General features: G+C 33.5%; 7 protein-coding genes and 2 long non-coding RNA genes across 17 annotated transcripts in view; 5 read left to right on the forward strand and 4 right to left on the reverse strand.

Moving 5' to 3' along the window:
- Window positions 1-2,434: 2,434 nt before the first annotated feature.
- LOC105123601 (ARM REPEAT PROTEIN INTERACTING WITH ABF2-like) lies at window positions 2,435-9,568 on the forward strand. 5 transcript variants are annotated; one of them, XM_011023263.1, is made up of 19 exons: window positions 2,517-2,940; window positions 3,058-3,218; window positions 3,968-4,152; window positions 4,241-4,361; window positions 4,454-4,528; window positions 4,631-4,725; window positions 4,866-4,941; window positions 5,205-5,312; window positions 5,940-6,092; window positions 6,226-6,294; window positions 6,492-6,551; window positions 6,703-6,826; window positions 6,911-7,050; window positions 7,390-7,453; window positions 7,588-7,667; window positions 8,035-8,099; window positions 8,170-8,287; window positions 8,385-8,509; window positions 8,835-9,568. In XM_011023263.1, the coding sequence occupies exons 1-19, from the start codon at window positions 2,676-2,678 to the stop codon at window positions 8,926-8,928; spliced, it is 2,178 nt and encodes a 725-aa protein (XP_011021565.1). In that variant the 5' UTR covers window positions 2,517-2,675; the 3' UTR covers window positions 8,929-9,568. The 5 variants fall into 5 exon arrangements, with proteins under 5 accessions (XP_011021568.1, XP_011021567.1, XP_011021565.1 ...); XM_011023264.1 differs by having other exon boundaries at window positions 2,519-2,940; window positions 5,964-6,092; XM_011023267.1 differs by lacking the exon at window positions 3,058-3,218 and having other exon boundaries at window positions 2,745-2,940.
- Window positions 9,569-11,756: 2,188 nt separating this feature from the next.
- LOC105123603 (40S ribosomal protein S16) lies at window positions 11,757-12,491 on the forward strand. The gene has a single exon (XM_011023268.1). The coding sequence runs from the start codon at window positions 11,857-11,859 to the stop codon at window positions 12,289-12,291; it is 435 nt and encodes a 144-aa protein (XP_011021570.1). The 5' UTR covers window positions 11,757-11,856; the 3' UTR covers window positions 12,292-12,491.
- A 3,388-nt stretch (window positions 12,492-15,879) lies between these two features.
- On the forward strand, window positions 15,880-19,205 carry LOC105123604 (RAN GTPase-activating protein 2). 2 transcript variants are annotated; one of them, XM_011023269.1, is made up of 2 exons: window positions 15,880-16,153; window positions 17,202-19,205. In XM_011023269.1, exon 2 carries the CDS (start codon window positions 17,205-17,207, stop codon window positions 18,846-18,848), a length of 1,644 nt encoding a protein of 547 aa, XP_011021571.1. In that variant the 5' UTR covers window positions 15,880-16,153; window positions 17,202-17,204; the 3' UTR covers window positions 18,849-19,205. The 2 variants fall into 2 exon arrangements, with proteins under 2 accessions (XP_011021571.1, XP_011021572.1); XM_011023270.1 differs by having other exon boundaries at window positions 17,215-19,205.
- A 483-nt stretch (window positions 19,206-19,688) lies between these two features.
- On the reverse strand, window positions 19,689-30,289 carry LOC105123605 (probable ATP-dependent DNA helicase CHR12). The gene is given in 12 exon segments (XM_011023271.1): window positions 19,689-20,851; window positions 21,485-22,087; window positions 22,590-22,743; window positions 22,821-23,028; window positions 23,672-23,887; window positions 24,002-24,267; window positions 26,353-26,745; window positions 27,244-27,393; window positions 27,810-27,998; window positions 28,454-28,518; window positions 28,852-29,041; window positions 29,841-30,289. Coding segments are annotated over 12 exon segments (3,393 nt in total). The 5' UTR covers window positions 30,063-30,289; the 3' UTR covers window positions 19,689-20,114.
- Window positions 30,290-35,748: 5,459 nt separating this feature from the next.
- LOC105123606 (putative methyltransferase C9orf114) lies at window positions 35,749-40,674 on the reverse strand. Of its 3 annotated transcripts, none has more exons than XM_011023274.1 (12): window positions 40,321-40,674; window positions 40,193-40,240; window positions 39,902-40,081; window positions 39,724-39,790; window positions 39,465-39,529; window positions 38,608-38,686; window positions 38,129-38,247; window positions 37,922-38,001; window positions 36,912-36,981; window positions 36,460-36,537; window positions 36,285-36,377; window positions 35,749-35,770 (listed from the first exon to the last, which is right to left on the reverse strand). In XM_011023274.1, the coding sequence occupies exons 1-11, from the start codon at window positions 40,582-40,584 to the stop codon at window positions 36,306-36,308; spliced, it is 1,122 nt and encodes a 373-aa protein (XP_011021576.1). In that variant the 5' UTR covers window positions 40,585-40,674; the 3' UTR covers window positions 35,749-35,770; window positions 36,285-36,305. The 3 variants fall into 3 exon arrangements, with proteins under 3 accessions (XP_011021576.1, XP_011021575.1, XP_011021574.1); XM_011023273.1 differs by having other exon boundaries at window positions 35,749-35,766; window positions 36,281-36,377; XM_011023272.1 differs by lacking the exon at window positions 35,749-35,770 and having other exon boundaries at window positions 35,971-36,377.
- Window positions 40,675-42,931: 2,257 nt separating this feature from the next.
- LOC105123607 (protein phosphatase 2C 70) lies at window positions 42,932-49,277 on the reverse strand. 2 transcript variants are annotated; one of them, XM_011023276.1, is made up of 13 exons: window positions 48,986-49,277; window positions 47,628-47,811; window positions 47,338-47,524; window positions 47,116-47,296; window positions 46,861-47,019; window positions 46,154-46,297; window positions 45,955-46,016; window positions 45,380-45,515; window positions 44,229-44,323; window positions 43,706-43,821; window positions 43,489-43,618; window positions 43,330-43,384; window positions 42,932-43,224 (listed from the first exon to the last, which is right to left on the reverse strand). In XM_011023276.1, exons 1-13 carry the CDS (start codon window positions 49,130-49,132, stop codon window positions 43,066-43,068), a joined length of 1,755 nt encoding a protein of 584 aa, XP_011021578.1. In that variant the 5' UTR covers window positions 49,133-49,277; the 3' UTR covers window positions 42,932-43,065. The 2 variants fall into 2 exon arrangements, with proteins under 2 accessions (XP_011021578.1, XP_011021577.1); XM_011023275.1 differs by having other exon boundaries at window positions 47,116-47,288; window positions 47,378-47,524; window positions 48,986-49,276.
- A 13,913-nt stretch (window positions 49,278-63,190) lies between these two features.
- LOC105123610 (uncharacterized) lies at window positions 63,191-65,951 on the forward strand. The gene is made up of 3 exons (XR_841891.1): window positions 63,191-63,403; window positions 65,464-65,583; window positions 65,720-65,951. It is a non-coding gene; the product is annotated as an uncharacterized LOC105123610 (long non-coding RNA).
- Window positions 64,522-65,404, reverse strand: LOC105123608 (uncharacterized). Its single transcript, XR_841890.1, has 2 exons — window positions 64,911-65,404; window positions 64,522-64,873 (listed from the first exon to the last, which is right to left on the reverse strand). It is a non-coding gene; the product is annotated as an uncharacterized LOC105123608 (long non-coding RNA).
- A 3,071-nt stretch (window positions 65,952-69,022) lies between the features above and the next one.
- The window catches only part of LOC105123611 (protein FANTASTIC FOUR 3), a 1,939-nt gene continuing 387 nt past the window's right edge, over window positions 69,023-70,574 (forward strand). The window contains exon 1 of the mRNA XM_011023277.1: window positions 69,023-70,574. This exon is cut by the window's right edge and continues 387 nt beyond it. Coding sequence (XP_011021579.1) covers window positions 69,805-70,574 — 770 coding nt within the window. The 5' untranslated portion in view covers window positions 69,023-69,804.

Consider the following 70,574-nt stretch of genomic DNA (forward strand, 5'->3'; position numbering starts at 1 on the left):
AGGGTGTGACCAAAATATTAAAAAACTTTTTTAAATATTTTTTAGGGTCTTGATGTAGATTTCACTATTTATGGGATGCAAAATTACACGATAAAGTACACCCTCAGGTATTTAAAAATGTAGATTTCACTATTTATGGGATGCAAAATTACACGATAAAGTACACCCTCGGGTATTTAAAATATAAGGTGTAAATAAATGTGATGCTAAAATTCAGACTTTAGAATGATTAAGATTTAACCTAATAAGGTAGAGATTTTTTCATGAAGAGAGATCTTCTTTGAACCTTAGAAAAAATCAACGAATAAAAACTCGACTTATAAAAAAATAATCAAATAACAATGCAGCTTACCTTAGGTAGGATGCATTGGGGGTGATATATCTTTTCCTTACACTATCAGTTTCTTTCCCAGACTCTCACATATCATAGATTTCTAATGACTATAATATTAGGTGATGACTTCTAAATATTACTAGACGACATTGCGACTTCTACCTTGTAACAGTATTTTAGAAGGAGAAGTACGATAAAAATATATTTTTTTTCCTGGTTGATTTTCTTTCTCTCTTTCATCTCGGAACTTACCATCCAAATCACAATTTTAATGCTATTTAACTTGTGATTTTTATCTTGAATCATGAACAAATTTGCGAAGAGATGGTCACCGTCATCATAAAGTTGATTTTCTATCCACAACAATCATTTTTATAAAATGACATTGATGGACTACGTAGAAAAAAATCATAGCTACGTGCAATGACTATATAGTAATATCGGGATTGTTCTGATCATATATAACTACAATTACCTAACCATTTGATGATTGATGATCTATCGTTCCAATGTTTGAGTTAACCTTGCTCCCAAGAAAATAATTCAAATCAAATATCCTCTAAACAATAAAAACAAAATACTTGAAAAAAGAATACTTTTATTGGTAAACAAAATGTTTTAAATAATAAAAAAACAAAAAGAAATAAACAAGAATCAAAACACTGCATCATTTATTATTCTTTACATGAACAGAAATAATAATTGATTTAATTGACACTCACGTATACATTTTTTTTTAATGGTCATCTATAAAAAGCATCATCACTTTCCATATATTTTTTAAGTGACATCCAATAAAACTTCAAGCTGGATCACATTCTACTCTAAAAGGTTAAACGATGAAGTATTAAAATCCCTAGCATATGCTTTCTGGGTGCTTTTCATTGTTTTGTTTTAAAGAAAATAATCGGGAGCTAGAAAAATAAAGAGTTCAACCAGGTTTTTGAGCTCGTAACAAAGGCAAAACCATGCTGATAGTTGTTAATTGTGTCCAATGATAAAAGCTGAGATAAAGAGATTTTTTTTTTAAGTTTTAGTTTTGAGTTCTGAAGTTGCTAATATTATTTATTATTTAAAATTTATTAGAGTTATTAATTTTAAAATTTATAAAAATTAATTGAGATGTGTGTGAACTTATCCGAGTATCCTCGCATGAATTAAAAAAAAAAATAGTACTTAATTATTTTAAACACCTTTGCATCTTCCATTTTTAGATCTGTGTTTAATCTATATTACCTTCCCCTACCCCTAAAAAACAAACGAATCTGTTCATGTTCCTCAAAAAAACCTTTTTTTCACTGTATCTTCCTCATCTGCTAAAAAAGGAGGTGTTGTAGCATTGCTAATAGCACCTTAAAAATTAAAAAAACAAACATGCTGCCAACTGCATTTCTAGAAATATTCCTGCGGGTATTTAAAAATTTGATTGTAATTATTTTTTTAATGAATTAAAATAATATTTTTGAATTTTTTAAAAAATATTTTTAACATTAACCCATCAAAATAATTTAAAAATACTAAAACAATTAATTTAAATTTAAAGTAAATAGAAAATAAAAAAATAATTTTTTTAAAACAGAAAAACAAAAATAACTCTATGCAGACCAAACCTATCCATGAGTAGCCGTGGCGCACTCTTTTCCCGGACACTGCACTTTATAGAGTGCGCTATTCTTCTGTCCATTCCCAAAGAAACTTTAGAAACAGTATCATACTCTGATATCTTGCAATACAAGGGAACCATGGCATTGCAGAAAATAAAAGCCATAAACATTGCTAGCAGCCTTAAAATATTCAATTTGTTCAGTGGAAAGTCACAAACAAAAGACGTCTCTCCACTCCAATCCCTTCCCTTACATTGTTTCTTTGACTGTTGCCAGCACCCACGATTCTCCCGGGATGAATCATGACTAGCCACGGCATCATTCACTTCCCCATTCCAATCCAGGTGGACCCCAATGTTGGTGTGGACCCATCTCTTTTCTACCTACTAGCATGCGCACGTTAGAGCATTTCACTGCTTTTCCCCAACTCTCCGGCGGGAGTGCACGCTAGCAATTTAAAGCAAATCAAACACCAAGGGGCACGTCCCACCTAACTAGAGCCGGAAAGTGAAGTGCCCGGTTTAAACTCCGACATATTGAGCACTCAACATCGAGACCAGGGCAGGAAAAAGTAAAGTAAAAACTACAGAAGTAAAGAAAAAGAAACAGAGCGAAAATAACAAAAGTACAAATAAATGCGTTTTAAAAAAATCTAAATCTCGAAAGTACCCCTGATCCAGTGATCCCTTCAAAATCCTAAAATTTAATTTCTGAGCAGCCTCAATTTCTACGTGTGGATGGAGCTGAAGAAGCACCAAGATCAGAGGCTCCCTGAGAGGAAGGGGCAAAAAAGGAAACTTGAAGGGGAAATCGAGGAGGAGCAGAGAGAGATCTCGGCGGTAGAGGAGGCCGCTGCAGCTCCCTACGGCGAGGCACGGAAAGTGATATTGAACGAGGTTTATGCTCAGGTTAATATCCTCAACTCTACCTTCTCATGGGACGAAGCTCATCGCGCCACCGCCAAACGCGCTACTCACGTCCTCGCAGAACTCGCAAAAAACGGTAACCGCTATTTCCTTAAAATTTCTGTACCTTTTTTTTTTGTTCATGAAATAGGATCTAGTTTTAAATAAGTGTATTTTCGCATGTCTTGCTTATAAATTGAGGAATTTGTTATAGAGGAAGTAGTGAACTTGATTGTTGAAGGAGGTGCAGTTCCTGCACTGGTTAAGCATCTTCAAGTACCACCGTCAAGTGAAATTGATCATGATAATTCGAAGCCGTTTGAGCATGAAGTCGAGAAAGGAAGTGCTTTTGCGCTTGGGCTGCTTGCAGTCAAGGTGAATTAGTTCAATCACTTTTTAAATCTGTGTGTTGGATGTGGTGTTTGGATAGTAGAGTGAAGAAGATTTTGATTAAGAGGTTTCTATCTCTGCATAGAGAACTTGTTGGAAAATGTTTTATGATATGCTGATTTTGTTAAAGGAATATAGCTGTGTTGGTGATCATGTACTAAGTGAAATTCGTTATTTTAATTCCTTACAAAGGAATTAGCATACAAGAAGGGATTATTTGGGTAGTCGGTTGATTTACTTTGTCGTATGAACGTTGTAGTTGTAGTGGCACAGATCCAGTCCTTGTTTGGAGTATTTGCAGTATATTATGTGAATATTGCCCACGGAATGTTACAACCGAAGCCATGAGGAAAGCAAGGGTAGCATATGGAGCACACAATGTGCTGAAGACTAAAGCATGTAGGATTGTATATATACTCAAGTTTGTTTTGAAGAAAAATATAGGTTGTGCTTGGTTATGCATTGGCAACTAAATCAATGTGTAGTTTCTTATGAAGGAGTTTGAGGCATTAATCTAATGTATGAAACTGTTAAAAATAACATTTAAAACATCATTTGAATGAAGCACATCTAATGTTTGAAGCATTGAATGATTCATAAATGTTCACGTTGTACCCGAATACATATTTGGTTTAAGGCTTTTGAAAATTTTGGTTGGCAAATAATCCAGATATAATGAGTGAACCTGTGATGTCCCCCGAATCTCACTTTTATCTCCTATCTTTTTCTGACAGCCAGAGCATCAGCAACTCATTGTTGACGCTGGGGCTTTGTCACATCTTGTGAGCTTGTTGAAGAGGCAAAGGGATGTTGACAAGGATGGTTCTGATTCTCGAGCTGTGAATAGTGTTATTAGGAGGGCTGCTGATGCTATCACCAATCTTGCTCATGAGAACAGCAGCATTAAAACCCGTGTTAGGTTTGCTAATTTTGTTGATAATTGTATTTCAATTCTGTATTCGGCAGTCTGCTCGGTATTCTTATGGTCTCTGGAACTGGACATGCAGGATGGAAGGTGGGATTCCTCCTCTGGTTGAGTTGCTTGAATTCACTGACACAAAGGTGCAAAGAGCAGCTGCTGGGGCACTTCGAACCCTGGCTTTTAAGAATGATGAGAACAAGAATCAGGTGATTGGACCTTCTTTAGTAAGTTTGACTTTTATCAGGTTGGTTGTATAAGGAGTAAATGCTAATTTTTCTTTTCTTTTCTGATATTGCAGATTGTTGAATGCAACGCCCTTCCCGCCCTTATATTAATGTTACGATCTGATGCTGCTGCCATACACTATGAAGCAGTACGATATTTCAAACTGCCTTCTGTGATTAATTTTGAAATCTGCATGGGTGAGGAATTTTTTTTGCACTTCTTGTTTTCATCAACCTTTTCATGTTTGCAGGTAGGTGTGATTGGAAATCTGGTTCATTCATCCCCAAGCATAAAAAGAGAAGTTCTTGCTGCTGGGGCTCTCCAACCTGTTATTGGTTTACTTAGGTTTGTCTGGTCCCATAAACTTGTCACCTTGAAACTCTCTTTAAGCTAGGCTTGGCAGAGTTTGAATGATACCTAGTTTTTAAAATTTCCAGCTCATGTTATTTTCTTTTGCAATTTCTTAAGTTTACTCTTTTGCGCAGCTCCTGCTGCTCTGAGAGCCAAAGGGAGGCTGCTTTATTACTTGGACAATTTGCAGCAACAGATTCAGATTGCAAGGTGCATTGTAACACCCTTTGTATTTTCCCCTTGAGTTCTCCTCTCATCTAGCTTGTCTCCTGTATATTTTTGTTCTTTTATTGTTTCTGAGTTTTCACATCTATCTGTAGCTCTTGAACTGATAGACAACGCACTAAAGAGTGCACCTTAATCTGTTGAGGCTTGTTTGCCTGACCTTTTCTGATTTTCCAGTCATTTCTATTTCTGTTTTCTCTGCAAGCTCTTCTTTTGTTTTGGTAAATTGGAGAATAAGTTATTTGCAGGTGCACATTGTACAAAGGGGTGCTGTTCAACCTTTGATCGAGATGCTCCAGTCTCCCGATGTCCAACTGAAAGAAATGTCAGCATTTGCATTGGGGAGGTTGGCACAGGTTACCATTTTTTTTTGTTTCACTTACTCTATTTGTATAAAAGTACAAAGATACCAGTTACGGATGAAACAATGTTACATTTGCTGGTGGAGTTAGCCACATTTTTCCACCAAAATAATGTAGATCTGGCCAGTAATGATTTTATAGTTACATAATTTGGTTTGTGTTATAATTTGTATTCTTTGCCTTTTCCATCTAGCAAGTTGAATTCTCAAACAGAGTAATGAAGTATTTGTTTGCTCTTATTACAATTTTCTTCCTTCCTCTCTCTGCTGCAATTGGGGATGTTGCCCTTTTTTCACCTTTCCTTAATTGCTAATCATTTTTTGTAAGCTCAATTTTTTTTTTTCGCATTGTAATCTGCAAATGTTCATACCATGTGCTCGTTGAAGATTTTCTTTGCTGTTAAGCTAACTTTTTGTTTTGTTTTATTCCTTAAAAGCTGACCAATTGCCGTACTTCAAATTATTTTTCATCAAATGTGCAAGTGTTCTGCAACACATTGTTTTACTCAAAATTCTGGAGGACTTAAGAAGTAATAATATCTTTGAGCAAGTTCTTATTTGCAATTCAGCAGAATTTTGGCTGGATGGTTCTTTTTGGGTTGAAGAAGTTACTCAATTTCAGGTTAAAAAAATTACTCAATTTCAGGACACGCACAACCAAGCTGGTATAGCCCACAATGGTGGTCTAGTACCATTACTGAAGCTTCTGGATTCAAGGAATGGATCTCTTCAACATAATGCTGCATTTTCTCTGTATGGCCTTGCAGATAATGAGGTATTGGAATAATTACTGAATTCTTTGGAACTTGAACAAAACTATGGTGTTTGTTCCATTTTAATAAGAATTTTATTAAACTGCAAGTCTTTCTAATCTAGTATGATCTTGTGGTGTTTCATTTCTCCAATAGGACAATGTCTCTGATTTTATCAGTGTGGGAGGTGTTCAGAAGCTGCAGGATGGAGAGTTTACTGTTCAGGTATGCAATTTTCTTCATTTATAGTTGAACAGTAGCTGTTATGTCTATGCTCATATACACGCCTATGCTGCTGATGCTATATTACTTTAAGCAAATGGTAGCTTGAATATTTTCATGTTGGGACCAAGATGCATGCCTTCCCATTGTGTTTTAATCTGATCTACAATGACCAATATAAATTATTAACATATTTCCAGGCAACAAAAGATTGTGTAGCCAAGACTTTGAAAAGACTGGAGGAGAAGATTCATGGAAGAGTGAGTTTTTTTTATTTACTCTTTTCCTGTCCCTCTTCCTTTTGTCATAAAATTTGGCGATATCCAGTTGTAGAAACTGTAGCAGGTTTATGTTTCTTCAGAGTTTTATATCCGAGCCTCTAATTTGAAACTGTATAATTTTCATATGTAGGTTTTAAACCACTTATTGTATCTCATGCGTGTAGCGGAGAAGGCTGTCCAACGACGTGTTGCTCTAGCTCTTGCACATCTTTGTTCCCCGGATGACCAGAGAGCAATATTCATTAATAATTGTGGCATGTCCCATTCTTATTAATTACACGCGATGTTAAATTTTAAAAAGAAGAAAAATCTTACTATTTTTATTTATTTGAGTGCAGGATTGGATTTACTCCTTGGGCTTCTTGGCTCTTCAAGCCCGAAGCAACAACTTGATGGAGCCATAGCTCTTTACAGGTTGGCCAACAAAGCAACGACTCTTTCTCCTGTGGATGCGGCTCCTCCTTCTCCAACACCCCAGGTGTGTTTCCTCTCTGAACTCTTTGGTCTTTTGTTCATGCATTTTGTTTTGCTGTGTAAACAAATAAAAATGTCTATTTGTTGGGTATGCTTCCTAGTATGAATACGTGGGTATTCTGAAATTTATGGTTGTATCGTTCTAGTTTTGGTTTAGAACAAGTTAAATAAACATCAAGTAAAATTTTCGAGCATGTTTAATGCATGTTGAATTTTTTATCATGCATTTGCTTTTGATGCTGTTTTATTATGTAGTCTTTGTTTCACAACATGAAAGATAATCTATACTTCAAAATCTCTTGACTATTGAATTTTGTATGATAACAATTAATTCTTTTCGCAGGTGTATTTAGGAGAGCAGTATGTAAACAATGCTACATTGTCGGACGTCACCTTTCTTGTCGAAGGTTGTAAATTATAAGTTCTAGATACTGCTGTATTACTTGTTTAGGATACCTGACTTGCTATTTTTGTTTTAATGCAAAGTAATTTTGTTGCTTGCCCCTGATGAGTTATGTAATTGACTTAATTTGTACTGCAGGTAGACGATTCTATGCCCACAGAATTTGCCTGCTTGCTTCCTCAGATGCATTTCGGGCAATGTTTGATGGTGGTTACCGGGTAAGAAATTGTAATTGTGCAGATGTCATGGTTTACCAGCCATTCTTTGTGTCCCCCTTGGGGAAGGGCGCGAGAGATGGCTGTTTTGGAACTTTATTTTACTACCCAATCTTCTGTTGCTATCTGAACTAATTCAACTGAGATAAATCATTGGCTTCTGTTTTCAATTTGTTCAGAGTTATGCTGTGTGTTAGTCCCCTTATTGTGGACGTCAAACTCAATGCGATACGTAGTAATGTATTCAGTTTTGTTGCATAGCCTGAAATCTAGATAGGATAGGCAACTTGAGTTGCTGTGTTATGCATCAGGCAACCAAGATGGTTACAGCATTCATGTCCATCTTGATTAATTCCTCTGCGTCTAACAGGAAAAGGATGCAAGGGACATTGAAATTCCAAATATCAGATGGGAGGTTTTTGAGTTGATGATGAGGTTTGTTGGAATGTAAAGTTCACGCTTTCATAAAACGAACAGCTATTGAACTTGTTTCTGTTTTCTACAGATTCATATACACAGGTGCAGTAGATGTTACATTAGGTATCGCACAGGATCTCCTCAGGGCTGCTGACCAATATCTCTTGGAGGGGCTTAAGCGACTATGCGAGTATACCATAGCACAGGTAAGCCATGGAGCTTTTGTTTATACATGTGAATATTCGATCTTGCACTGCTTAAGTTGAAAGCCGATGTCTGATAAACATTTTATGTTTGCTTAAGGATATAACATTGGAAAACATTTCAAGCATGTATGAACTTTCGGAAGCTTTCCATGCTATTTCATTGAGGCACAGATGCATTTTGTTTATTTTGGAGCAGTTCGATAAATTGAGTGATAAGCCCAGGTTTGTTGCTTAACTCCTGCGCTCTTGCTATCTTAAAAAATGCCATATGGCAATGAACATAAACACATAAATATTTGCTTCTGATTCCATTAGAAAAGACAGGAAAAGGAGTTATATTCTGGGAAGAAAATTTTTAAAAATTAAGATCATTGGGTGTCTATCCCAATTAACTATTATATGCTTCTAGCATAGATCTTTCCACTCACTAATTTTGGAACTGTCCAATAGTTTTCTAGAATGTGAAAACACTTGTTACACACAAAAAAAGAACTGGTTCCAAACTCTCAACTGGTTCTTGATGTTATTTTGTATACTGATATTGCAGGCACTCTCAATTAATCCACCGTATAATACCTGAGATTCGTGATTACTTTGACAAAGCACTCACCAAACCTAACCAACATAACTCTCGGCTCTAGGTGGGCTGGTTTTGATTCTTCCTATCTGACTAGATATTTTTGTACAGAAAGTGTTAGATGTTCTCATTGATGCTGAGCCATTGAAATATTCTAATAGGTTGGTTAATAGTATGGCTCCTAAATTCTTAATCTTTCCTGTTGCCTGAGTTGCGTTGCATGTTAGCACTCTGTAACTTTCCACATTAGTTCCGCTGAGATTGTTGATGGAAACACGGGCCACCTCCAACATGATTGTGTTCATGGATTGCGATGTTCTTGTATTATCTGATTGGCATTAGCGGGAGATGCATCTTTTTGTGCGCAATAACAGAGTCGTTGCTTGAAGCAAATTCTTGGCAAACTAAAAAGTAGGAAAAGATTCCAGGTCTAGAATCTCTTTCCTTGAAGGGCGTAGTCTCGGAAAGTGACTTTAAGGTGAACTACATGGCTGAGGGTGGACTTGGAGGAGTGGGGCAATGGGCCTCCCAAATTATTAAAAGAACTGTTTGTCACTTTTAGTTCTAGAGTTCAAATTTACCCTCCGTATTTAGACGTTTGTGCTCTATATTTCTTGAAACTCTCTGTGCCACGTTATCTTTGAATTCTATCCCCCCGTGTACATGGGTTAATGTAAAACCATTGTTTACCCTTTTCGGGTGCTGTGATTTTGGGGTATGATTTTTTTTTGGGCTCCTCCACATGATTTGGTCGATCATTATAGATGCTCAACTAATTTTCGAGTTTTAACTTTTTAAGTTATGCCCCAGAAAGATAGCAGCTAAAATTATGTATTTTTTAACCAGGACAGCGTAGGAGTAAATGAAACTGGCTTGCATTTGGTTGCCAATGCAAAATTTTCACACAAATGCGCGTCTTTTTCATGCCAAACATTTATTACTGTTGTATGGCAACGAATATAACAATTGCTTGCAAATAATCTTCTAATGCAAATCGACCAGCTTACGATCAACTCCCGCGAGGTGAGCAAGTTTTTCAAGTACGGGGTCGGGGCCGCAAATGACGAGTGTTGGCATGCCTGCTCAAGAATATTAGAAACATAATTATTACATTCGGATTGGCCAGGTGAGTGAATTTGATAGTTAGATTGGTTTGGATTTGTTACAAAATTTGCCGGTGTAATGACTTGGTTAAATTTAATTGACCTGGTAATTTGGGCGAGCCTTGATGGGATTTGAAACCTATTGATACATGTATTTTATATTTAAAAAAAAAAATATAATTGTTCAATAAAGAATAGAAAATATTTTGATTTAAATATTTCAACTTAAATAGATAACATAATAAAATTTATTAGTATATATATTTTATGTTTTCAAGGAAAAAATTATTTTTTTTTAATGTAGGATTTGAGATTTATTAGTATATATACTCTATATTTACAAGAAAAAAGCACTCATCAGTATATATATTCTATATTCTCAATAAAAAAGTTATGGTTTTTTTAATACGGAATAAAAAAAACTTTTTGATTTAAACACTTCAACTTAAAAGAATAATATAGAATTTTTTAATACGGGATTTGAAACTTATTAGTATATATACTCTATGTTCTTAAGAAAAAAATTTATTATTTTTCAATGTGGAATATGAAACACATTAGTATATATTATATGTTCATTAAAAAAAACTATTTTTTTAATATGAGATTTGAAATCTATTAATATATATATTTTATATTTTAAAAAAAAAATTATATTTTTTGAATGTAAAATAAAATTCTTTATTTAAATATTTTAACTAAAAAATTTAATATAATATATTTTTAATGTGGAATAAATGAATATTATGGGTTCTGCTGGTAAGGAAATAGCCCGCGAGCACCCTTTTGTCCGGGTTTTCAAGCTTATTAGGTTACTCTCTTTTGTCCGGGTTTTCAAGCTTATTAGGTTCTCCACTAGTGCCAGCATCATTTCAAGGCTCAGATACTGGAGTCTTATCCAAGGACATCACCATTTCACGAGACCCTTCTATCTCAGCAAGACTCCACCTCCCAAAGCTCATTGAACCTCACGAGAAACTCCTCATCTTCGTCTACTTCCATGGTGGAGGCTTCTGCGTTGAGTCTGCCTTCAGCTTGGCAGAAACTAAATTCATGAGAAGCTTGGTTTCTCTGTTCATATGACGCTAATCAATAACAGGCTTATGAAGACGTTAACGTTTAATACAGATACCACCGATAACTAAAAACGTCATTCACTATTAGGACTGGTATCCTATCATAGGATATACCATTTCCCCAGCATGGTAATTGCAAATAAAAATTAATTATATTTATTCATTTTCATGTATCTTATATTTTTTCTATTTTTTTGTTTTTTAAGAAAAACATAGATAAATGAATATTATGAAAATATTGTTGAGAAAAAAATAATTTAAGTGTGGTCAATATTGATGAATGAACTAATATACCTCTCATTTTATTTTAAATTCAAAATTAACATAATTTTAGCTTGATTATAGCCAATGAAGGAATTCTTGCTCCGTTAAGAATCAGACTACAAGCACCCTAAATTGCCATTTCTCTATAAAGAATTGATGCCACATAGGTTCCATTAATTTAGGTCTAAGCCCACCAGTCTTGGTTTAGCATGGACCTTTGCTTGAACAAAAAGGTTTCCAATTGGGTACATTCAAGCCTTCCCGTCCTAACCTAGTAATTTTAGATTTCGGCCTTCATAGAGGCCCAAGTGACTTTCACTTGTATAAATTAATGGGCCGCTGGCACCCTCATTCCACAAAACCAATCAGAACCGTCTAATTGCCCCAGAAACCCCTCCCCGCCCTCCACGTCATCAACTCAAAACCCTAAAAGCACCCTCCCCCTTATAACCCTATTTTACTCGGCCCCTTCTTCCCCACTTCCCCGCGTGAGCTTTTAGGCGCTTGGCTGCAACCAAACCCCCAAAAGAAAACCCTAGCCAACCAACCATGGCGGCGCCGAAAGAGTCCGTACAGTGCTTCGGCAGGAAGAAAACAGCAGTCGCAGTCACCCACTGCAAGCGCGGTCGCGGCCTTATCAAGATCAACGGCTGCCCAATCGAGCTAGTTGAGCCTGAAATCCTCCGATTCAAGGCCTATGAACCGATCCTTCTCCTAGGAAGACAACGTTTTGCTGGAGTGGACATGAGGATCCGTGTCAAGGGTGGAGGACACACGTCTCAGATCTATGCGATCAGGCAGAGCATAGCGAAGGCACTTGTGGCGTTTTACCAGAAGTATGTGGATGAGCAGAGCAAGAAGGAGATAAAGGACATTTTGGTGAGGTATGATAGAACTTTGCTGGTTGCTGATCCAAGAAGGTGCGAGACTAAGAAGTTTGGTGGACGTGGTGCTAGAGCCAGGTTCCAGAAATCTTACCGTTGATCAAACAAGACAGAAGGAGAGGTTTTATGTTTTGATGTTGTTGGACGAAGCGTTTTGATTTGGTTATGCCATGCTTATGGATTTTGCTTCTAAGTATGTTGGATTTTAGGCAAGGCATATTATGATTATTAGTATTACTGCTATGGATTTTCTTATGTCGTATGAATTTATTAAGTTTACCGAATTGCAATTCTTGGTTTCTGATTTGGTTGTGCTTGTGATTAATTGTTTGCATGCATTAGTTGTGATTTGCTCTCTGGATTGTGCTTATGGAAGTTGAGTTTAGGAATCTCTTAATTCTTATCTGTGAATTAAGTTGCACCAAATCTGGCTGCATATAATTGTGATAAGAGTAGTTGCATAACGCTTACAGTAATACAATATAGGCTTAGTTTTTCAGGGAAAAATGAGCCTTTTTAAGATTATTCATTCTGGGGAAGATTGGGGGGGGTTGCTTTTGTAAATGGACATTTTTGTTTTTTTAACGTGATTTGTAAATGGACATTTTTGTTTTTTTAACACAGATGGTTTTAACTGGCAAATTTATTATAGGGACTAGTAGAGATTTGGTACTGGAGTAAACATGTGGTTAAGGACAAATCTGCTTGTAGAATGTTGGGTTAGCACAGGTTAGGAATTTGGTGTTTGATGTGTATATAGTCTAATTACTTGGAGAATCTTTTTTGTTGATTTTGATTTTTGCTTATGCAATTAGTTTACGCTTTAGCTGGGATTCTCCAGTTAGTGCTGGATTCCTGGTTTTTGGAGGTGTTAATGCCTAATATTTTGTGGATGCTGTTTTGTGCTGAATGATCCTTTTGTCCATTTTTCTGTGCTTTAATTAACTGAACTATGGGGTGTAGAGGGGCTGTCAAGACCAACTGATACGATAGTGGTTGATCACCTAATATCACGTTTAGGGCGACACCAGTTGGAGAAATGAAAGAAAAAGAATAGCCATCTGGTTGGATATTCCAATCGAATCTGCCATTTTAGAGCTTCTCTTTGCGTCAGCTTCGACATTTCATATCTTCCAGGCATGATTGCTAGTCACAGGGCTACCGTCAATCCTTTTTTCATTATGAATTCGGTTTTTTTTCTCCGCCACATTTATGAACCGCGATGCTCATGCAACAATGATCGCCTTTGCATGGTAGATTGAGCGACAACTTTGTGTGGTGAGTTTTTATTGCCTCGCTGGGTTAAATTTTTGTATTAGCCCTTTTAACTTTGGCCCACCTTTGAGCCTGGAGGTATATGGCTTGATCTTGTCCATTTAAGGTATCATGAAACAAGATAAGAGACAGAAGAAGAGGCATGAATATTTGGATGTTCATTATTAACTACAAAAAGCTAAGCTTTCACTGTGAAACCTGGCTGGCAACAGATCTGGTATGTACTCTAGCTGCTCAACAAGCATTCCCACCTAAAAGAAGAATTTATTGACATAACTATTCACCACCAGCAGGAAGCTCCTGAGCATCAAACACCCCCCCACCCTTCATTCTCACCAAGTAGTCGAACTGCCACTGATGTTTGGCTCTGAGATTCAGTGGCCAACAATTCATCCATGTCAAAAAAGATGTATCATCATCGAAGCTGAACTAATCCACTACCAAAACCAGCCACCATAACTATAACCTGGGCATTATGGATCCATATTTCATACAAAAAGCACTTTGCTTCTCAATCCCACTCCATACCTGTTCACTAACCATTTCCTTGCCAAGATAAGGAATAAGTGCTTCATCATCGATGATCAATACTAGTATCTAATAGCTATTTTCTAGCATCTTTGTTTTGTGTTACATTATAATTTCTCTAGAAAGACTCTTGTTTTTAAGTTTCCTCGAGATCTCCTAAAATGGTACATAAATGTACTACCTACTTCTGGATTAAAAACTAAAGAGGAGAGCATATCAACACAGACAATACTTCCCGAAAATGATATAATCAAGACAATACCTGAAAAGATCCACTCTTTTTTCTTGATTTGTGTAGAGAAACTAAATTGTATAAATATCAGATAATCATACAAATGCCAAAAGTTGGAATTAGCTAATCAAGACAATACCTAATAGATTCACTCTTTTTTCTTGATTTGTGGAGAGAAACTAAATTATATAAATATCAGACAATCATACAAATGCCAAAAGTTGGAATTAGCAAAACTAATTCGATCAAAAATAATGAATACCCACTAATATTAACATCAAACTCAAAAATTATATAAAAACCATAATCCAAAAACTACATAATGAGCCAATACCAAAAATATCCATCGATTCGCATTCCCACCAATCATCACTGCTAAAATATAGCAAGCAATGAAAACAGAGTGTAAATCAAGAAACAGGCGTGCGCAATACTAAATCTACCAAGTCCAATGCTTTCTCTTGAATTCAAGGCAATTCCTCCTCCACCTCTGTCGTATCTTCTTCCTTTGAATATTCATATCGTTTTGGATTGCATGGAACTGCTCTTTCCAGCAATTGCCGCAACAACACCAACTGCTCCTGCTCTTTATGCGTGTCGGGATATTGAATTCAGAAAGGAAACGAGAGTAAAAAGAGGCGCACACCTGAAATTAGAAAGAAAAGGTAGTTTGGGCTTTACGGGGAGTGGAGAACAAGAACAAGAAGAACAAGCAGCAGCACTGGCAGGGAAAGCTAGAATGGAAGAGAATAAAGAGAAGGATAACTTTTGAAATAAGAGTTTTTTCAAGGGTATTTTAGGAATAAACAATTAAATATAAATGCATGTGCACGCAGAAGTTCACTCTAGAACCAAGCACAAACACATTTATGTTTCTATTTTTTTTTTTTTTGTCTCTTTTATCATGGATAGTTATCGAAAACTAAATGAACTGCTCCATATGACTGTAATGACTGAAAGCTTGCTTGATGATATTGTTATCATCGAAACCAAATTGTTTTCACTAGGAGTTTACTGGATGATATCGCCATCCAAAATGTCTTCTTCCAACTTTAAAGAACTAGAGTCTGTCCGAGTTTGACTTGTTCCTTTTTGGGCTAAACCTCTGGATAAAACCTCTTAAGTTGGATGCATTTATGAAGCTGCAAATGTTTGAGTATAAAAATCAATTTCTATCCAGATTAGATATGAATAACTATTTCGAATTTAAACATAAATAATAATACAAAACATAATCCATGTCTATTCACTATAATCTACCAGATATACTTAACATCAATTCCAACCTTTCATTAATTTGCAAATTTTCCTCTCGGTAACAAAAAAAAATATTAAATTTGAAGAGATTGTCAAAAGTGGTTGCAGCTGCCATCATCTAGTTTCAATAATTGCTCGTACGAATTGATATTAAATTCATGCATAAATGCACAAGTGCTCGTACGAGCACTGCACACATCCACGTTGACAGGACTTGCAAATTTGGTTTTGAAGCATCACAAGCCCATTAAACCAGGGGGTAATAAAACAAAACAATTGAATCTAGTCAACCTGTAAGCTCAAAGTCAGGCCCAAAAACAACAAAACGCCGAACAGCAGCGTGACGAAGCGAGCAGAGCCCGAGAGAGACCGTCCCATAATACTAAGGTATGTGCGTCCAAAAAAGAGAAATCCTGAACAAACCTACTACGAGTATTGTATTTGTGTGTAGGAGAACTTGGAAGTCCCTTCCTTTTCACTCCCACTCGAAATCTCCATTTCCCTCCACGCGCGCACACACCCTCTCTCTCAGTATACATAAAGATCCGTAGAGTATTTAGCTGCCTCTGCTCTTAGGGATACTTACTTGTTGATAATAATATTAAGCATACACAGTTAACGCGCTATCGAAGACAAACAGATTCGCACAGAAAGAGAGAGAAAGGGGAAGGTACTTTCCCTCTTTTTCTCTCCAATCTTATCTTATCGCTTGTTTAAATCTTACATTTCCAAAGCTTCTTCTGCTTTCTAATTGTTATGACTGATTGATATAACCTGTGATACGATCTCGCTAGATCTGTTACATTTCCCACTTCTTTTCTTGATTTAATAAAGATTTTTTTTATCGTCCTAGCATTAGATCTAGGGGTTCTTTGCTCTCACGTGTTATTATACTATTCATTCGCTAATTTTATTCGCTTTTGCGTATCTCTCTGTTTTTTTTCTTAATGTTATTTTGCTATATTAGTATTTATTAGCAATTTCTGTACCCAAAATGTTAATAAGTTAATAGTGTTTTTTGTCTGCGAGATAGAAAAATGGGTAGATGATAAATAAACGAGTAATATAGGTAGAAAATTGGAGGGATATATCATTTCCACTGAAAAATTGAATCTCTTTTATGTAAAAGGTAGTGACGTATTTTAGACATAATAAATTTGGAATTCTGTAGGAAGGATATCCATGCAATTATTTTCGTTGAATTAATAATATATTAATGCTATGCGACGGCACCTTCTGGTGAGTTTGATCGCATCTTAATTTTTTTAGTTGGGGTCATGAAATGATTTGTATGTGTCGCGTGACTCTCCTTGTGTTTATGATTTAATGGAGGTTTTTTCGGTTTTCTGATGGAATCAGCCTTCTTAGCATTTTGGTAGATTTTAGATGCTTACAATTTTATTTTTTTCACTTTGATGACTCTTTGTTGAGAATAAAATAACGTTCAGATATACTTTCTTGGATATAGAATCTAGTTCGTAGTCATTATTATCCCGGGGTTGCTCTTTCTTACTGCCTCAATAGGCGTTTTGTCTATTTAATATTTTGTATTTTTTAGTTTCTTTACTTTCATCAAGCTTGACAATTGGATGGTTGAGTGTTTTCTAACCTTAATTTTGTTAATATGCCTTTGGTCATTGTTAAGAATATTTCAGCTTTTCTTATTTTCCTTTTCTTTTCTCAATTGGTCTGTTGGATACCATGAAAAAGTTTGTCAGTAAATGTCTGCAGGTTTCTCTGAAATGGATGCCACTGAGTCAAAGTCACAGCCCCTGCCATTTTCAATAAAGCTGTGGCCCCCTAGTCAAAACACAAGGCAAATGCTTGTGGTTCGTGTTACCGATAATCTCACTACTAAGTCAATTTTCACCCAGAAATATGGCAGTCTGAGCAAGGAGGAGGCTGAGGAGAATGCAAAAAAAATCGAAGATGCTGCTTTTGCTACTGCAAATGAACACTATGAAAAGGAGCCAGATGGTGATGGAAGTTCTGCAGTACAGCTTTATGCCAAGGAATGCAGTAAGCAAATCTTGGAAGTTCTCAAAAGAGGCCCTTCTAGTAAGGACAACAAAGAAGTTTTGGTGTCCGAAGAAGTTAGTGCACCCCGTGACACCGTGTTTGATATATCTAAAGGTGCACGATCCTTTATTGAGGCGAAGGAGGCTGAGGAAACACTTGAGCTATTAAAAGAGCCAGGAAATTCTTACACTAAAATATGCTTTAGCAATAGAAGCTTTGGTCTAGAAGCAGCTCGTGTTGCTGAACCCATTCTGGCCTCCATTAAGAATCAGCTGAAGGAAGTTGACCTGTCAGATTTTATTGCTGGAAGACCGGAGGCAGAAGCACTTGAAGTAATGAATATATTCTCAACTGCTTTGGAAGGTAGCATTCTCAAGTCCTTGAACCTTTCAAATAATGCCTTGGGTGAGAAGGGTGTTAGGGCTTTTGGGGCACTCCTTAGGTCACAGAGTTGCTTAGAGGAGCTCTACTTAATGAACAATGGCATCTCAGAGGAAGCTGCTGAAGCGGTCTGTGAATTAATTCCTTTGACAGAGAAGCTTAGGGTTCTTCAGTTTCATAACAATATGACTGGAGACAAAGGAGCATTTGCCATCTCTAAGGTTGTGAAGCGCTCTCCCTTACTGGAAGATTTTCGATGTTCCTCCACAAGGGTAGGCTCTGAAGGAGGAGTTGCCTTATCAGAAGCTCTTGACACTTGCACCCATTTGAAGAAGCTTGATTTGCGAGACAATATGTTCGGAGTGGAAGCAGGAGTTGCTCTGAGTAAAGCTCTTTCCAAATATGCTGGTTTGACAGAAGTTTACTTGAGCTATCTTAATTTGGAAGATGAAGGTGCCATGGCTATAGCTAAAGCTCTAAAGGAATCAGCTCCCTCACTGGAAGTCCTGGATATGGCTGGAAATGACATAACAGCTGAAGCTGCTCCTATTGTAGCTGCTTGTATAGCAGAGAAGCAACATCTTACCAAGTTGAACTTGGCTGAAAATGAACTCAAGGATGAAGGTGCTATCCAGATCAGTAAGGTCTTGGAAGGAGGCCATCTCCAGCTGAAGGAAGTTGATATGAGCATCAATTCTATACGTAGGGCTGGGGCTCGAGTCTTGGCAAGGGTAGTGGTGCAGAAGCCTGAGTTTAAATTTCTGAACATTGATGGGAATTTTATTTCAGATGAAGGCGTTGATGAGGTGAAGGAAATGTTTGAGAAATTCCCAGATAGGCTTGGATCCTTTGATGAGAATGATCCCGAAGGAGGTGATGATGAGGAAGAGTCTGGAGAAGGTGAAGGTGATGAGCATGAGTTGGAAACGAAACTGGAGAAGCTTGAAGTTAGCAAAGAAGAATAAAATTGTGCTTTATTTGAGTATTTTTCTTTAGCAGGTTCTGTTTCATTAGTAGTTATCTTTGGCACACATTGATGTAGGAGACAGTGACAGCATTTTGGATTGACTGTTCTCTTGAATCGTAGCTTGCATGACCAGGACAGTTGCTGTGAGCCGTGATCGGCATCAAATCATAATTGATATTGTCTGTAGCATAGGTTTAGGGAGATCTTTCCATGTTTCCGGATCATCCTTGTATCACATTTTGTCTGTCTGGGACTTCCGGAGTAGTTGATTAAAATGTGACGTCACTCTATAGTGGATAATAATGCCCGGACCTTCAATTTCTGTTCTCCATTGTTGAGCTTCTGTCATCTATCATTTCATACATGCTATGTCTATTTACAGTAGTCGAGTTACTTTAGTTTCCTGGCTCTTCAGAGGAGTCTTTCGCTTTAGCTTCCCACCTACTCGATCAAAATTCCAAGACTCAGAACAGTGATGAATGTAGAAAAGGCGCATCCTGGCTCTTCAGAGGAGTCTTTCGCTTTAGCCTCTCGAGGTTTGACTGTTGAAATAAAAGACACCGTTAAGATTTGGAAAGCAAACTTGAATTTTTTCCTCGCCTTTTTCCTTATCTTTCCTTATTGAATTTTTACCATTTTTAGTTGCTGTATTTTGGCTGGATCATCTCATTTTGCTGCTTTGTCTCAAAAGGGAAAAGAACTACTCGTTACAGGATCATCATTCTCAGGTAGTGTGTTCATAAGAAAACATCATCTTCCCTCAATCCAACGATGAACTCCAGATGTCTTCCTCGCCTAAATCCTTATTCCCACATGAAAAATAATCTTGAAAGCCATAAATAATAATAAATGTGCACTTCATAAATTAGGGAATCTCACATTATTGCCAATATTTTACAAGTGCCAGCGAATATAAGAGTGGTGATAGCCATGCAGACATCTAGGTTCACCTTTCACCATGCGATCTTAAGCCCTCACCTTTTGTATGCCGTTGAAATGTGATGATAATAAGAGGTGCAATTAAATTGGGAAAATGATGCATTGACTGCTGATGTTACAAATGCTGGAATCAATGGAGGAGGAGAAGCAAGCATGGGGGCAAGTAGTGGAAAAAAAACCATTTAAGGAGGCGACTTCGTAGGACAACAATGGCAGCCCCAAAAAAATCCTGGCGCAATGCAGCAGCAATCAGAAAAGCAGAGGCCTTAGGGATGCTTTCGGCTCATCCCATCACTAAACTGTGACGACATTTTGCTCAATTACATCAAGCCCAACCATTTCCTTTTCCGTTGGAATTCTGCCCTCTAGAGTTTGATGATGAACTTGGAATGACATAACTGGATCTCTTCTTCTTATAGGTATTCCAAGTAAATATATGCTTGTTCAAACCACTTTCTACACCACCTTGTTCAGATTTTTCTGAAACCTGATAATCTGGTTTTTGGGAGACTGCCTCGTCAGACTTGGGTCTTTTGGGGGCTGAAGCGTAGGTATCTTCACTTGTGCCCTCACTTGCCACAGGCGTGTATTCATTCCTCATTTCCATAACCTTTTTGTCTGTTCTTGCACTATTGCTGGCAGAATCATTGGCTTCAGAGGGAGTATGTTCTTGTTTCTTCCCTTTACTTGACAATTTGGACATGTCTTCTCCATTTTCGACAGCCTTAATCCATTGTAAATCACTTAATGTGTCACTGTATATTACCTCCTTTCTTCTCCGCTTTCCCAAGACATCAGTACTATTCTGCTCAAAACCTTTGGCCTTATCTTCCTTGTTATTAGGTGCTTGATATGCCCATTCTGGTACCTCATGCTCTTCCATGAGACGAGATCTGTAATCCTCCTTTTTTCTTCTATCCTTGTCCATATCCTCAAAAATCCGAAACTCTTCTTGAGAACGGGCTGCGAGGCGGTTGATCTCTCTCTCACTTGGGACATCTGTTCCGAGTGAGCTAGTTCCTCTATGCATAATCTCCTCTAACATATCTTTTCTGTCCTGAGCTGCACTAGCAAAGACATGGCACATTAATGCATTGTTCAATTCATCCAAAAGGAAGAAAAAAAGCCTGGCAGAGATTGAGTCCAGCTCATTATGATTCCAATCATCAAAATTTACGAGAAGATTTCAGTTGAAAAGCAAAAGACGCAAGTGACTAATTCCATAAATGATGGAGAACATGATGTTGAGATGGGAGGATGAGTAGACCACAGGTTCCTATGAGACGGTTCTTATCTGAAATCATGACTGTAAAACAGCTGGAGAATATAGAACCAAGTCAGCCAACATCATGTCCAGACCAGTGCGCTCACTGCAGTCCTGGTTATTTGCTCAATTATTAATTATAATTAGTGGTTTCAAGAATGTGCACACGTATTTGATGCTACAACTTTTTCTAGATCAAATCAATGATGGCATACCTATCAAAATAACATCACTATACTGAAGCATGTATGATCCACAGTTGTCGGAGCAAAAATTATGAAAATTATCCAGCAGACTGAAGCAATAACACCTTGCCAATAAGAGAGTAAATGCATGCCCCTGGTTGGAGCAATAGCAAACAAAAGAAACATTTCCTTCTTTACTAAATGGATACTTTCTAGCTAAATGCATGGACTTCGAGTAGGATATACCTGTGGACGTTGTATTAAAAAGTCCAGCCTGGATAACCTTGGCATCAATGCCCTTCTTCTGTTTTGCACGCTCCAAGATTACCTCTTCAACCGATCCAACACTAACCAGAACAAAAACTCTGACTTCCTTCTTTTGTCCAATACGATGGGCACGATCCTCTGCCTGCTGATCCATTTGGGGGTTCCAGTCACTATCAAAAATTATTACAGTATCTGCTGTTTGTAAATTCAAACCGAGACCTCCAGCACGAGTGCTCAAAAGGAACATGAAGTAAGGAGAGTCTGGAGCATTAAATTTCTTTAGTAATGTTCCTCTTTCCTCAGTTTTAGTTGAGCCATCAAGTCTAAGATACTTGTAATCATGAAGTTGCAAATAAATTTCAAGAATGTCCATAAGACGAGTCATTTGTGAAAAAAGCAGGACTCTATGATCAGTTGCATGAAGTTTTGGGAGTAAGCGGTCAAGTAGTTCAAACTTCCCTGATGCTCTCATGATTTCGTCCTTCCTCCAGATGTTATAATCTCCAACAAAAAGGTATGGGTGGTTGCAACACTTCCTGAGCTGCATTGTCAGATTCTGTAGACTCTTAGATTTTCCAGATCCTGTAAATTGATGCTTTCTCATTAAGTTCCAAGTTTTAACACTTTATGTGAGTACTTTCACAAGATGGATAAACACCACCAAGATACACAATGATGAGGTCACACACAAGTGAAAAAACACACATAAATCAGATGAGGAAAATGAGCAGGCACAGCAGGCAGATATATAGAGGAAAAACATGACTTCAAGTTCTCTGTAGAAAGTGGAAGATGATAATCAAGCTATTTCACAGAAAAAAATCAAAGTGGTAGCTAATTAGCATTTCAAATGAGTTCTGGAGCTTCTGTGAGGGTAAAGGAAAGGAAAGGAAAGGAAAGGAAAGGGGTGGGAACGACCCAAAAAAACTAGCAGCTTTTCCTTCCAAAGGCAGTAAACATAGATCCCAGGAAATGCCAAACAATCATAGCATATAATGACAAAAAATTCAAAATTGCACCCACAAACAAAGACTGTTAAGAACTCAGGAACATGAAGAAACTTCAGGTAGCAGAAGCGACAAACCAGTATGCAGCCCAACTCTGCCCATCTCTGTAACTTGCTGGTAATAAACTTTTTGCCATGCTGACAAATCACATTTTAGTAAAACCTGAGTTTTCCCAGGAAGGTATTTCTCCACCTCATTTTTTTTCCTCCTCAATATGAATGGCCTTATAACCTGAGAATCATGGAAATGAATCAGGATAAAGGCCCAAGAAGACTGCGAAACAAATTTGAAATTTCAAGGGCACCTACATTATGCAAACGCCGAATAATCAATAGTTGTTCTTCATCAGTGAGAGAAACTTCACCCCGATCAGCGAAGGGAGCATTAAACCACTCTTCAAATTTATCCTCAGAATTAAAAATTTGCGGGAGGAGAGAATTAAGCAAGGACGAGAGCTACCGCAAGCTGTTCTGTATTGGAGTCCCAGTCAATAGAAGTCTGCGCTTCATCTGATAGCTGCATGCAAGTTAAAATTCCATTAGAAAAGCCTTCACCATGTCTTATGAAATGATGTCCAAGTATTATTGGATTCCAATAAAACTGAGGACATAAGAAATCTTTACAACTTTTCAACGGAAAAGAGCAACCACCTCAAAACACATTGCAAAGTACATTGCCAGTGCCCAGATAATCACAATTTGAATCTTATTAAGTAAAAAAGATGATAGGAAAAATAATTTTCAATTGTTTCATAAAAAAGAATCAGTGTAGCAACAAAAAAGGAATAATTCAAATAAGTATCCTGATGCTGCCCGCAAATCCAGGCATCAACTGGACAGATCCAGTATGCTCATACAGTCAGCGGGCAAAAGTTAATTAAGTTCCTAGCACTTTCTCTGGAAAGTACATTTTTTAATCCAAAAACAATTTGCTATCCAAAAACTACTAAGATCCAAACCTGGCCAACCATCATGCTGCTACTAAGATTTTACAATGACATGAACAAATGCCATGCAAACAATGGATGCATGTAGCAAAGAAATGAACATAGAAAGAGATTTGGCTTAACAAGTAAAAGATCTAAACATAGAGCTCATGAGGACGAACATAAACTTCAAAGAAAAAAATGAGGCAGGTTAGTACACATGTAGCACCATACCCTCCAATAGTCTTTGCCAGAGCACACTCATGATTCTTTAGTCGATGACCTTCATCAACAATCATGTACTGCCATTGAATTTTTTTCAAAAATGCTTTATCTCTCATGATTAGATCGTAATGCGTGATCAACACCTGAAGATTCCCCTCTCTTGATAACTGTTCCCTTATTGCCTTTCTCTCCTCTAGACATCCATCATAAAGAAAAGCTTTAATTCTGGATGAAGAATAAGAAAATACATTAGAAATTTCGAAGCAAGCACCACGAGCATGCTTACTCACACAAATGCACCCTGAGAAAGAAACACAGTAAATAAGTCTTTTTGCATACTCAGCCTCTGAAATCCATGTTGAGAATTCATTGATCCAATTTGGTAGCACAGCCTTTGGAGCAACTATTAGGTGTGGCCCACACACACCTTTTTTCTCCTTGAGATATGCTATCAATGAAATTGTTTGTATTGTCTTCCCCAACCCCATTTCATCAGCTAAAATTCCATTTAAATTGTTGTTGAATAAAGACAGCATCCATTGAAGCCCTTCTAACTGGTATGATCTTAATTGTCCACCTTTAAGCATGTATGGCTGCTCAGTTACCTGCATTACAATGTACAAACAGTTAGATTCTCTGATTAACAGCAGCATGAACAGCAAAAGTTGCTTGGAATTTACAATCACCACTCCATGCCTTAAAATGTTTGCATGATCTAAACAGCACCAAGGATCAAAGCTCAATATAAGCCACGTATATGAAGATGCTGCGATGGGAAGATATACTGCCTATTCTGAACTTGTATCATATTTTGGCAGTTCAAGGATTTTTCTTACTATAAAGCCCAAAAAGAGTTCAACCAAGGTGGCACTTAACATGGTCTCGTATGATGAATCCTTACTAGTTTCAGGTTAAATTATTTAGTAATTTGGAGTCCTAATCTATAAATGATGGGCAGGCAGAAACATAATATTTGCTGCTTCGGACAAAAAAGGTGTAACTGGCAGCTTCCTTAAGTCTACAATCTTATAGGAACTCTGAGTGTCAATGTTTTTTTTCTTTGATTCCGTGATGACTACCAGCTTTGTTAGAATGTTACAATTAAAATTTCTGAATTCTAGAAACACAAAGAATCTAAGAAAATAAATACCAACAATAGTGGAATACTAAAACTAGGTTTATTGGGATTAAAAAAAACACTTTTTTCATCTTCATCTCTTCTAATCTCCATGAAGACAAAACATAGCTGCAAAAACTTGAAAATACCAGGAATGTCTATATTAAAAGAGCCAACAGGTGGAACTAGCAGGTTGGAGTGGTACTGACTACTGAGCAACATGGTTCAAATTCTGCTCATGGAAGAGACAGAACAGATGATTAGGGGGGGAGGGGTTACCTCCCATTGTATAGTCCAGGGTATGATGGATCCTCTAATGAACAGGAAAAAAATGTTAAAAAAATGCAGGTCTTCATTTGAGCAGATAATTTTTGCTTTCCAGTTTTCCAGAAAAGTGGAAAGCAGAAATCTATTTTCAAACAAAAAGTTACACCTCTAACCAATAAGCACATTTTGCAGCAGTTTAATCTTTGTTTTTTTGCAAAGTTTAAATACTTTCCACAAGTAAACACACCCAAAGTGTTTTGGTTTGCAACTAGAAGCAAACTTGACTGGTGTGATATCATTCCTCTTGCTACTCTTGTTTTGAAAGCTTCGTTGTCTCTTCCTCCTCTCTCTCTCCAAATTCTGATGCTACACTTACCCAACTATTGGTCATAGCACAAAAGCAACCTCCAAATTCCTCCTTTCCTTCTCTAATCACCTCCAAACCCATCCCATCATTATTCTAGCATAAATGATGTCTTCACATATTTTTCCAACACTTTATACATTAAACAACCTCTTAAAACAAACCCCAAAACTCATTACTATTTAGATGCTGGCAGATAAAGACTTCATCAATCTCTTCCAACCAACCTTTAGTCATCAGACATCATTTCTGCAACCGACAATAATTTGCACTGCCTCATCAAATTACAACTCCTAAATCTCCAGTTTAACAGCCATAAACTATTGCAAAATGTAGGAGAGAAAATTCCCATAGCCTGTCCACATCCAAAGCATAGGACCCTCACAATTTGCATTTCCTCAAACTAGGCAACAGTTAGCCTTTGATGCTGAAATCAGCTGATTAGCTGTGCTTTCATAAATCAACCATGTTATCTATAAACCAAAAGAAATATCAGAATGAAGCAATCCATGCAAGGAAACTCAACTGTCAATCCATCTCAAATAAATGGGAAAAGCAATCCTGAGGACCAAACCCACTTAAGCATGATCTTGAAAATGTTTATCAGCACACAATCTTTTGCACAAGACAGCCACTTATAAGACCCAATTCCATGTGTTTGGACTCAAAAGCTACGACAGGTTGCCAAACACTCAAGCTTAAGGGAACTGCTATAAGGGACCAGTAAACAGCTTAATCCTTAAGCATTCACTTGCAAGCATCAATTAACTCTCATCTAGTCATTCTTACAAGAGTATGGCAATCTAAATGACACACCAACTAGCTTACTCATTGCGGAGACACGCAAAATGATTGGAATTTAAACAATGGAAACCAAACAAAAGATCCACATAGAACAACCCAGAGGTAAAATGACGCAGAGAATAAAGATTCAATATTTACCTTCTCCTGAATCGAATGAATGGCTGAGTTGTATTGTCGTTGGCCTTCAAGCAAATCACCAGTATCATCATTAAGATTAGAATCAATGATGACATCTGCTTCAGGATATGTATCCAGTTCACTTTCATTCCTTGAAGCATCCAACTCCGGAGAATCAGCTTCTGAGTCTCTTAAAGGTTCAATGCCATCTGAATGTTTGGAATCTTTTTGGCGCTTGACCGCAGCTCCCAAGTTAGCAAGTAGTTTATTTGTTTCTTCAAGAAGCATTGTAAGTCGTTCATTCTTGCTCTCCTTTACTAACCTCATATATGCTTCTTGATCATCAGCCTTCAGGGCTTGGAGCCTCAGTTTCTCTGCCCGTGTAGCACGCTGCCTTTGCCTTCCATGCCATGCCTGTGAAAATACAATAACATGATTTGCTTTCATCTATCATATGCTATTATAAGAACAGTAATAAACAGTCAACCTAATAAATTAACAACAGATCTCATCTTCTGGAATTACAGAAAAATATTGAAAGTTACATTAACTAGTTTCTTTCTAAGATTCTGTAATTAGTCACAAGACACAGATCCATCACAGAACTCAATTTAGCTTTATATGAACATTCTAATGGCAAAGAAGACTTAATTTCATATTACTATCACATAAGAATGCTTTGAAGATTGCCATCTAAACTTTTCCTTTGGATATGATATCCAATCCCCTCTCCCTTACTAATATTATGTACTTCTGATTCATTCAACTCCTCCTTGGCTATCCCTTCAGTTAAACATATAAATTCCGTGTACAAAAGGTTCAGAAATCCCCCATCCATGCAAATGTCTGCGCTTCTCAGTTTCATATTAGCAGGAATGAAGTAAGTGGAGAGATAGAAAGACAATAGAATACCTGGACCCCATCATTCCTTTGCTTTCTCCTTTTATGAGTAGCCTGAATTTGCAATTGGAACTCTCTGACAGCGTTAAGTATTTCTGCAAAAAATTTTCTTTTTCTAGTCTCCACATGGTTCCTTTCTTCCTTTTCTAACCTTGACAGCCTCTGCATTGAAGATTTTCACCAAGTGAGAGCATACAACAGAAAACAATATATTTAACAGCAAACAAATTTTATTTTCTTAGTTATCATATTGCATTGTAAATCTTATTATTCAAAGCTCAAATTTTTTTCATCTCAACTTACTATGTTTCTTCTGAGGAAAAAATTATCTTTCAACAGAGATGACTTCTATTTCAGTTGACATCATATTCCAATGATTGACAGCTAAGATTGATACATAGCACCAGTATAGCAGTTCAGGACCCCAGTCAACACTATCAAGTTTTAGATTGCCACCTTAGTTAATCAGACAATAGGATATTCTAGCAGATATTATATACAAATGCCCAGATTCCAAAATCCCCCATTTGTAAGTGAGATGGTTTCACAGAGAGAAAATGAACATTAGAAGAAAGAACCTCAGCATCTCGTTTCTTTCGGAATTGATCGTCAGCTTCCATGGCAAAAGCATCCCCTATACCGTATAGAGGACGAGGCAGCCGCATCATACCCCAATCAAAAAGTTGCTTGTCAGGAAACATACAATTCAAACGAAGCCAGTACTCTGAACTCGCTTCAGATTGAACTTTGCTTTGCAATTCTGCTAGCTGCCAGAAAAAAAATTCATCCCTCAATTTCCAAATAAACAGTGAACAGAGCCCCTTTATCACCATGGATCCAAAAGCCCCTTTAGCAACATGTCTAACAAAAAATGTAAGATACTAAAATGAAACCAGTCAACCACAATTAATCTAATTTAATTAAATCTGGCTTCTCTTCACAGGTCTCCAAAATCCTTAAGGAAATCAATCCTGAAAGATAAGCAATTAAGCTTTTCCTATTTCTGAAGGGGAAAAGCAGATTATTATATTTCTGGATATTCATTTGTTTCACCACTCAAGCAGACAGGTTTCTTGGAGAAGCATCAATCACAGTATTAGAAGAACCAAATGTTACCTGCATCCAATTCAGATTCCAACTTGTACTCTATCAAGTATAAGTACAAAAGGCAAGCACGAACTTGACAAAACTTTTCAGAGCACTTTTAACGAATTGAACTTACCTTAAGTCCATGAAGTTCAAGTAAACATTTCATTTGCAGGTCTTCACCTCTGGTTGAAGGCAGATCTGATCCAACACATAAAAACTCATCAATAAATACTTTCCAAGGATTGTCTACAAGGACAAATCAACGAATAGAGAAAGGACACCGTTACTATTATTAACAAGTTACCAAGATAACTGCCAACCAAAAAAAAAAAAAAAATCATTAAGCCCCAATATCAGCAGGCATAGCAGCCCAGCTCTGTGAACAAGGTATCTTAATCAAGTACCAACAATATGCTAAATCACGAGGACAAGCAAGAAAACTGAATTAGAATTACCTTGTGAAGCATTTCATGAGCAAGACAAAATAATGTGAAATCCTGAATGTGAAGATTATGTACAAGAAATAGCAACCTTTGAGTTCATTCAAGCGATGCAGGATAAGGCTTTGATATCGATTTTCCCTCAATTCTGCCAGAGAAAAACCCGACATGCAATTCAGCCTTTGCTTTGATAGTGCATCCTCAAATCCAGTCATCAAATCAGTTCTGATGGAAATCCCAGGGTTACCCTGCTGTGTTATGTTAAATCCATATTCCAGAAGCTAGATCAGAAATGACAAATGAAAACATGAATTACAGACTTCAATTGCAATATCAACTTCAAACAGCTAGAGCAGTTAACAGGCAAATCTCCATTGGAAAGAAACACTGTACAGTTTGGGAAAATAAAAAGTTGACGTCTTGTTTCTCAATGTAAGAGATTATAAAACTCTAGAATAAAAGGCCTATCAGAAGATCAGAAAAGAAAACCAAAACTCGTCCACATGTGAGTCTTTAAACAAGGTAACACACCAGTGAGACCATTGTAGAAAAGAAAAGGGAAGCCACAGGACTTTTCAACAATAAATGTGTATATCTTTGATAAATACTGTCAACTTTGATAGTCCATTACAAAGACACCAAACATACATATCTAGTCCAAAGATTAAAAATGAAAAAACAAAATCCTAGCTGGCAAACACAAAGAAACCTAACCCTAACAATTCTCTACCCTGCATAGCTTAATTGACACAATCAAAATATTGGGGTTGAAAAGGAATGCAATATCAGTTAAATAATCCATAATATTTCAATACATAACAAGAAGCAATTTCACACATGCAGAGAAGAAAACACAAAATTGAGATGACACCAAAACCCCTAACCTCGAAATTCTCCTTTACACCACAAAATCCTAAAATAAATAAAAAAATAAATTCCCCTTCAAAAACCCCAAATTTCCAAACTTGTAACATTAATCCCCAACAGAGTATCCAAGTTGCCCCAAAAAACACCCAAATTCACAAAATTAAACAAGCCCCGAAACCCCCGAAACCAAAAGGGCATCTCGAGAAAACATACCAATTGGCTTCTCTCTTGGGCCCCACCGTCAAAATCAACATTACCGACATCTGCATAGATTGAAGAGACGGTGTTGAAGAGATCAAGAGGGAGGGGGAGATTACGAGAGACAAAATTGAGGGCGGAGATCAGAGACTTGGTCTTCTGAACACGGTCTTCTAGTGAGGAGGAGGAGGCGGCTAGAGAGTCTTGTTGATGGTGGTGCTCAAGCTGAGCAACCATGGCGATTGGCGGGAAGGATTTTAACGGTCTCTTGTTTTTATTTTAAACCGTTTTTGTTTTGAAGTATCGCTGCTGTGCTTGCGTTTAAAGAGGGGACACAAACACCCGCTTTAAGCTAACTCACTCTATAACTTTGTAAAGACTACTACTTTCCTGTCTTCGGCGTTTTCTCTCGCTCTTTACTCTCTCTCTTTCTTTCTTTTTTCTTTTTCTTTTTTTTTGGAGAGAGAATGGGGGAGCGACATACGTTTTGGGTTTGCTACTTATATTTCCCTTCTTTGTGTGTTTCTCACCAAACACACCTCTATTTCTGTTACATTACCATCATGCCCTTGTTAGCCTATCTGCTACCGTATCCGGCTAATAGCCTGCCCAAGTCTTTGAAAGGCCCTGCTGATAGCCTGCTTTCACTTTTAAAACTGGTAATCTTATTCATAAACCTTTAGCTAACTCAGTAAAGGATAAATTATAAAATTAATAAAGTAAAATTAAAAAAAATATAAAATATAATTTTAAAAAACTAAAATTAATTAAAAAAATTAAATGTAATTTAATTTTTAAAACTTGTAATTTGATAAATCTTAAATTAGGGTTCAAATAAAAAATTTAATTATTAACTAAACTAATTCTCGTGGATGAAATCATATAAAAATATTAATAAAAAACTTGCAAAGCCAAACAGAAAAGTGGATGAAATCATATAAAAATATTAATAAAAAACTTGCAAAGCCAAACAGAAAAAAAAATAAAGGTTTTGAAAAGAAAACTCAAGGATGAAATTTAAAAAAAAATGATCCTTAACAAAATAAATAGTAATTAAAAAATAAAAATCAAATTTAAAATATTATAAAATCATAGGAGGGTGAAAATTAAAAAAACTTTATAATTTGATATATTATTTCCACAATAAAAAATAACAAGGTTAAAATTGAAAAAAAAAATATAAGAGGGTTAATCCAATAAAAGACAAACCACAAAAAAACAATAAAATAAAACCACACATATATAACCACACATATATAAATAGGAAATCATCAACTTAAAAGGAAAAAAAAATCAAGTAAACTCGGGTGAATCTTCTAAATCTAGTATAATTTTTAAAATTCACAACTTGTGAAATTATGGATTTAAGTTTAATTAGAAAGCTTAATTTTTAACTAATTTAATTTTAAATGAAAAAAAAACAAAAAAAAAACTTGCATATGTAAAACAAGATTGCAACATAAAAAATAGAGAGAAAATTTGAGAGAGAAAAACCCAAAAAGAATGGAATTTAGAAAAAGAAAATAGAAATCACATCAAACAAAATAAATATCAATTAAAAAAAAGAACAAAATTTTAAATATTAAAAAATTAACACGGGGTAAATTAAAAAGGTATTTTTACTTTGATGAATTATTTATGTGTTGAAAAATAATAAGGGTAAAACTAAAAAACATTTGTAATTTGATAAGTTATTTATAAATTAAAAAATAATTTAGATGAGATTAAAAAATATTTGTAATTTTATAATTTATTTTAAAATAAAATCAGCACTAAACAAAAGGATAAAAATTGAGTGTGGAGAAAAAATAAATTGGAAAAGGTTGGTTTGAAACCTTACATGCACATTGTAAAAATAAAGGAGAAGAAAAAAATGATTGTTTATGTTAAATCAAAAGCCTTTCTGTGCACTGCATCATCATATAAAGAGTATCAATATTTTCAAAACATAATTTTGAAAGATGGTGTTTAATGGTCCGATAACCTTACATGCATTGTTTAAATAATGCAAGGTTATCCATAATTATATTCGTCAATAATTTTTTTTAAATAATATTTAATACATTACAATTAAAATGATATTCTTGAACAATCTTTAAATATATAACTAACAAATATAAAATGACCTAAAAACTCTCATGAAAAAAGTTATTTTGTATTTGTTTTTATGAAACATCAAAGTAATTACATTTGAAAAAAATAAAAGGATTAAGACACCTCTGAATGAAATACATTAGATTTTTTTATTATTTTAAAGCGAAAATATTAATTTTTATGAGAAAAAAAGAGAAATAATAGATCTAACACGGTACAAAATGTTAAAAACAATCCTGTAATGGTGAAAAGTAACTCTAGCCTCGGTACCTAATTCAGCGTGGTTTTATAATAAAATAAGGTCATGATTACGCAGAAAAAAAAAATGTTTTTAAAAGAAAACTCAAGGATGAAATTTTTTTAAAAAATGATCCTTAACAAAATAAATAGCAATTAAAAAATAAAAATCAAATTTAAAATATTATAAAATCATAGGAGGGTGAAAATTGAAAAAAAATTATAATTTGATATATTATTTCCACAATAAAAAATAACAAGGATAAAATTGAAAACAATATACCGGGGGCTAATCCAATAAAAAACAAACCATAAAAAAACAATAAAATAAAATCACACATATATAAATAGGAAATCGTCAACTTAAAAGGAAAAAAAAATCAAGTAAATTTGGGTGAATCTTCTAAATCTAGTATAATTTTTAAAACTCACAACTTGTGAAATTATGGATTTAAGTTTAATTAGAAAGCTTTATTTTTAACTAATTTAATTTTAAATGATAAAATTAATAAAAAAAATATTAATAAGAAAAACTTGCATATGCAAAACAAGATAGCAACATAAAAAATAGAGAGAAAATTTGAGAGAGAAAAACCCAAAAAGAATGGAATTTAGAAAAAAAATAAAAATTATATCAAACAAAATAAATATCAATTAAAAAAGAGAACAAAAGTTTAAATACTAAGAAAATAACACGGGGTAGATTAAAAGATTAAAAAATATTTTTACTTTGATGAATTATTTATGTATTGAAAAATAGTAAGGGTAAAACTAAAAAATATTTGTAATTTGATAAGTTATTTATAAATTAAAAAAAAAATTAGATGAGATTGAAAAATATTTGTAATTTTATAATTTATTTTAAAATAAAATGAGCACTAAACATGAGTGTGGAGAAAAAATAAATTGGAAAAGGTTGGTTTGAAACCTTACACGGACATTGTAAAAATAAAGGAGAAGAAAAAAATGATTGTTTATGTTAAATCAAAAGCCTTTCTGTGCACTAGCATCAATATTTTCAAAACATAATTTTGAAAGATGGTGTTTAATGGTTTGATAACCTTACGTGCACTGTTTAAATAATGCAAGGTTATCCATAACTATATTCGTCAATAATTTTTTTTAAATAATATTTAATACATTACAATTAAAATAATATTCTTCAATAATCTTTAAATATATAACAAACAAATATAAAATGACCTAAAAACTCTCATGAAAAAAATTATTTTGTATTTGTTTTTATGAAACATCAAAGTAATTACATTTTGAAAAAAATAAAAGGATTAAGACACCTCTGAATGAAATACATTAGATTTTTTTTTTATTTTAAAGCGAAAATATTAATTTTTATGAGAAAAAAAAGAGAAATAATAGATTTCTACGGTAAGTAATATTACAAGTCTCACTGGGCAATGATTTATCGAGGTTTTATAATAAAATAAGGTCATGATTACATTTCTACGGTAAATAATATTACAAGTCTCATTGGGCAATGATTTATCGAGGAGAATTGGCGTTTTTTTTTTAATTTTCTAGATAAAATCCTAACACGATCATAAAATCAAAATTTTTAAAAAATATTATAACAATATTTCAATATTCTATACATGGTTGGAAGGAAAGATAAAAAAACTAACCAATATGATAAAATCATGTAAAACATATATTAAAATTTCAGAAAATTAAAATTTTATTTTAATAGAATATTCACAAGTTATTATTTTTTTTTTTTTTACAGGAGGCACGTAATATTTGGAAAAAAAATCAGCATTCCCATAAAAACATGCAATAGTCCTTGCGAATCATGACTACATTGAACGATAATTGAAAAGGAACAGAAAAATTTGCTTTTAGTTTTTAGTTTTTTTGTTTTTGTTTTTAGTTTTAAAACTCATTTTCACACTTAATCACAGTTATAGACTGTGAGAATTGATCCTGTTAAGGAATTAGTTCCTAGTTATAGGTTTATTTGAGTCAACCTTGATTTAAAAAAAAAATTAAAATTTTAATATTTAATATAAAGAAATTAAAAATTAATTTATGTAAATATAAGTTATATATGTTATGGATAATAAAATTTAAAATATTATTTTAAAAGATTTTATATCCCGCATTAAAAAAATATTATATTATTTTTTAATTTGAAGTATTTAAATAAAAAAAATTATTCTATGTTAAAAAAATATAATTTTTTTTCCTGTGAATATAAAATATATATACTAAAGAGTTTTAAATTTCATGATAAAAAAATAAAATATTTTTCTGATATTTATACAATGAACTTTGAAAATAATTAATAACTAACTAAAAAATTGCAAAAAAAAGAGCTTTTTAGTTAGAAAAAAATACATTTAAAAAAAAAAAAGGGTTTCAACCAATTTTTGCTGGATTACTGGGTCAACTAAATTTTAACAAGTTTTTACTCATTCTGGCCTTTTGACTTATCCTAAACAGTCCAACTACTATATTAACAGGGTTATTCCTTTTAGCACATTGGAGTTTAATAACTATGCACTTAATAAACATCATTAACACCCTAATCATCTAGTCTAAAACACTTCTAAATTAATAAAAAAAATACAAAATCAAGCTAAAAAAATAAAAAAAATTTCTCTTCACCCTAATCTATATTTTCAAGTAAGAGAAGGGTCTAAAGCTACATAAATTATACATATATTTTTTAATGAATAGAACTTGTTAATATCAAAACTAATTGTTTGTCATTGGAATGTTGCCAACTAATGAATTTCTTTTTTATCTATCATTTTCCAATGAATTTATTTTTTACTCCCCAAACTCTAGGAATAGAAAATAAATAAAATAAATATTTAAACTGGAATTGAAATTTTAGAAACTATAGGGATCATAGAAAAACAAAAAGAAAAATAGATGGTTCAAAAATAACCTTTTCATTTGATCTGAGATCCGTCATGCGGTTTTCAATTTAATCCTCTTTCCTTAAATTTTTTATCTCCACGAAAAATTATGAAAAATATTCATAAATCTCACACCTTTACAGGAGAAGATTACGAATGTTCCTAATAATTTTTCAATGGTATGTTTTTTTGTCAATATATAGTGAAATACTTCCAAAGGTTACTTGGGACAGGTGTCAATATTCTTAAAACTCCACTGTATATTGGATATGTTACATGCTTAGTTTGATGGGATCGTTTGGAGTAAAATCCAAAACGACATCTGGACCGAATACTTTGTTAGGCTGATGATAATTAAGTTTAATTTCTACACTATTACCACTTCGAGTCTAATAAAAGAAGCTATGAGAAATAAATATATTTTATAAAATGACTTGAATTAAAATATTTATTCGGTTAAAAAATAACTTGCAGGGCTACGAATTATTGATACCTTTGTATTAATATGTTTTTTAAATTAATATTGATATTTAAATTAGTTTACATGTATCTTAATTAATTTTATAAATATTAAAATTAATAATTATATAAGCTTTAGTAATCGATGTTATATCAATATTTATATTGCTGCTAAATAGTTTTGGATTTTGCCAAAATACTCATATCGTCTCCTTATTATAATAATGAGATTTGACGCAGATAAAATAATTATTCTTCACTTGTCCAAGAAATATTTCCTACTTAATTAACAATAAATAAAAATAACTTAAGATAAATCTCTTATAATAACGAGAAAGATTTGACGCAGGCCAAAATAAGTAAAAATCTACATAATGAAAATGAGAAGCACGATCCAAGTACAACTGGACGGTGGCAATTAAAATGAAAATGAGAAGCCGATCCAAGTAAAACTGGACGGTAGGAAGTCAGGTGGGTGGTAGAATTGCTAGTCAACACTAGCCAATGCTTGAAAGAAATCTCATCAAAGCATAGCATGTAATAAATCAGTTGTAATTCATGTTACTGGTTGAAATTAAGAATACTGGCATTGAAGGATTGAACAACTATCACCAGAATTTTTCGGACAAGATACTAGAAAGAAATTACAAATTTTTGCAACCATACAGCTTAAACTAGAGTAAGGAAATGATAACTCTTGAATCTTCCACATTGTAAGCAACCAATTCCAGGATCTTCAAAATTTGTTTTTAGAAGACTCAGAAGGGTCAAGAGCAGAATGGCCATTATACCTGGCTGACTTCTGGTAACTTCAATGTTGAACTCTTTGCATTGCTCGGCTGATTGGTTCTTGGAAATACTGAAGTGATATGAAAATTGCTTCCTGTTAAGAAGATACATATTTTATTTAGATCACATGTTTCGTATATGGGTACATAGACGACAGGCCAATCAAAGAGTACCACCTCAGTTCGAATAGTCCGACTTCCTTGATGGGGACACGTGTTCAAGTATGAATCAAATACTTCACGAACATTTTTACACTGAAAGAATAAGAACCACCAAAACCAGTATTCAGTACACAATTCTCACAAAAATGTTGAATCAACCATTGGTTAGCGATGACCAGCTTAAGCATATGCCATCAAACAGATTTGAATCGAGTATAAGGAGCATGAATGTATGAGAAGAAGTGAGGTGCTTTTTTCCCAGATAAATTTTTATTCCTTGAAAACCATATACCAAGGAAGAAGAGGTGAATAACATGTCCCTGAAAGAAAATCAACACCCCCCCCTCCCGCCCCAACGCCCACCCAAAAAAAAAAGGAAAAAATGAAATAAAATCAAAAGGAAAAGGAAAAAGAAGAAGGAAAAAAATGATTAGCTAATGGCAATGGATGTTCCAATGAAGCGATACTTTTAAGTTACTGTCTTCTTCAATACTCTCTTCCAATCCAGCAAGCCCACCAAAAGCAATCAACAGATGCCTAAAATATGGAACATACAATGAAATTATCAATGAATCACATTTGAATAAAATGCATAAGCACTCCTACTTTATACCAGCATATGACAGAACTAAAAAGAATATGCCTAATGGAGATCACAATCCTCCAAACGCAGTGCATGCCTATCACTTGCCAAAATAAATATTTTGGTGGCATCTCAAAGCGAATCCTTATTTAATCATTTTATTAAAAAGCGAAGTGCCTTAAATTGACTCACAGTCAAGATAGAGGAATACACATTCAACATCACATATCCTAACAGTAGTGAAGTTTTGCTCTGAAAACAATTAAACAGGATAATTTCGAAGAACTTCTTGGAACATTTTTATGTTTATGCAACCCTCATATGCACTGCATAGCTTGTGCTCAAGTTCTCTTAATGTATAAATAAATCCCCAAAAAAAGGAAAGAAATGGCAGGTTGATCGCGCTTGAAAAACTTCTCAACAGGACATGTGAAGGTGTGCCCATCAGTACTTAATGATTGCCTCGCATATGCTAAGTTATCTGAAAACTTAATGAAGCAGCAATGCATTACAAAAATCACAATTCAGCCTCTCAAGCAGTAAAAACAAAGTCATCATACAATTCTGAGTGCTGAGCATTAAACATGTCAACGCATCAGCAGTAAACTTGTCCAATCATTCTACAAGAAAAAAAATCACTGCAACCATATCTCTTATTCTTTACTATTCAGCCTTCCCTATTTGATAACAGTAAATCCTCTAGGCAGCAAAGGTATCGTGTTGGCACATTTTCTAATTTATATGGGAGCATTTTTATTATTAGGAGAAAGGTAAAGGCTCTTCAAAAGCATCAATTAAACGAACTGCAAAGGGAACAGAAATCTCCTCCAGTCACCAAGAAGCAACTAACCAGAGAAAGTTACACCAAGGATCTAATGTAGAACAAGAGCATACCTGAATGATGGTAAAGAAAGCTCTGATGAATTAATAATGAGACCATGCTCTGAGGTACCAATCAAAAGATCATAGCCACCCTGTGATTGACATCATAGAAGTTGATAAAAGCCTTCAATTAATGATAGGCAAAAAACTATTGTGCAGGTATACCAAGGTACACAGAAAAAAGCTAAAAAAAAAGCTAAAAAATTAAAGAATCAATACCCTGTATGGACAATCCTTAAATACTGAGCTGATATTAGAAGCATATCGCACTCTATACCCCCAATACATTCCTGCTTCCTCCCTTGGCCTCGATAATGAGACAACCTGGCGTGGTGAATCTAGATAAATGCAATATAAAATTCACAATTGTACCAAAGTTAAAATAAACAGCAAACTAGTGCTTAATATAGGTTAATGATAAAACATGGAATTGTTATAAGGACCAAAAACCAAAAAAAAGATAAAAAAGGATAGGTTTCTGAATCAAAGGGGTTTTAACATGGAAATAAAGAAAAGGATCTGTATCTACTGCAGCTAAATTTATCTTTGATGCTCAAAGCATCAGTTCAATGAATTGAAAATCCGAAATAAGTTTTCTACCTTTATCTTCAGAAAAATCCCCAAACAACGATGGGAAACAGCTCAGCAAAAGTTCAGAACTTTATAGCAAGGGGAAAAGGTGACAGAAATTCGTTTACCATCGTCCAAATTGCGGTTGGTTCCCATAGCCACAGTTACTCTTATTCCAGGTTCAAGCGCTTGATTTACAACAACATTCTGCATGATTTAGTTCAAATCCATAAGACATAAACTTACCGGAGATCACTTGCCTATCTAGACTTGAAAGGGAAAGCATTAAAATCAGCACGAAAAAAGATTAATAAATTAACCATGGACACTAAAATGAATTGAGCAAGGCATTGAAAAGAAAGAAAGAAAAGGAATCGTGCTTTCAGATAAAATTGAGCTTTGACATGACACAACATAAAACTAGGACTACGAAATAAAATCTAAATGAAGAAAATGGAAAAAGCACACCCAGAAACATAATAAGGTAACATCAGGCATTGAAAATGCTATAAATATAAATAGAAAAGGAGGATTTATAAAGTAGACTCTCATCACTCACATTAGTTCTTAGCAACTGCAGTCAGCATATGTAGTGATGAAGGATTGACTTTGTAGTGTTTACATCCTCTTTGCACAAAATTAAGTTCCATCATCAAATTAAATCAAAGCAAGAGTGTCAAAGAGTGGTGGAACATCTAAACTTCAATTTGATGGTGATCAAAAACTTTCTTGTCAGGATAAAAGAGTGGTGGAGCATCTAAACTTCTATCTGATTGTGATCACATATTTTCTTATCAAGATTAAATTGACTTGAGTATAATTGAAAGAAGACCGTCGCCAAGAAAAAACACAACTCTGACTATGTGAATGATAGACAGCTGATAGCATGCATGATTTGTGGGTCCTCAAAAAAAAATTCAACCAAAAGGAACAAAAAACGGTGAAAGCCACAGATTAGCCTGCAGAAACTTCGATAGAGCATTACCTTACTTAAACCCACATCAACTAGTGTTTCCCCAGAGTTTGAAACTTTTTCATTTAGCGTGACACCTACAATGTTATTGTAAGACACGTCAAAAGTTGGCGCTAAACAGAGAGTACGAATATAAACAGTGCACAGATGAAGTTAATCTAAAAAAAAAAAAAAAGATCACCGGAGATCAAACACAAATACAAAAAGAAGGGGAAAGAAGTATCAAGTGGATATCCTTGGAAACAATAAGAGGAAAATGGGGAAAGCTTACCTTCCCTAAACGGAGCCCATTCATGTTTGCGCAGATGGTGTGGAGCATCAAGCGGGGGCAACATTCCCTAGCAAACACAAGAACAATAGTACAAACAACATTAGTTGAACAAGCAACAAAGGAAAAACACTTGACGCGAAACAAAAAGGATTCAATAATGAATTGATCCCTCACACACCACAAATCTTAAGTTGTTATGCTTTGGAAAGAGAGCTCTTCTTAAATACTGCGGAGTCTCTAAATACCGCAAGATCCTTATGAAAAAAGCCCCACCACTCTCATTCTCATCGGAATTGTTGTCTGTCGTAACAGTAGGATCCTCTTTCTCAGAACTACTCTTATTATCAAACACCACCACCTGTTTATATAACATAACCATTGTTTAGTTTCCTCAACAAAGAATCAATAATGAGTATGCATTATTTATTAATAAACAGACGGTTAAGCCAGTGAAAATCAATATAGAAACCTCGTCGATTCGAAATATAGTCGCGGCACGAGCAATTTGACCAGCCAACTGAAAACGAAAACAGAAAATTAAAGACAATTGAATATAGAAGAAAAAATAGAAATGCTAAAATAGAGAGGGTAAAGTACTCGAGTGGCGAGTTCGAGAGACTGAGCATTGTTGATGATGGAACCAGAAACGGCTATGCTGACTGTAGGTCTTTCCTTTGCTTCTTTATCCCTCTCATCTCTTGCTTTGTTTCTCCTCCTCTTCTTCTTCTTTTTGTGAGAATCGCCATTAGTGAGCTCGAGCTCGTTTTCTGCTTTGTCGTTTTCAATTCTCTCTGCTTCAGTTTTGGCTTCCGCTCTCTGCCGCCTCTTCCCCATTTTGCTTCGTTGGGGTTTATACTTCATACAGAGTAGAGCGGAGACAGGGCGCGCGTTTGGTAAGAGTTTATTAGAGGTTGGGGCAGTTTGTACTTTGCTTGTGGTGTGTACCGAGCTAATGTTTGCTTTCAAGTTGCATTGTGATTTTGAAAAAATATGGTGAGCTGAATATATATATTTGATAAAAATTATAATTAAAATTTATGAATAATAAAAAAAATATATAAAATGATTAGTTGAAATTCATTTAAAATAATATAAAATTTATTTTATAAAATTTATTTTTTAAACTTAATTTTTTAGTGGGCCTGTAATATAAAATATAATTTTACTTGTTATCAAATATTGTACTATATTTGTTGCACTGCAAACGCAAAATTAGTTGTGAAATAAATTTATTAATAATGTTTTGAGATATGATTGTTTTTTAAAATATATTAAAATAATATTTTTTATTTTTTAAAAAAATATTTTTGATATAGTAAATTAAAATAATTTAAAACTATAAAAAATATTAATTTAAAATTAAATTAAATTAAATGAAAGACAAACTTAATTAAGTCATAGTCTAGACTTTGGAGAAAAGAATTAATTACCTCCCCTTATTTTAAAAACTATTTCTCTGATTCTTTGATATCATGCTTGATTTGATTTGATTTAATTGTCCTTTATTATAAAAATGTTTGGTTTTCTTGACATTTTTTTATTTTTTTCAAAAAAAATGATTAGAAAAAATATATAATAGATTTTAATTTATTTCTCAAAACCAGAAGGGTTAATCTCTCTCTCTTTTTTTTTTAGAATTTGATTTTGCCTTTTACTGAATTTGAAAATAAAATAGTAAATTTTTAGTTTTAGTTTCTTGTTTTCAGAATGTAAAATACTAGCCCTTGATTGTTAAAAATTTTAAAGACCAGATAAAATGGTTTTCAAAAACTCTGCAAGTGATTGTTGGTGTTGCTTTATTTTTCCAAAAATAAACTAATTTAATGTTCATGTTTTTTAAAAAATAGAAAATAAAAATTGTAAATGACAACAAATGATCTCAGGTTCTAAACTTTTATGGGAATTTTAATCTTAGTTTTTGTTTAGAGTCGCCATTTAAGTTCATTCTGTTTTTTTTCTGTCTATAAAATAAAATAAAATAAAATGTATTGTTGATTTTTTTTCCAAATATTTTTAAAATTAAAAACTATTTTGAAAAAAAAATCTAATAATTTTTCTTTTTTGATATTCAATTCAACTATGTTACAATCATTATAACTATCACAACGTGAGCCAAGTTCATTACCCAGAATCAATTTACATTAATAACTGTTTGAGTAACAACTTAAGATCTTTATTTAATAAAATATTTTAAATATAAAATAAAATTTATTCAAGACTACACTAATATATATATATATATATATAATTTAAAACATGTTATTTATAGTGTTTTTCAATAACTCATTAACCTGAAGAGCCGGCTGTGCCACTAACGTCACCCTCCGATATCACATTCACATTCTTCGCTTTTATTTTTTCCTACAAACACCAACGAAACCAATTTCAGCCACGTTTGACGAACAGAGAGCGACTCTTTGTCGCAATACAAAGTCACCCTTTCTGCGCATCTCAAATCACTTCTACTCATTGCACTTCCTTGGATGGTCCGACTTTGACTGGTCCCGTGGACACGCACGGTTCATGTTCTGCTCACCTCTCTGGAAAAAAGACACTGTCATGGTAGGAAACGGTGACCAAAAAATCAGAGAAGAGGGCCTTTCCCGTAAGGTTAATCAATCTTCTTGTTGCACGTTCCATCGTGGATCAGACAACAGCAATGCCAAAAGTCAATGCTCCTCGAGTTACGCTCGGATTAGAGTCACGTGCCCTGATTACATGATGTTACATGGCTTTCGAAATTCTAGGGTATTTTTCCTTTCTAGCACGTGTTAGAAAATTTTGAAGAAACAGCACACGGAAAATGATCTTAGAATTTTTTTTTTTTTGGAAACTTCACAATTCAGGAAATACTTATTCAAGAACTGCTATATTTTAATTTTAACAAAAAAAAAACTAAGAAAGATAAAAAAAAAAATTAAAGATAAAAAAGACCCTAGAGTCCCTAAATTTCTTCTTTCATTATTCTTGAAAAAAAAATTCAAAATTCTTTTCAAACATTACACTCAGAAAACCAGCTATGGCAAACTCCAACATCCTCGCAAAGCCACAGAAATTGGTCCTTAGCGGTTAGAGCAGAGGCGGATCCATGTATGTTACCTAAGCTAATTTGGGTCGAGACTCTGTTACTGTTAGTTTATTCCCAAAGTGATGAGACCAGCGTGTTTATAGCCTGTTGTGCACCCACTTAAAGCCGAGAAGCTAAAAATTTGCTAAACACATATTATCTCGATGCATGTACCAATCTGACGGGAAACAGTGTGTATAGATGGAGACTACAGCTCAAAGAAAAACGACTCAAGGGCAAAAAAATTAAATGTACACTAAAACTTGTAATTTACATTAAGAATCAACTTTACAGGATATTCTATATTTTCTGTCGAAGTCCAAGAAAACTATAGAGGTGTTATCCTCTGTTCGCAATGTTTTTGCCTCGGTCAACAAGATACTTGCAACCTTCTCGGCTACATTCTCTCCACCTGCAGAGTACCTCTGCTTTGCCTGCATAGATGAAAAAAATGCAAAATGTCATTAGAATATAAAAATTTCCACAAACTCATAAGTAACATGTATCATGTTAGAATGAGAAGATGCAAGGAGGCTAACCTGCATGGCGAGCTGGACAGCCTTCTTTAAACTGATAACATCCCAAAAGCCATCGCTGCAATTTTTTAAGGATCCAGATTCACAATTCCAGTAAATATATATATCAATAAACAGAATTTGTATAGACAACAAAATTTTCAAGTTCCGTTCAGAAATCACCTCGCCAATAGTGCAAAAGCACTGCTCGCTTGCTTAACATGTACAGTTTCACTTATATAAGGCTCTGAACTAAAGCGGGGGTCTTGCTGTTTCATAAATTTGTCACCAAGCATCCGAGCAAGGTTCAAGCCTGAACAAGGAAAAATAAAAAAATAAGGGTGAGTTATTATCTACACAACGATATGAAACATGTCATAAAATGTCACCCATTACTTACCATAAAGCCGTGTTTCTCCATCCCTCAATGGTTCTCCAGTTTCATTAAGTCGAAGTCTTTCAGAGTAACTACTTACTCTGTGATCTTCTGTCATCTTAATCTGCCTCCCATCAACACTGAAAATATGGTATTAAAGATGCAGTTATGATAGCAAAAAATAAAGTTTTTTTGTTTTTCATGTTATATTTAGAAATCCATAACTTTTGGTATGTCCTAAACCAGATTGGTATGGCTTCATGTTAACAGCAGCCAATATGATATAAGGGTGGTCCCTTTCGAAAGGTGAGTGCTCTGTGTCAGAGTTAAAAGCTTTTCAAGGAAAATTGATACTCCTGATAAGCTTTTTTTAGGATGACTGTTAAACAAGGACCACTATTTGATAGCTTATCAAGGCCTGATTATGAGTTGTAAGATTCCATTTTCATATTGATTTATGTTAGAATTGAAGCATTCTACAGCTTTTTTGGGATTTTGATTTTTGTGGGCACTCTTCAAATTACAAAATGAGAGTATAAAAACATACTTCATAATGCAAGCTGCATCTCCAACATTTGCACATTGTGCAAAGAAATTTTCATCACTATCAGCCCAAACCAGAAGCAATGTTGCAGCACAACCCTGCAGGGAATTGGCCATTATAATACACAAGATGATAATCTTTTAAATTTTTGTTGCACAAAAAAGGTTCAAAAGTAGGTAATAAAATCATTTCACAGTGGTGACAGTAAACAATCTACAATTTCACCACTCTTCTCTTAACTTGAATCAGGAAACGATACAAATTAAACTAGAAAATCAACAGGTTAACAAGACTTAAATCCACTTAAGTGCAATGTTGCTCTGAATTCAACCAGCCATGCTTTCCAAATACAAGAATAAAGAAGAGAAAGTGCCTTCTTATAAAAATTAGTAACATAATTTGTTCAATCCCCCTTTCATTTCTATTAAAAAAAGTGTGCAAGCGCATCAACACCAAGGACCTGAGGTGCTTCATTGATCCAAGCTATCTTTGAACAAAACAACCCGGTAATGATCTTTCGACAATCCACAAAATGCTCATATTCTAACAACTAGCCGGTTCATTTAAGAGTTAAAACAACACATTGCCCAAATATGACCTTCCACAAAACAGGTACATGACAATAAGAAACCAGTTACGGTTTCATCAGTAAGCAGATATGAATGTGTTAGAAGTTCTAGCTGATTTCTACATCTGCTCTCCTGCACCAGGTAATAAACCAAGATACAGCGAGAGGAGCAATAGTGAGTGTCTAGACATAACCCATACTGCTAGTCTGCAATTTGATCCCAAAACATCATGTATCATAAAATAGTATTTGCGATGCATTGCTTACCAACTGGTCATCCACTAGCCTCTGATTAGCCTACTTCATTTAGTTACTTATTATTATGCAGGGACACCTACATAGTGGTTGTGAACAACTAAGGCAGCTGTTTGAAAATCCAAAAACCAGCCATCCTGTATCACAAAGGCAGTGTGGTATAGCTCAAGTCACCTAATGGGGTTAATTTGCAATTGGAGTGGACTTGTTTCGATCTTCCTCAACCATCCCAAACAATTTTTGGATGCAAACATAAAAAGCATTTTAATTAAGACTTTAAGAAATCACAATCAGTAGATACAAACAAAACAACAAAAGTCAGGGGAAAAACCTCGTAATAGTTATTCATATCAGCTTCAGTTTGAGAAAATGCAACTCTAAGAACGTCTGAGGCATCACATTGCAATAAAACCCTCTCCCTTACAAGAGAATCTGACAGAATACTGGCAACCTTCTCAGGAAGCATTCTGGAAAAAAAAAAACATAATGAAAAAGTAATTACTAAATTACCAAAAAGGTATGATAAGCAGCCAATTCATCATACAAATGCAGAATCAGGGGATAAAATAGACAAGGATAACAAAGATTGGACTCATGAGTAGTGAATAAGGGAGAAAGAAGAGAAAGAAAACCACAGGATATTAGATGCAATAGAAACGAGGTTTCTCTTAGAGCATATTCCTTAAACTAGAAACGCGGTTTCTCTTAGAGCATATTCCTTAAACCAGTGAACATCAAATGACAATCTCAACCAGCCACCTTCTTGGACAAGAACAACAGATAAAATGTGCAAGTGGGCGAGGTAGTTTGCTTTCAGACTTTCACAGTTAGAGGTGACAATAGGAAAATGATCTTGGTTTCATCTACATCAAGGCAACATGTTAAAACTGAAATGAGAACACTAACTTGCTGGCAGATTTCGCAGCAGCTACTCCACCATGTCCATCACAGATACCAAATACTCCAAACTGCAAGGTGGGGCATTTAGATCCTTTAACTTTCATGACAAAATACAAATACATCCCTTCTCCCCACAAAAAAAAAAAAGGCAAGCATTAAAATGTTGCTTCACATGCAAGATCAAAAAAAATTTAAAAAAAAAAACCTGGGGAATGCCAGGAACGGGCCATTGGTAATAGCACACATCTTCCATGGCAAGCTTCTTTCCTCCTCGTCGCAAAGCCATGGGATCTGATGCCATGCCCACGCTGAAGGGTGTTTGGCTCTGAAATTTAGAGGTCACATGAACCTGACACAGAGAAGATATCTTTACAGTTAGAGAATATGCAGCAAGAACTGTTCTTTCAACACAAAACAGGCTACATATATTTGTAGTTCCTCAAGATTTCAGGTTCATATCACATCCATCACCAGAAAAGAAATCATGAAAAACATAAATGAAGCAGCCACTGCAATACATACAGCAATGAAGCAGTGGGGACTACAGAAATTGTTGAAGTTATCGTGTGGCTTCATGTATGCTTTGTTTTGGAAACTGGTGATAGTTATGTAAGAGCATAATCTAATAGTCGGGTAGAAGTGGGGAGTTTGGAAATGGTGTGTAAAATTTGGAATTTCATTTTCTTCTCTAGTCAGAAAAATTATGGAATTTCAATAGCAAGATTTTTAAATCCAATCAAGTTGGGTAAAGTTATGGTGTCTAGAGAAATCACAAGGGATGTAAGTGTTATGAATTCATGATTCTAAAATAAAATTCAGTTATTCATGCATAAATTTAACTATTCAATCTGCATCATATCACAGATGCTTAAATGCTAATATGCAACTTGATAAACAAGCAGGTTGGCTTACATGAACATTTGAGGTTGTGCCAAGCGTTATTATATCTCCATTTGAAAGCTCAACAGGATCACCCCAAAGTCTACTTCCAGAATCAGGATGGCTAATCAACTGAGAATTCAAAAGCGTTCCATTTAGGCTACCCATGTCCACCAATTCCCATTTATTTTTCTGAAAACCCAAAAGGAAGTCTACGATAAGCAGTTTGCCACATGCAAAGCACAGACCCAAACTAAAATCAAAGTGGAATCATTATCAAGAAATTACATCCGCATTCCAGTTGATCATTGCATGCTTCCCTGACACCTCTGAGTCCTTCAGTAGCAAGTCACTGGAAACTCTCCCAAGGGTCAGTGGAAGCCTTGAGGCACTTATTGACTGTACAGAGCAACAGAGCCCGCGAGAAGGACCGGAGATGACTTCCAGAGAGAGACAACTTCCTGCATTTCTAACAGAAAAAATATGATAACATGTTTTTCACATTTGGACAAACAAAGGAACATATCAAGAAGTAAATCATTTTCCAAACCACATTTCAAATTAGGACTCTGATCTTCCTGTCTAGCACGATTTTGCACTTCAGCTAAGGGCTCTGTCAATGAAGGGCACCTGAGGGTTTGGCCAGCTGAAAGCTCCTCTATCTGGTCTGAAACTACATCTAAAACAATGCTATCACCTGGAGTAGTAGAGAATAAAATTTAAGCCCTAGAGAATAGAAGAAAAAATAAATAAGCACATGAATTAATATAAAGGAACAGGAATCACACCATAAAACATACCTTGGTTCAACTGGGGAGACGCAGAAGGAAGCCTCTGCTTACATACAAGTTCACTAGTCCAAGGTGAGTGCGGTAGCCCTTCATTTTGACTATATGCTCCCTCTAGATCATTACTTGTTAATTCATTGCCTTGATCAAGTGCACTTGCATCATCTAAGACAAGGGGCCTCTCTAACTCGCCAACCTAAAAAATGGAGATGTTTCGAGGCATGAGCAGAGCCAATCAGAAAGTGAGATGCATGATGGTATGCATGCAGTAAGCACAAGATTTTAGTATTGGTGCAATAATATTGACTGAAATATATACATATTTCACCAGCCTTAGTGCATTGATACTATGTGCGTAGAAATCAACATATGGACAATTCCAAGTACATCATTTTTCAGTGTTCGAAGAAAAGCCCTGACTCTCATATTTGCGATGAGCACAAACAAGGATAAGATAAACTTGTTAGATCTAAAATATTTAAAATGTATTATAAGTGAAAAGGTTTCCTATACATACCTCATTGTATACAGATTCAATACAGATATGATTACCTTAAACAAGTTGTTTACTCAGCTACTTGATAAAAAATGTCCCGAAACATAAAGTTTGATGCCCCACAAGGTAAAAATTTAATACCGCGCTCATCACATTCACACTCTATCAGCTAAAGTAAAATGCAATAACAATAGATATCAGCAAGTTTATGTAAGATTATGAGACCGTAACAATTATAATCCTTCTTCCCACAAAGATCACCTCCACACAAGCAAACAAATGCAACCGTTACTAAAATTAACAAGCTCATTCATAAAACACTATATATAAGTAACACTGATATGAAATCGATCAAATCCCATTTATTTAAGCAGTATTTAAAATCATCGTCCGAGAAATAGTGAAAATATATAATGGTCATGACAAATAAATGCTTGCTGTATTCGCTGCCTGAAACACAATCAACTAACTGATAGGACAGTGGACGGATTGCTCAACCGCCAATTGACCAGATCCTACTCAAACTAATGGACAATCTTTAAACAAATGAATATAGACAAGCAAGCACAAGTTCCAGCGTCCATCAAACCCCTGATTCTTACGAAGAGTCTCGTGAGACCAAATATTAGCCAGCATCACTAACAAAAAATAAACCTCGATAAAACTAAAACCCTCCGCACTGGTTTCTATTTTCGTTCTCGAATCCTTACAAAAAATGATCTAGCAATAAACAAAAGTAAGGTCGAGTCGACCCAAACAAAACCCCTACGACTTCCCACCAACCAAACCGGACACCACATTTATGGTAGAAAGGAAAAACCTAAGCAAACGAAGAAGCAAAAATAGAATTAGATTATAGATGTTGTTGTTGTACCTTGAGAGTGCGAGAAGGAGAAGAAAGGGACGTGAAGAAACGCCATGGTTTACAGGCGATGAGGATAAGGAGAATGATCAGAAACAGCATAAGGAGAGGAAGAAAGACACCGGCAGTGCTCCCTTGTAACATCATCGCCATACTCATGTCTCTCTCTCTTGTCTCTCTAGACAGGATTAGAGATTGGACTCCTGATTTGCGAGAACCCCGCTTTGAAATGGTCGCACTTTCACACGCTCCCCTTCTAATTTATTTATTCATTTATTTAATTCATTGTTTTTTTACTAGCATATGCTATATGGTAGTGCGAGTGGCATTTTCTTTCTTTCTTTTTTCCCCTAGCGTCTATGCAAACATATGCCGTATAACTTATTGAGGAGTCTATGTTCTGAGCACCCTTTTGTATTGCGTTTTAAATAGAGTTGAATAAATTTTGAATTTTTTTTATTTAAAATTAATATTTTTTATTTTTTAAATTTATTTTTAAATAAAAATAAATCATTTCTATACTTTCAAACATTTTCTACATCTCTAAAAATAGTTTTTTTAGAGATGAAATGAACCGGTATGTATCATTTTAAAAAAATTAGCACATATAAAAAAGTTTATTTTTCGTAACTCAATTGAAATATACCAAGGGTAAATTCTATCATTTTTTCTAGATAAAAGAAATACTGAGAGAGTTGAGGTGAGTGGATATGTTTATTGTCTAAAAAAAAATTGAATTACATTAAATACAAGTGAAATGCGTGTGACACTTGCCATGTATTTATAAATCAAATATATGAATGCAATGTGTATATCTCAAAGTATATTTATTTATATTATTTATATATTTTTAATTATTATTTGTTTTTTCAATTTAAATTTTTTATTTTTTATTTACTATATATTATATTATCTTTTTTATTGTATTTATTTTATTTGAAATGATTTATAAAATTATATTTTTTAGATTTTATTTTGATTTTGATTTTAATTTTGAATAATTTATAAAATTATATATATTTTTTAATTTTATTCTCCTTCTATCCTTTCCATGAGATCTAAATATCAATTGATAATAAAGTCAATAATTTTTAATAAAAATTTATAATGAATGGAAATTAACTTTAAATTCTTCAAAACACAAGTGTTTGTTATTAGTTATGTAAAATAAAAAGAATGGACAAAGAATATGAAAAGAGGCGACATCATGGGCTTTTTTGAAGAATGATTATTGTTAAACGATGATTTTATTAAACACTTGTTTTTTATATATAATTATCATTTTATAATTATTCATATTTTATGTTTTCTTTGAGATATTTTGAACTTTGTTTTATTTTTTTTGAAATTTATAGTGATTTATGAAAAAATATATAATAATTTTTTCACACTAAAATCTCTTCTTCTTCTAATTTTTTCAATAATTATTTGAAACAAAACATATATGTGTATTATTAAACTAAATTATAGTATTTTTTTAATTCAATAATTTTTTTAAAATGAATAAATTTGGCTTTTTACTAATTAAACATGTTCGATTTTCAAATGATAATTTATATGCTAGAAAACTGAAAATTTAGACAATTTAGATTTGGGTTCATGTCAAGTGAAGCACATGAATGGGTGGAAACCGTGAAATATTCTAAGCTTTTTATTTTTGTCTGGTAGCGGATCTGCTTTACAGGCGTGGACAGTGCCGCCCTGCTCCGGGTTTCGAAGATGGGTAGGTTGTCACTGGGCATGCTTCAACTCGTTCAACGGGCAATCACTGGCAAGCTGGCTATACATGTTTAAGGGTATTCGAGAGCAATACGGTGATAAATTTTTAAAACATATTTTTTTTGTTTAAAATATAAAAATAATATTATTTTATTTAAAAAAAAATATAATATCAGAATATTAAAATGATAAAAAAATAATTTAAAACAAAAAAATATTTTTTAAAATTAAAAAAATCATTTTAAATATAGTTTTTTAATATCTGTTTAGAAGTGTAGTAAATATTTTTTAAAAAATATTTTAAAATAATATTTTTTATTAAAAAATTAATAATGAAATTAATAAATTAAAACAATAAAAAAATTAAAAAAAATAATAACTTGAAACTTAAAAAAAGTTACAAAATTTTAAAAGCATGAGCGACCCTATACTAAATACTACCTTAACGGCTCCTAGAAGTGGCAGTAGCTACACCCCAATCTGGAAGCGTGTTGTCTGTTTCTTTTCATTTATTTTTTATGGTTAACGGATAGGTGGGAGCACTTAATCTACATAAATCCATCACAGGATGTTAAGATTAGGAATGGTAATGAATATTAATAGGTTTAATTTTCATTATATTTATATTTTATTCATTGAATTTCAGCATCCATTACCTAGATGACATTTACCACTCAACATAAAATAAAATAAAATAGTAATATATAATATTTTACACACACTTATTCGGTTTAATAATATCCAGTAAAATAACTATCTAAAGAAATTCATTTAACAATTCAGTCAACTGGTATTCTTTGAATATCAATCTGTTTCCGCCTCTTCCCTTTCATTATATACGGGTGTGAGATTATAATTAGTTTTTAAAGTATTTTTTATTTAAAAATATATTAAAATATTTTTTATTTTAAAAATATTATTTTTGATACTAGCACAATAAAATAATCTAAAAATATAAAAAAGTTAAAAAAAAATTAATTTTTTTAAAATATTTTTAAAACACAAAAATAAATAGAATTATAGCCAAAATAAAAAAACCGAGGTCAAAATTTTCAATTGATCAGGCCTGATAAGAATTACACAAAAATAAACCCTCTCGAACCTACTTTATTATATAAACTTGGGAGTAAAGGGAGATTTCTAAGATATTTAGGAGGATGGTTACAGTTATTTTTTAAAATATTTTTATTTAAAAATATATTAAAATAATTTTTTATTTTTAAAAAAATATTTTTAATATTATTGTATCAAAATATCTGATAACACCAAATAAATATGAATTTAAAATAAAATAAAAAATTTAATTTTTTAAAAAAATTGATTGTTAAAACAAACCGCAAATAAAAAATTTAATTTTTTTAAAAAATTGATTGTTAAAACAAACCGTCATTCATGCTTGGTTTCCGCGCTCCCTCATATGCTTGGTTTTCCGCGCTCCCTCGATCCAGAATCTACATGCACGATGCTTACGCAAAAAGAACTACTTGTATGCAAGAAACGGAAGGAGCAACAGGCAAGATGTATGGAGTAATTTACTAATTAACTCATAATTAGAGATCAATGATAACTAGAAGCCAAGACAATAGAAATACAAGGTTGTTTTTAGTTTTTTCATACCCTAAAGGATCCTGTGCGTAAATGTCGAGCTCTCCTCATTTCCCTTTAGCTAAGATATGAACATGAACTTCTCTCGATGCAGGGCATGAATAGCTAACTGCCAGCCTGCGTGATGTCATTGCATACATGGAGAGAGAATATTTATAAGTGGGAGATCATGAGATTACGGAAACCGAAAAAGTTTCAGTATCTAAATTTTAGAAAACTATACGCAGAAAATAAAATCTAGCACAAGTGAGAAATAATTTTATACCAGTGATTTACTTGCCATGTGAATAATCTATAAGATCATTGCATTGAATATTATTAGTACCATAAAGATTTTTTTTAGTATAGTTTTTCTCCTTGTGTAATCTTACTCGATGCCTAGATATTATTTTTAAGGAAAGTCCATATGAAGACATTTTTTTATATAAAAGATCTTACTCGTAGTTGCTTGCTTGCCAGACAAGCATGTTATGATATCACTGGATTAATTATTATTTTTTTGGTGTTATTTCAGCCTCACTCCACATTTAAGTGCTTGTATTAATTTTGGCACCCATTGGATTTTAGTTGTTCAATTATGGCAAGAAATTTGGTATTTTAGACATGGTTTTCTTTGAAGAATGCAAGGTAGGAAGTGGTTTTCTTCAAAGAAGGCAACTTAATTTGTAGTTCACCACATATTTAAGTTACGTGACTTTTTGGGCAATGTTTGATGTATAGATAAAAATTATCCATGTTTTACTGTGGGTCTAATCATATTTTTAAAAATATAAAAAAAAAATTATTAAAAGAGTAAAAATGTCTTCGCAATGCTATAAACTCATGCAATATAATAAATCTTTAAGAACTAATCACATGAAAACTAGTGTATTTGACAGTTTTAAAGAAATTTTAATGATCATTTTTATTTTTAAAAATAATATTAAATGATAATTTTTTAAAAAAACAAGGTAAAAAATAAAAGTGAATGTCAAGTCATGTAAACTTCTTGAACCAGCAATCCAGGATATTAAATAAAAAAAATATTATCCATAAAAATATAATATTAAATAGTAAATTATCAGCATTATTATTGTAACAATTATTATTCTCATTGTTATTATTATCATTACTAATATTATCATTATCATTATAATTACCATCATTACTATTATCTCAATGAGTAATATCATAATTCTTATTGATAGTATTATCATGATTATTATTATTATTATCATTTTTATTATTATTAATAATTATACTAATGCTATAATTATTATGATCGCCATTGTAACTAATATTATTTTTATTTTTATTTTTATTATTATAATCATTGTTATTGTTATAACTACAATTATTACTATTACTATTATTATTATCATAATCACAATCACTATTAACCATTACTATATTATTATTATTATTATTATTATTAATTTGAAAACAAATATTATTATTATTGAAAAAAATAATAAATTTGACTTGAATGGTAAAATTAAAAATTATAAGAAATTAAAAAAAAAGCCAAGGAAAAAAATAAAAAAATTAAAGTAGAATTGAAAGACCAAATTGAAAAATATAATATACACAAATTAAAATCAAAGGGCTAAATTGTAAACAAATAAAACTCAAACAAAAAAGAAAATGATTGAAAAAAAATTAAAATAAAGAGGATGGATTATAAAATGCCAATAAAAAAATAAAGATGGATTGAGGAGGACCTGAACTCTAAAAGGAATAAAAAAATTAAAAATTAAAAGAATAAGGGCTGAAATGAAAACAAAAACATACAAAAAATTGTAATTGAAGGAAAAAATGAAAAAAAAAACTTTTATAAAAGGAACAAGGACAAAATAAAAAAATTTGAAGAATGAGTATTAAAATTGATAAATAACAAATAAAAAGTACAATTGTGTATTTTAGTTGTAGGAGAGATAAAAGAAAGAAAAAACATAAAAAATCGATCATCGGCGGCAATCCAACTATTTTCTGCTTACATGCACTGCATTATGTGGAAGAGAGCACGGTTGTGTATCTAAGAAGATGGTAGATAACCAAATTTGACCATTAGATAGTGACACACATGCCACTTAAATGGCACGGACGCTGTTCACTCACTAAAACGTGTAAAACGCGTACTAACAACTTTTCAATAAAAAATAAAATGTGAAAAATACCAAAATACTCTCCATGGTACTTTCAATTACAAAAAAAATATATGTGAAAATAACAAAATACCTCCAAAGGCAAATCTTTTTTTTGATCTTTTTTAGACTAAAAACATTATTTTCCTGTACATGAAAATTGAAAAAACCTTAAATACCCTTATCCAGCAGCACAATGTTTCTTTTTATCTTAAAGATAAAAAAGTATTTTTGCTATTACTAATGTTATGAAAAGCCATTGGTCAGCAATTCTAATTTTTATTGATTTCAGGGGTGAAAGAGTATTTTGACCGTGTTAAAAAATTTAAAAAGACATATATACCCCAAAAAAATCTTCTAATAATCACTAAGTCGAAGGAAAAGACCAAGATAATCTTAGATAAAAGGCTTAAATTTAAGCGATTTAAAGGTAAAAGGGTAATTTAATTGCTAAAATTCACAATAATATATGTGTAGAGCCACAGTAAAACTATTATATCTTTTAACTTTCTTTTTAGTTGTCAATATATTTTATTATACCTCTTGTTTTTTTTTTATATAGAAAATTATTATGTTCGAAAAATAAATTTATTTTATGTTTTTACTTTTTTAAAAAATTATTATTTTTTTACATTTTTACTTGTCATTTTTATTTTAAAACATTAAACAAAAGTTAAATTTAAAAATTTAAAAATAAATTAATTATATAGCATTGCTATAAAATTCGGTATGATAGGGTCTATTTGATATTATCGTAGTTGTTGTGGTTTAAAAAAATTAATAAAAAGTGCATTTTGTGAAGTTTGTTTATAATTTTGATGTGTTTGATTAAAACTGCGGTTGGAATTATAGTCGAAAAAACAGTTTTTTATATTTGGTTAATATGTTTTTTCTAAGAGGTTTGATTGTAAAATTAATGAAAAGGATATTGTAATTACACACACACATACACAACAAAATGAATAATCCTTTTATATTAATAAAAGCTTTTCATTGTCCCATCAAACTATTTATAATTCCATCTCGTATGAAATCCATACGTAAAGGCCTTTGTGATCCTTAGATAGCTGAGTGAGGTACAATATTAGGTAAAAAGTCATCTACAATGAAATTGAGATTGCGATCATACTCGGAAAAGACCTCATCACTTTGCTATCGCCTTTTAATATAGTTATGAAGTGCAATTAATGCAACTACAATCTTAATTTGTGTTGTATATGAATAAGATTATATGTTTTGTAAAATTCTCTATCTCTGCTTCTATACCAAAAAAAAACATTCGATCACGTTATACAGTGATGAGTGTGCACGGTTAAATACTTTTTCACAACCATTTGGTTCCACAACGCCTAAATTCTTGTAAGTAATACTTCTCACCTTTATAAGGAACTAAATACCCACACTCCTTGGAATATCTAGCATCAACCAAATAGTATTTCTCTGCAAAGACTCACAGCATGCTTTACAAAACTAAAAAAATTGAACATTTTTTGACCAAGTCATCAATTCATTTTCAAATCATAACCTTCTTGTGGTTTTGAAAAATTTATAATGCTAATGTCAACAGCCTCAAGAAAAATATACGTATCGTGTGCATTGCCTTCCCATCTTGCCCACACAAACATGAATTGCATGACAAAACTACAAGCGGCCATGACATTTTGTGTTGATACATATTTTCTCTCAATAAATGAAATTTGATTATCAGCTGATATACATGCATGGATATGGGTGCCATCAGTTGCACCTACACAATTCTATAGGAATAAAAATTAAGTAATCATAAAATTTAATAAAATATTTCATATTAAAAATAAATTCATCTTAATTTGAAATGTGATATTTATTTTGGATTCATTGCAATTTCTCTTATGTACTTGTAAATTATGGATCTTTACTGGTTTTATAACTTATACAGCAAATAAACATAATGATTTAAGTACTTCTTTGAAACATCTACTAATAGTTTTACTTGAATGTTGAAATCTCTCATGCGCTTCTTGATTTGATGCCACTATTACTATTGTAAATAAAAATATTGTCATACTTTCAATAACGCTCAATGTCATACTTTTAATAACGCTCATTCTTCTTGAAGGTTTTAAGCCATGATGCGTTTCTAAATCGTTGCAGATACTCAATAAAGTTGCTGTGTCTATCCTAAACATGCTGACACGTCGTTTCCAATGACCTTTTAAAACCTCATTCAATGCATCCATGCGTTGTATGAAACTACACATGGTTCTTTATGCATATAATTAATATAATACATATTTGTAGCTCTAACCATGTATATAATTAATTTATTCATACCAAATTGCCTCCTTAAAATAAATTCTTCATCATCATCACTTTCATCATCACTGTCATAATCATTATCATTATTGTTGTCGTTGTTGTCGTTTCCATCACCATCATCTCCAACATTAGCAACTAAGGCACCATTCGCAACTAGGATAGTTAATGTGGTCTCTAATGTGGTTCATTATATTATCATAAGAGTTATCAAAATCTTCATCAAACATGATATTAAACTGTCGATTATTCATATCTTCAATACATGTTAAAAAAATTAGTATGTTATTAATAAAATACTACAAATAATTAGAAATCATTCATTTTTTAAAAAAATTAATCAAAGAGTTTGTGAGAAATTAGTGATTACATACCTTTAAAGCCAAAAAAGAAGGTGTTCCACTTGCTTGTATGAAATGTAATTGAGAGGTTTGTTCTAAAGAAAGTTATGTCAATTGAAACACATATCCCTTCTTATATAGAAAAATTGAAATGATGTCTACAACTCTTTTAAAATACTCTGCTTTCAAAACAATCACGTTTTGACATAAATGAGTTATAATAAGTGTGTGTGTGTGTGTGTGTGTGTGTATATATATATGTTTTTTTATTGGCAACATTTTCAAACTTTCATGTGATTCTAATAAAATTAATGTCCTCTCTTAATTATTCAAGATACTTTCGCCCCACTTTTTTGTTTCCATTACTCTATATTTTTTATCCTTAAATGTTTTTAATTTCTGCACTCTGCAACCATCACATGTACCATTTTCATTTGCAGCTTCTATATTTAACTGTTATACCATTTATTTTCTTTTACCATAAATAGTTATACTGGCAATTAATATTTCAGAATTACATTAACTTAAATTCAACAACTAATCTTTGGAATATTAATTCAAAAAATAAAATACAAGTAACTCAATAGTCTGTTAAGCATCGTAAAAAATCCATAAATACACCGCTGAAATATTAATTAAAAAAATGCACGTACCTCAACAATCCGACAACTAACATAAAAAATCTATAAATACACTAACCAATCTCTAGAATATTAATTTAAAAAAAAATACATGCACCTCAATAGTTCGATAACCAACGTACAAAGTTGATAAATACATTGACCAATGTTTAAAAAATATATTTTTAAAAAAAACTAAACCCGATAAATACATTGACCAATGTTTAAAAAACATATTTTTTTTTAAAAAAAAACCCACAACACAACAGTCTGTTATCTCATGTCAAAGTTGTCATAAATACAATAATACTAAAAAATTAACTGTAGTGAATATACCTATATCTCTCAATACTAAATGTGGAGTAATACAATGACTTAAACAAACTTCTACAATTGCAAACTACTCTTTTCAAAAGTATAATCACATTATTCTGCAAAGATAAAATAAACATGTAGAAATAAATTATCGATCATATCAAATAACATCACACAGTATATTTAGCTAGCACATGAATTTAGCTAATTGATTAACATTTAAGAAAAATAAAATCATATCATGTCAGTTATGCACGTTTACTTCGTGTATATATTCTTTCGAACCATTTAAACTTCTGTTCAAGAGTACATATATTGTGCCACATTTCTCTTTTCCTTATTAAACCAAGATAATCTATAGTAAAGTCATGAAAATCATCATCAATTGAAACTCCAATAATTAAATAGAGCTTAGCTATCACCTTGGGAATACTACAGCTTTCTTGATCCATATTCCAAGAAGTTGAATCACTCTTAGTAGACATACTCTCAAGTAGTTGATCCCATATTGACATCTAAATAACAATTCTAGACTTTTTTTTCTTTCTACCTCGACCCTCAGAAGGATCTCGTTCTTTTTTTTTGCCACTACTCTTGTTGTTGCTGCTTGACATATTCACCTCACCAACCATTTAAGACATATCAGTGTCTAAATTTGGAATCCCATCCTTCTCTAAATCACCACTTTCTTCTTTGAAATTAGCACCATTAATATTGACTTTGCTTATGCTAGGATTGATATAATTGCCACCAAATACTCCTGACGGAGCCTATGCAAACTCTTTAGTTGCAACAATGTTGGAATATATTTTGTCAAATTTAATTGTCAAAGACAGTTCAATACTGTTATGTTTGAATTTTTTATATATAATAAGTATATTGTCAAAGACAGTTCAATACTGTTATGTCTGAATTTTTTTGCTCCCCTAATTTCTTATATATAATAAGTACAAGTAAGTAATGTAGGATTATGCATTGAACATTTTTCAAAATTTGACAACAAGAAATGAAATTGTTAGGATGACAAAGAATTTACTTGAATTTTTGCTTTTTACCATTCATCGTTAGCTGCAATTGTTTGCAATTCACTATTCTAACCGATACCAGTTTCAGAAACCAGCTATGTCCATATCCTCCAAGCCTTTTTGCATCCATCCCATTTGTTTTTCAGCAGTGCTTTCATGAATGCATGACCAATTTGCTCTTTGAATGATGTTACAAGAAATTTTCACCCTGTTTAATCAAAATGAGTATTAGGTCTCATTTTTATATCAATGACTTTAATGTATAGATCACAAAATATATGCAACATTTTCTTTGTTCAAGCAACCTTATCTAAAGGTTCAAGACCTTTCATGATATCTTTTAAAATATTAAACAATAAAAACAATAAATAATATTCATTACTTGAAGGGACAAATTAATAATATCAATAACTGTGAATTCAACCTCATATTCTTATGGTGAACCTGAATTCCATATCAAACAAAAAAAGACAAACAAATATTAGAAATCAAACAGTTCTAAAGTAAGTTTTTACTGCAAGGTGTTTTCTTTACAATTGCTAAATATTATTTTTCTTAAAATCCACAGTTTTGCACCAAAAATATGATAAGAGCAAGATTCAAACGAAGTTCCTGATAAATTAAAACTGAAGAGCATGTTTTGATTACCCGAAACCTAAAGCACAGTTCTCTTAATAAATCAAGATCATCACCAGATAAAACTATATATAAAAGACAACTTCCCGAAACCTTGAAATCCACCAACACTACAAAGAAAACTGATTAACAAAGTCTAAGTAAAACACAACAAGTTTGAATGACAGATTAACAACAAAAAGAGCCCGACAAGAGTTAAACAAAAAAATTGATCTATAAATCAAATAAAAAATCTCCAAATTAGCACTCAAAACCCAAAATGGCAACTATATAATTTCTTCAACATACAATTTCCATTAAAAATCAAGATTTCAGAAACAAGTTACCATTTTTAAGCTTGTGAACTAGCCAAAACAGAAACAAAGAAACACGAAGAATTAAATAATGAATGTAAAGAACATGACTTATTGTTATAGAAACATATTCAATGCAGAACAACATATATACTTATGCATAAGAAACAAATGAAGCGGTATAGAAATTAAAAATTTAGAGCTAGATGAAAAAAAGATTGAGATAAAGCAAAAACTTACGTGTTTCTCTCTCTTGTGACTTTTCCCAGCACATGTGTGCTTCATTTTTCTACAAACGAAAACAATAGAGATTGCTTGATATAAATTATTTTGATAAAGGTGATCTGATCTTCATTTAATAGAAAAAAGAACAAAAAGAAACAAGGATGAACACTGTCTCTGGCGTCAATCTTAGTCCAGATCAAGGGAACAAAAAGGATGGACATAAAGGAGACGAGCTCGGGTTAGAAAAGTTTTGTGTTAAATTTTTATCCGACAGAAGAAGAGAAATAGAGGAACAAGGATAAACATTATCTCTTACATCAATTTTTGTTTAGATAAAGGGAATAAAAAGGAAGGGAATAGAGCTAACAACTCAAATTGGAAAAGTTTTGTGTTAATTAATTAGTGTCGATGAGAGAATTAAAAACAATGGTAAATTGCTTTTCACAAACTGATATCAAACCTCAGTTTTTAAGTGGGATCCACGTAAAATAAAAGTATGTTTTAAGTTTATCAAATATCTCAATCCTAAGTTTATTTTCAACAGTAGCCGCAACATCTAACAGCTATTTAGAACCCATTTTGTAGCATGGTAGCGTCCACGTTTCCTGTAGTTTCATTTTACAAGCTGGTTGATTAATTAAACAAATTCTTATTCATGAGTCCCATGGTCTGCTGTGTTTGAAACACAAGAAAAAAAGAAGCAATTCCTGCTAGGCAAAATGCTGAATTGTGCTCCACTGTTCATTGAACAGTGGAGGCATGTATTACTATTTATATAAATAATTTGTTTTTAAAAAAATTAGTACAATTTAATTTGCACTGTTTACATGAAACATGAATAATAATTTATGTGAATATGAATAATAATTTTTTTTTTAAAAAAAAATTAGTTTAAGGTAAATTAAATTTACTCATACTGTAATTTTAATTTTATTCCTGATAATATTTTACCTAATTTTATAATTCTTATCAAATGAATTTTATACGTAATAGAATTATAGATAGTTTAATGAAATAATAATTTTTTTTATATAAAGTATAAATTATTTTGATAAAGGTGATCTGATCTTCGTTTGATAGAAGAAAGGACAAAGGGGAACAAGGATGAACACTGTCTCTGACGTCAATCTTAGTCCAGATCAAGGGAACAAAAAGGATGGACATAAAGGAGACGAGCTCGGGTTAGAAAAGTTTTGTGTTAAATTTTTATCCGACAGAAGAAGAGAAATAGAGGAACAAGGATAAACATTATCTCTTACATCAATTTTTGTTTAGATAAAGGGAATAAAAAGGAAGGGAATAGAGCTAACAACTCAAATTGGAAAAGTTTTGTGTTAATTAATTAGTGTCGATGAGAGAATTAAAAACAATGGTAAATTGCTTTTCACAAACTGATATCAAACCTCAGTTTTTAAGTGGGATCCACGTAAAATAAAAGTATGTTTTAAGTTTATCAAATATCTCAATCCTAAGTTTATTTTCAACAGTAGCCGCAACATCTAACAGCTATTTAGAACCCATTTTGTAGCATGGTAGCGTCCACGTTTCCTGTAGTTTCATTTTACAAGCTGGTTGATTAATTAAACAAATTCTTATTCATGAGTCCCATGGTCTGCTGTGTTTGAAACACAAGAAAAAAAGAAGCAGCTAGCAGCTGTTGCTAGCTGCTTCCTGCTAGACAAAATGCTGAATTGTGCTCCACTGTTCATTGAACAGTGGAGGCATGCATTATTATTCATGTGAATAGTTTTTTTTAAAAAAATTAATACCGTTAATTAATTTCACTTGCACTGTTTACGTGAAACATGAATAATAATTTACGTTAACATGAATAATAATTTTTTTTTTAAAAAATTAATTTAAGGTAAATTAAATTTACTCATACTGTAATTTTAATTTTATTCCTGATAATATTTTACCTAATTTTATAATTCTTATCAAATGAATTTTATACGTAATAGAATTATAGATAGTTTAATGAAATAATAATTTTTTTTATATAAAGTATAATTTATTTAATAATATAATACTAATAGTTAAATTCATAATATTTAAATTAAAAATTATCAATATTAATATATATTTTTTAAAATTATTTTATAACCTTAATTTTAAAAGTATTTTTAATCAAACATATTAAACTGTTTTTTCTTCGATCTTAATTTCAATCAAATATTTATTTTTTAAATTAATTTTAATTAAAAATATTTTTTATAAAATAATTTTTTTAAATTATAATTACAATAATAACCATAATACCAAACATAATTTTAGCATATTAATTTAAAACTTAAATGACAGGTTTTATACATTAAAAAAAACCTTAATTTATAATTGATATAATTCAACCTGCTAAATCTACCCGTCAATCCCAGGTGAGACCTGATTTACTTTTTTAAAAATCCCTAATTTAACAAAACGGTGCAATATTGTTTTTGGTTTATTCTTGACTCGCGAAAAAAATTAAACTCATGACAAACTGATTGACGAATGAAGGAAGCCAAAGCTTCTCTACGATGCCCAAGATTCGGCTGGGAGTCGCCGGTCTCGTCTGTGAGGTGGACAACAGACACCGAAGACAAGGAAGAAGCAAAAATCTCTTGTTAAGAATCAGAAAAGAAAGACGCCAAGTCGCCAACAATGGACACAAGGGAATTATACGGAGATGTAGTAAATAGTGACAAAATTTAGTGAAAATCAGCGGATCTTGCTGATATATGACAAAAACTAGATTTGAAAAAATTAGAGAGAGCGAAATGGGAAAAAATTATTTATTGAGATTGAATTTATAATGAGAAAGAAAATAATAGTAAAATTTAAAGAGACAAAAAAAGAAAAAAAATGGATAATAACGAGGGGAGAGAGGAGGCAGGGAGACAATGGCGAGAGTGGGGTTTTTTTTTTTCCAGGGTTGGCTAAAGTTAATCTAGTTAACTTGGAATCCGATTATTGTGCCGGGTTACTAGTGCAAGCTGGCAAGGTTTTGTAATTGCAAAATCTATCCGGGGACGTAAATATAATTTACCAAGGGCAAATTTTATAATATTACCCGCACCAAATTATTTTCATGTTCCCGGCTTCAAAATCAAAACCGGTGGTTCTGCGCGCGATTACTGCGGCAGCCCCAGAGCGATTTTAGAGTTAACTACCAACCGGATTTTTCACCTTCCTGGCTTCCATTGACGCTGATCTGATTGATCAACGAATCCGTTACTTTGCTTCACTTTGTTATTGTAAGCGATTTGTCTCTCGTTTTTATATATTAATACTGTCATCATCGGTACTTTAAGAGTATTATAAGTTGTTCATGATGTGTTAGTGTAATTTGGAATCTAATTGTTAATTTCATCCAGTAATTTGACATGGATACGGGATTTGAATTTCAATAGGTAGAGTTGGATTTGTATCTTGTGAATTTGATTAAAAGAAAGAAAGATTAAGGAGTGCTGAAATCCCGAATTTACGAGTTCATATGAAGTAGTCTCAAAACTGTTCTGCTGTTCATGCGCGAGCTAACATGTTATCTCGAAGATCTTGTGATTGTAAGCGATACATTTATTGTTATCTCTTAGATGCTGAATTGATTGCAACAAATGGACGGGGTTTTAGTAAATTAATAGACAATTCGAGGGGTCTAAATCTCAATTCTTGAAATGTAAGAGATCTTTTAACTTGATCTGTAGTTGAAAGGTTTCCCTCGCATTTTTGCCCCAATATTTCTCGTGATTCCCATCGATTATTCATTCATGCCTAAATGACTGGATTTCAGTTAATTTGTTGCCATATCATTGAATACCTATATCAAGCAGGTATATATAATTGTGGTTCACTTTAATGATTGGTAGGTTTTCGATTGCATAACTTTGGATGGATAGAAGAAGTAGAGGAATTTTAAGAAGAAATCTACTTGATAATTGGCGAGAATCCAAATCTCGGATTGGGAATTTTGGAGCTTGGGGTTCTTGGATCATTTTTGGAAAGAATTCAATCTTGCTTGCATGCATGATATTTTAGAATTGTAAGATGATAGAGCGGGTTTGAATCCATGACAAGCTATGTGGATTATTCAGTTCTTGTACCATTTTTGGGAAGACCATCAGATCAATAATAGACTAAGATTTTACTTCTGCTCAACAACGCGTTGCAGTACTTGTTTCGAAGAGTTACCTATTAAATTCAAAGATCTCAAGCTATTGAGTTGTAGCTCAACTAGTATTAGTTTTCTCCTTCCCCTCGAAAGTTCTTGAATTCAAACCTCTCTATTGTAAAAAATGAAAAATGAAAATGAAAAGAATACTCAAGAGGAGTCTGTTTGGAGACGTATAGTTAGTGACAATTCTTGAGTCTTCTCTTTTTTTTGTGGTCCAATTGTTGGATTACAAATAGAAAGTAACCCTCCAATCTCTCGATACCTCTCATTTTTATTCCAGTGAGATTCACCTGTTGGAGAAAGTTAAGTGACTTTAATTGGCACCTGTTAGGAATGGTTGAGAATTTAAGACATTGTAATTAGTACCCTTGATAATTGGCATGTGATGTTATCACTCTGGCCATGATGTGGCACTAATTTGTGCCAAGAATGATTTGCCTTTTGTATTCTGCATGATGTTCCTTCAAACCTTATTGCATCTCCTTGTTTACAGATGATGGGCTTAATATTAATAACAGTCCTGATGATTATAGTAGTTTTATTTGCAAGTGATCTTTTGAGAACATAAATATTGAACCCAGCAGAATCACTGGCAAGATCTTGGTGATATCGATTTCATAATGTTGAGTTTGATAATTTGGTTGGAAAAGCAGGTTTTATTTGAGATGGATATTCGAAAAAACATGTTACTTACTTTCCCGTTCTTCCAGTTTATTATTTTCAATTTCCAACTGGGGAACTGTATCTAATGTTACTCGCATGGCTGCTTTGGAAAACAGCATTTTTTCTGTGCTGTGTTTTGAGCAATGCGCTTGGAATAAGGTTTGGCACCTTCTTGGTGGATTGCAATTGTTGATTAAATTTTTTTCTATGATTTGTTGTTTTTATTACTCTTGGTAAGAATATATTAACAAATGGACTGCTTATAATTTCCGCCAACATCCACTAGGTTAGATGGAGAAAAAGTTAATTGTAATCTGCATAATGGATGTTTTTACCAATTTTCTGTGATTGTGCTCCACGTTTGATTGCTTTGATTTGGAAATTCCTATTTGGCATCATACTCCATAATTAATCTACTGTTTCTATTTCAGTTGCATTAATTCCTCTTTGTAGATAAGTTGAAAATGTGTTTGAGTTTAGGGAGGATCATACTGGAGCCACATCCAATGGTATAGATTCTGCTGGTCCATGAAAACAGGCGTCATCATCTTTTCTTGAAACTTAAGCAGCAAGTCTTCTAAGATGGTCATATGACTGCTTGTAAGTTTTCTAAACTAATCCTGAAAGATTTATTCCCTTTGTATGCTCACCTTTATCAAATAGTAGCATTATTCCACAATAGTGATGTAAATATTTCTTTAAAATCAACAATTAAAACATTTATAACAACTTGCAGGCCAAATTCAGAAACTCTCAATATCAGTCTTCTAGAGCTTGAAAATGATAGATTACGTATAAGAATAATTATTAATTGTAATAGCAATAGAGCAACATCAGTACTAATCATGCATGCCAGTTGAGATCAGACTGATATATCTAGTCACTGCGTGCAAACCTATCCTTCGACTATGACATGTACATGTTGCTTCTAAAAGGTTTTTCACGGGCTCTATGCAGAAATTACTTTAGCCTTCTGTTAGTGATAGCATAACCATTAGTTGCATTACATGTTTGCATGTATTACGTGGGCATCCATTGTATTGTTTCTATTGTTCTTTTTGAAGTTAAAATATAAATTAATGCAACAAAGGATAAAGTGAAAGGGAAAGGGGGCACTAACATGGTCAAAAGGGTAGGCAGAGTGATTTGTTTACATGCTAGTGTAATGTAAGCCATGAACTGGACTTGTCTTTCTTAACAAAGGCTTAATTAAAAATGTATCATGGGAAAAAATCAAGGGGCCAACTTTTGGCTTCACTGAAGGCCAAAGGGACATGACGTATTCTAAGTTAAAGATTCTCCATTACTTAATACAAAATCAAACAAATTTTTATGGATTCTGATGCAAATTTCACTCACTCTCTAAGTCCAAAAGGGCCTAGGCTTAAATAAAATCAAAGAAACACAAATTAGATTCTGCGGCAAAATTGATGCTCTGTTTCTCTCTCTCTCTCTCTGGCGCACACAACTATAATTAGCTCATAAATAAAGAATCTTTGTACCAGGAAAAAAGGCTTGAAAAGTATGCTCGTTTAGAGCTACCAAAGGTTACTATACTTCTTTATTTGGTTAAGCAGGGTGATACTTTAGGAGCTAGGACCATATGCTCTATTTTCGTTTTCAATATCTAGATATAAGGGAAAGAGTGCATTTTTTTTGGGACGAATAACCTACACTCAAGCACCATGCTAAAAAAAAGATAAAAAAGGGCCCTTTTGATTATTTAGAAGTGCTGATGTGTTGCTACTTGGTTGTTTTCGAAGAACCGTTTCAGTGATGATAGCGTGGGGAGAGAGAGTTGTGGTCGCCAGAGTTTTAAATAATGGCATGTTTTTGAAGTGTGATGTTTCGACTTTCTCACATTACCTTAAGGGGGAGGTTGTGCTGTACTCGCACTACATTTCTCCGTGACTGGTGTTTTATAAATCATCGTCATATATCAAGTTGATTATTTTGTTGTTTCCCCCTCGCTACGCGTCTCAGTGGTAGTAAATTAAAGGACATGATCCGATAAAAAGGGGAAAACAGCTCTGGAGAAAAGAATTAGAAATATGCTGAACCCAAATAAATTAAGCAAGTTTTAGAACTTTTAAAGTTCATTCCATACTCTTAGCAAGGTGCTTAGCTCTATTCACAACTAGCTACAGTGGTGGGGACTTGGTAAAAACCAATTAGACTTCAAGCAATTCATATGCTACACAGCTCAGGAGCCTCAATATGGAGGCAAGAATATTTGCTCAGATGGGACATGTATACTCTCTTTACATTCATAGCAATCTTTTTTATCGGAGATCCATGGTTATGGCCGTAGTTCTAAGAAAACCACAAACATTTTGGTTCAAATTTTTGACCTAGAAGAGCTCCTCGATCATTTCATTATCAATTACTTGTGGTGTCATCCTTCCTTTCTTTGACGAGTAGACAAGCAAATAAAGAAAACAAAGGATAATATGAAATGTAGGTTTTGTGACCTGGAACTTCTCATACGCTGAATCATGTAAAATTTGTGAAACATATATCAAGGCATCGCGGGAAAGAAAAGGGAGACATGTATCCAACTTTGACAAAGACCAGGTGAAACTGGCCATTTACTCTTCCAAGTACAAGGAAATCAGAAACCATGAAGGAAAAGGGAAGACCATAAAATTGACTGTTATTCAAACGTATGGCTTGGCATGTATATCCTTCTGTTCTCGATATCGACTAGCATGATTGGGGAGGTCATAACCGTAAATATCTAAAATTAGCTGGGATACGAAGTATTTTCTCATGTATCCTTCAATTCTCCTCACAAAGGCATTCAAGGGATGCTTGCAGGTTTCGTTTTCCATTTCCTGACGTTCTTAGATTTATTAACCAAAATATTGAAATGAAGAGGAAGTCCATGACCGTTAGCAATATAGAATTCTAGTTAGATAGGGGAAAGAATGCACTTGATCATGCTTTACAATTAACACACCAAAGAAAGAAAACATGCTAGTTCATGCATGTGTAATCACAGAAAGGCAACATGTGAAAGCAATATTTTTGTACTGTACGGGTGCATGTGATTCACTGATGCCATTTTCTCTCTTTTTACAGTAAATGATTTAAATGAGGTCTCTGATCTCCAACCTTGGAAGCCTCCCACAAGCTCAAGTGGCAAAAGAATGCTAGCAGCAACTTTTGTTTAGGCTAACGAAACCTGGGGGTTACTTTTAGCCAGTAGGTTAGGTCATTTTGTAGTCCGCCCACATGGATTAGGGTTCACAGAGAGGCATGATAGGATTCATGGGTTAGCACCTAGCAGACAAACAAAAGGTCTTGTTAGTGGAGGATCATTTCTTTCTTTTTCAGAGGGCTTTAACATGCTTGCATAAGCAGTCCGTACGATTGGTGTTAGCTTGTTAGCTGGACAAAATATGGATCAAATATGAAGGCATAATATTATATAAAATGATGTTAACATAAACCAAACCTAGAACTATTGATCAAGCATGGCATGCTAGAGTTCCATCGAGAGGAAAACCGTACAATTTTTTATTTTTTATTTTTTTACAAAAAACATGCAAGCTTGAATTCTGTGAGTTTGAATTAGTTGCAATTTTACAGTGCACAATATCATAGCCATGATTGAATAATTGGCAAGCTAACATGCCGGTGGGGTCTCACCATGACATTGCCTGCCTTTAGATCCATGGTGGGGTCCGGAGCTCTTGATTCGGCCAGGCCGGTTGCTCCATTACTAATGTCTCTCTCTCCTCTTGTTTTTTCTTGGTGAAACATACTTATTGAGCAATAAAGCATGGATTCTCTGTGCTGGTCAAACCAAGCCTTGATTTTTTTAATGTTAATCTTTAAGGTGACAATTGTTTTAATTTTGCTATGGAGCATAATTTTGTTGCTTGTTCTCCTGGGCGGAAATTTGGAGAGTAGGATTTTTACGAATCTGTCCGGCATGAATGGTGAGCATTTATGTAATTTGACACGTTAGCTTCAAATTTCAAAGAGAGTGTGCTGATGCTTTCTTCTCATTTTATTTATTTGAAATGCAATCAACGTAGATATTGACTTTGAAGACATGAATCATCAACATCATCATCTATGAGAGAATGGATAGTGTGGTTTCTGTCCTGATAAAATACAATAAAGAAAATGAAGAGAGGGGGGAAAAACATCACCATCAAAGTATCAAGAAATATATGAGAGAATCCTTTGTTTTCTGGCTTTTTGTTGGCTTTCTTTTGGAAGGACAGAAAAGGGAATAGAGGAGCTCGTAATTTTTTGGAACCGTTGCTGCATCCCCCTCTCGCTCTATTTTTAACTACACTCTTGCGGCATGCCTTCACAACGACATCCTAACCAAGCCCGCGTAAATCTGTTTGAGATGAGAGATCGAGGAGGAGGTTTATTCCTGTAATTCGAAGATTCACAAGTCAAAACCAAAAAACATGAATGTTAAAAATAGTCTCTGATCTTTAAACTCCTCCCGACTCACACATTTTTGTTTCTATTATTCTCTTTTTCGTTGTGTGGCAAATTATTAAGACTTGTTATATTCAAGTGGCGTAAAAAGGTCCCCTCCCCGCCCCTGTCCACTGTACCTCCTAGCACTTTTTGAGACTACAAATTCACGCCCCACGCCTCAGTTATATCTCATGTTCAGTGGTCTCCTCTCCCTCTTATCTCTCCCTCTCTCCCTGCCTCTCTCAGCAAAACAAGAGCTTCTTAACCCCGAAGCCAAACTCCTCTGTTTTTGCTCTCCTTCCATATAATCTTTGGCAGGTTTCTTGCAAGTTCTTGTTTGTATCTGTCACATAACCTGTACAAATAGCTTACGCAATGGCAACTATGGTTTGCCAGGGTTTGCAGTCTTGCCTCGAGTCTGCTATTGTTGAGTCAAGAACACTAAGACTTAGGTTATCTTCACCAAATCTCTCTTTCGCTCAACCCCTTGAACTAGCCTTGAAGCCTTGTTTATTAGATTCTGATTCCAAAGAAGTGAGCGGCAAATGCCACTATGAGGAAACTAGCCACAAAACTAGCTTCCTCCATGATATGCATACATCTTCAAATCCTGATTTGGGTGGCTTGAGCTTCCTGCAAGTTCTCTCCACCAGCACCGAAGGTCCCAAAGAATCAATGGGGAAAGGAAATATATACGTTCATCCCCTAATTAATCGTTCCTCTTCAATGCTCAGTGGAAAGAGCCTGGAATTATGCACGGAGAGTTTAGGTAGCGAAAGTGGTAGTGATATGATTGAAAGCAGCATTTTCTCGTTGTCTTCATCAGACCCAAGAGTAGGGAATTCTCCAGCTGGGGAGCAACAGAAATCGCGTCAACTTTTGGGAGCTAAGAAAGCGAGTTCTCGTAGCTATCCACCTCCCTTGACAACGATGAGTGGATCAAAGTCCCTGCAAGTTAGGGCCCACCGCGGAGATGGAAGGTTGATAATCAGAGCCGTTGAGGCTCCATCAAGACACACTTATTTACATGCTGAAAGAAGGGATGGCCGCCTTCGATTAAGCTTTATCAAAGATTCCACTTATGATTTTGACTCAATAGGCGTAGCTTCCACGGAAAAAGATGAAGGCACCAGCAAAGAAGATGA

Source organism: Populus euphratica, unplaced genomic scaffold (assembly GCF_000495115.2).
Source record: "Populus euphratica unplaced genomic scaffold, PopEup_1.0 scaffold9.1, whole genome shotgun sequence".
NCBI lineage: Eukaryota > Viridiplantae > Streptophyta > Magnoliopsida > Malpighiales > Salicaceae > Populus > Populus euphratica.

Bases quoted from the DNA above. Each gene is read 5' to 3' on its own strand.
- LOC105123601 (XM_011023263.1), top strand. From the start codon at position 2,676: ATGGAGCTGAAGAAGCACCAAGATCAGAGGCTCCCTGAGAGGAAGGGG. The intron at 6,093-6,225 runs GTATTGGAATAA...TTTCTCCAATAG, and splicing joins ATGGCCTTGCAGATAATGAG to GACAATGTCTCTGATTTTAT. The intron at 7,051-7,389 runs GTGTGTTTCCTC...TTCTTTTCGCAG, and splicing joins CTCCTTCTCCAACACCCCAG to GTGTATTTAGGAGAGCAGTA.
- LOC105123603 (XM_011023268.1), top strand. From the start codon at position 11,857: ATGGCGGCGCCGAAAGAGTCCGTACAGTGCTTCGGCAGGAAGAAAACA.
- LOC105123604 (XM_011023269.1), top strand. From the start codon at position 17,205: ATGTCTGCAGGTTTCTCTGAAATGGATGCCACTGAGTCAAAGTCACAG.
- LOC105123606 (XM_011023274.1), bottom strand. From the start codon at position 40,584: ATGAAGTATAAACCCCAACGAAGCAAAATGGGGAAGAGGCGGCAGAGA. The intron at 36,982-37,921 runs GTATGCTCTTGT...TCCATATTTTAG, and splicing joins CTTTCTTTACCATCATTCAG to GCATCTGTTGATTGCTTTTG. The intron at 36,378-36,459 runs GTGGTACTCTTT...TCTTCTTAACAG, and splicing joins GTCGGACTATTCGAACTGAG to GAAGCAATTTTCATATCACT.
- LOC105123607 (XM_011023276.1), bottom strand. From the start codon at position 49,132: ATGAGTATGGCGATGATGTTACAAGGGAGCACTGCCGGTGTCTTTCTT. The intron at 47,020-47,115 runs GTAATTTCTTGA...TTGGGTTTTCAG, and splicing joins TGATCAACTGGAATGCGGAT to AAAAATAAATGGGAATTGGT. The intron at 46,017-46,153 runs GTTTTTTTTTTT...CCCACCTTGCAG, and splicing joins CCGTTCCTGGCATTCCCCAG to TTTGGAGTATTTGGTATCTG.